The sequence below is a fragment of the Peromyscus californicus genome, unplaced genomic scaffold, assembly GCF_007827085.1.
Source record: "Peromyscus californicus insignis strain IS unplaced genomic scaffold, ASM782708v3 Scaffold_4__1_contigs__length_199733344, whole genome shotgun sequence".
Classification (NCBI taxonomy): Eukaryota; Metazoa; Chordata; class Mammalia; order Rodentia; family Cricetidae; genus Peromyscus; species Peromyscus californicus.
The window spans coordinates 197,079,947-197,152,035 of NW_026294562.1; the positions used below are offsets into that span (position 1 = coordinate 197,079,947).

The 72,089-nt window shown below is 38.0% G+C and overlaps 1 protein-coding gene and 1 pseudogene across 1 annotated transcript; both read left to right on the forward strand.

Moving 5' to 3' along the window:
- Nucleotides 1-6,548: 6,548 nt before the first annotated feature.
- LOC128094093 (vomeronasal type-1 receptor 4-like) lies at nucleotides 6,549-7,490 on the forward strand (annotated as a pseudogene).
- Nucleotides 7,491-21,360: 13,870 nt separating this feature from the next.
- Nucleotides 21,361-52,515, forward strand: LOC128124333 (vomeronasal type-2 receptor 116-like). Its single transcript, XM_052760475.1, has 7 exons — nucleotides 21,361-21,416; nucleotides 22,275-22,460; nucleotides 43,105-43,396; nucleotides 43,750-44,556; nucleotides 44,888-45,106; nucleotides 48,500-48,623; nucleotides 51,587-52,515. Exons 1-7 carry the CDS (start codon nucleotides 21,361-21,363, stop codon nucleotides 52,513-52,515), a joined length of 2,613 nt encoding a protein of 870 aa, XP_052616435.1.
- The last annotated feature ends 19,574 nt before the right edge of the window (nucleotides 52,516-72,089 follow it).

Below are 72,089 nucleotides of genomic sequence, written 5' to 3' on the forward strand. Positions count from 1 at the left end.
CTCCCTCCCTTTCCTATCCCATTAGTTCCTTTTGTGTTCCTGAGCAGTTTTTCCATTACTTCATGCTGTTTGTGTATGTAAGTGTGTGTATAATTTTATCCAAATGTATGAGTTTAAGAAAATAACATGAGAGTAAACCTGTAATATGTGTCTTTGGGATGCATTTAATTTCATAAATATTATTCTCTTCATTTACATTCACTTTCCTGCAAATGACAATGTTATTCTCCTTTATTAATGAGAATAACTTCCTGTGTGTGTGTGAATCACATTATCTCTACTCATTCCTGTCTTTATATACATCTAAGTTGTTTTCATCACTTGGATACCAGAAAATCTTTAGTAAACATGGGTATACCATCATCTCTGTGTTATGTTGAGTTAGAGTATTTTGGGTGAATACCTTGGAAAGTAAAGCTTTGTCATGTGTTAGACTTTTTGGGGTTTTGTTTTGTTTTGAGATTTCCCACTTAAATTTATAATGGACTGAATATTTGATATTACCTCCAGAAGTGTGTAAGGTTTTTGTTCTGCTCATTTTCTCTCCAGCCTTACTTGCATTTTTTTCTCTTAGCTATGTACATTTGAACATGGAAGGAAGTGAAATATAATTGTAGACTTAATTTGCATTTCTCTGGTGGATTGTAAGGTTGAACAATTTTTCATATGTACACTGGCCACTGGTAGATTGAAAATACCATATTTGATTATGATGTTTACAGTTAGGATTTCTTATATATTCTAGATATTAATACTCTTAATTGTGTAGCTAGCAAACATTTTGACATTCTACAGTCTATCTCTTTACTGTGTGTTTTTCTTTATTTGCAAGATTTCATTATTTATTGTTGTCAGTAATTTGACAATTTCATGTATGTATATAACGTTTATTCCCCCCACCCCTTCGTATTGCCTTCCCATGCTTGTTAAGCCTCCTCCTCCACATCTTTACTTTTCTCAGGTTCATGACTTTTGGTTTTGTTCTGTGATCTGTTTAGATTAACCAATGCCTTCAGTGTAACTTGGATTGGAGCTGTCCATTTTATCTAAGTGGGTCAACAATTTTTAGACAACTGAAGACACTGATATTCCCTCTTCCTATCTTATCAATACTAAAGATTTCAGCAATAAGACATAGTTCTTCTGAATTCTTCCTTCCTTCTTACCTTGATGACGGCCCATTCATGTGCAGACCAAGTGCAATCCTCTATAGAGGTTGACAGTTCATGACTCTTGTGTATTATGCAGAAGATGAAATAGTGTAGCTCTTGTTTCTATCTTCTCTTAACTTCTGAATCTTATATTCTTTCTGCCATCTCTTCTAGAATGCTTTCTGAGCTTTGGAAAGGAAGATATACATGTCCTGCTAAAAAATAAGCACTACCTCTAACTTATTCTCAGCTCCTTGTGGGGCCATTTTTCTATGACTTCATTGAAGCTCACTGAAAAAGACCCTTCTCTGATTATGTCTTAGCATTTTAATTATCTTCTGAAATTAGCACATATATTTAGAATGCGATTCTGTGAAATGTCACTTTACCTAAGCAATAGAATTAATTCCCCCTCATGTCCTATGACTTCTGTTACCAAGTACTTTTGAGTCGGTCTACAGTAATGGGTACTGGTTTCCTTCTGGGATATCTGCCTCACATCCAATCAAATAGTGGTTGGTTATCCCAAAACACTTCAGCCATTGTGGTACAAATGGGAATAGCTAACCTGTCAGGTAGATATCATAGTTTTTAAGGTTCATAGCTGAGTAACAGCATGAATAACTTTTTCCACTCAGCAAATTGCATAAAATCTTCTAGCACCATGAGTTCTGTCCTGCAGGAAAGGGTATTCTAGCCCAATCCCATCTTTATTTTCCTATCACAAAATCACAGCGTGTGGTGTCTATAGCAACTATCATATAAATCTCATGGTTCAACAGGAGCAATGGCAACACTGTATTAATGGAGTACCTAAGGCCTCCCTGAGAAGCAATGCAGAATTTTCTAACTCTTAGCCAAGGGGTTTTAATAATGCATATATAGTTTAAATGTGCTATACAAACCTAAAATATTTTAATTTGGCCATGAAGAATAAAAGAAAGTTATGGAATTTGCAGATAAATTAATAGAACTGAAAAGTTTATATTGAATATGGTAATGAAGGTACAGAAATACAAAAGCCACACACATTCTCTCTTCAAGTCCCTACTGTACTGTGTTGAACTTATAGTTCCATAGATGCTTGCAATGTAGAATGAGAGCACTGGGAAAGAGGTGCTTTAAAAGATGGTTAGTAGAACATCATAGATATTCTGAAAGCACAGATAGGAAAAATTAACTTCTGTGGAAAGGTGGGAGTAGTAGTCATTAGGAGAAGCTAGAGCACAAGAAGGCGAGAAGGAGTGTCCATTTAGAAAAAGGTTGCATGAGCATCTGATGACCTTCTAAAAACAATTTAAATTGGAATCAAGACAATCTGCAAGGCTGCCAAAACATTTCACTTTCATGAAATGCTACTCATCAATTTTGGAAATTGTTCTCTATGCAAATGTAGTCATTCATAAAGTGCTTGTATTTGCTTGTATCATGAAGATTTTTCCCAGATTTCTCCTCTGAACTTTTAGAATGCCATGGCTTCCAGTTGGATGTTTGATCTGTGTTGATTTGACTTTTGAATAGGTCAAGATTATAAGAATCCTGTTTTGTTCCTCTAAATATGGATACATATTTTCCCCACTAAAACAGACTGCCTTTACTCCCATGTGTATTTCTACTAGCCTTTCAAAATCAAGTGACTGTATTTGTGGAGATTGATGTCTGAGTCTTCTATTTTTTTAATTAGATTCCATGTAAATTTTTTACATATCATTAGTTTTTATCTATGGCTCTGAAGTTTACTTAATTAGGTATAGTGATAATGGTAACATACTCTGAAAACATTACCATTGATTTAAAAAATTCTCACCTGTCTCATTAATGCTTTGTCTTGGAGCCACACTTCATGTCCAGTGTCTTGATCATTCTATCCCTGATAGCATTTCTCAGTATAATCAGTGCTGTGACATGACGTAACAAGCCTACATGAAGAAATATATTTCTTCAATAGAGGAAAAATTGTGTAACACAATAAAATAGGAATTAACAAGAATGTATAGACCTCTATACAACAGTTACACTAGCAGCTTCTATCTCAAAAGATGCATCGATGACTCTGAAGTGAAATCTGTATATTAAAATATCTATTTAACAGTCAACATGGTAAATGTCAGATGTTCTCAACTCTTAGTATGTAGTGCATACACACCTCACACCTTTAGTATCCTGGCTCATAGGTCTGTGCTTGAGGACCTGAAGTCATTCTCCACATTAAAGCCATGAGAGCATTAAAACTATGTGTGTGAAACATCTTCTGGCTCTATTTCTTCTTGCTTCTCCCTCTAGTTTTGTAGGTTCTGGCATAGACACTTGTGACCACTGGTACACACTTTCCCATAACATCACAGCCTACATCCTGGTCTCCTGCAGGATGAAAATGCTCATTATGATTCAGCAGACAAAGGTGATTCCTACCAAGCATAGTTTCTTTGGTCTATCCCATGGACCAACCTGGTAGGAGAATAGACATCACTCCTTCAATTTGTCCTTCAAGTATGCCCTGACTTCTCTCCAGGATGGATGATAAACTGTCACCAAAATAAACCTCTCCACCCTACTTTTCATTTGGTTTTTCACTGTAACAACCAAAAGCAAACTATGACAAAAGGCCACTCTGTGCTTTTGATAAGGTCTTAAATGTACTGTAAAAAAAGGATATTGCAGTATGTCTTTTAGTCTATCAATTATTTTATTGGGATACATGTATTTCTATGGTAGATCCAGTTTGTTATCTCACACCTCTTCACGGGAGATCCACTTATTGGCCTTATATTCATTTTTTAAGTTGTTGATTACTCCCATAATAGCCAGGCCAAATATTGGACCAGTCAGCAAAATTTATTTGGAAGTTCTGCACTGTACCATGCAGGGCACATTGCTAGGTTAGACTACTGTATTTTCTACCCCAGCATTCTTCAATGAGAGTATTTCATGGACAGTTTATGTTGATTTTTCTATGCACTGCATATTTTGTACATGGTTTTCACAGCTATAGACTCGTACGAACTAGTCATGAAGAGCAAACAAGAGCAATGGCAACAGCCTGTTCTGTTTGCTTGCCTCACAGTCCTCTCAGACCAATAACTCATAGGGAAAAAGCCATGCCAGGGAATGAGATTTCATTTAATACACTGCATTATTAAAATTTTATTTAATAGCTTGTGTTGTATTGCATTGGGAATGTTTTAAACAACCAAAATAAAGCTGTATAAAGACTGGGTTTGGCGTGGAGGAAAAGTCACCAGGAAGTGCCAGTATCTTGCTGCCTGCTTCCAGCCCTGTTGACAGGAGTCTGTGCTGTCCTTGACACTCCACACACATTTAGAGTGTTCCTCATGTGCAGGACACAGAGCTGACTGAGTGTGGGACAGGCTTTGCTGTCTCACAAGGAGGCACTCCATAGCCCTCTCATGACCCACAGCACACTTGTGAAGAGGTTCACAAGAATGAGGGGTGCATTTTATAACTGGGGAACTAAGGTTTTCCTCCTGAAAGCTAGTTAGCCCGCAGAGGTGTCAAGCCCGAAGCTCGGTCCTTAGTGAACACTGTACTCTAATGAAAGGACTTTTTCTAAAGCATATTTATAGTTTTCTAATCTGCACATATCTATACATAGATACAAATTTTACCCAGCTGGCTAGAGATTTATTTGTTGTAAATGCTGTATACATTGGTTTTCTGTTTGTCTGTTTGTTTGCTTTCTCTTCCTCCCTTTACTTATACTGGTTTGGAGTTTTTGGCTGTTTTGGTTTTATAATGAATTCATGCTGTTTCATTGGGTATGAAAAGAACCTTCTGTGACCTGAGCTGGCCCTGCCCTGCTGTGACTGCAGGGCACGTGCTGTAAGGGACACAGGACAGCAGCGTCACTTTGCATTCCCCTCATGTACCCCAGATGGCTGTTTCCTTCAGGGTGTGGGAGTTGTTTCATTCATTTGCTTCTTTTCCAGAGTGTGGAAAGTCTAAAGTGCAGAAAGGCTTTAGCCTGCCAGTTGATTTGAAATACTCCCTGATGATTTGCATACATCCTGCTGAGCTGCGTTATATTCTGTACTGTGTACAATAAAGAAATTTGCTTTCCTTTAAAAAAAATAATAGCCGGGGGGTGGTGGTATATGCCTCTAATCCCAGCACTCGGGAGGCAGAGCCAGGCGGATCTCTGTGAGTTCAAGGCCAGCCTGGTCTACAGAGTGAGATCCAGGAGAGGCACCAAAACTACACAGAGAAACCCTGTCTCAAAAAACCAAAAACAAAAGAAATAATAGAAATAAAAATAATAATAATAGGAATAAATCATTTAAATATACATATAAAAATAAATTAAAAAATAATAACTCATGTCTTCTGGTAGCAGAACTGTTCATCCATACAGGTAACTCTCTTCAAAATCCTACTTCTTTCCCTTCAGGTACTAATGCCAAACAAAGTTGATGAATGATGTTTTCACACAAAATGCCATCTGCAAATTGGCTACAGTTGTAAAAGCAACATGAAGAATTTATTTTGGACAATTTACATTTATTCAGTAAGTATTACTGTGAATTTGCAGCATTCAGTTTATTTTATGGTGCTCTTTGAAAATATAAAAAGTGTATATTTGTCATTGAATTTCTGTTCTATATATTTTATGGCACCCACTCAGCCTAGGAAGGGAGAATGAGATTTGTGTGCAGAATCCCTCAGACAATCAAGAAATACAATGAACATACATAGCACATTTAAAGATCTCAGACAGATTATAAATACCTCCTCGTATCTGAAAGTGAGATCCTGTAACCTCTAGGAAACAGCAGATAACAACTTCTCTGAACTCACAATATTCCCTTAAGAGCTAACAGCAGGAAATTGCAATTCTTCTTTGCTAATGGTCACCAGGGGAGAAAAGTTCAGAGCAAAGTTCTTGCCTGCTCATTGCTATTTCAAGTAAAATAATAATTGCAGGTCTGAGGAGAGGTGATATCACAGAATCACAGACCATATCTCCGACACTGGCTGCCTTCCGTCCAGCTAACCAGATCTTTGTGGCCATGGAGCTGTGATCAGCATGCTGGGAAGAGATAGGGTGCTGAGAGTGTAGCAGATTGCAACCTGAGATCAGAGAAGAAAAGAAAATGAGCCAGGCCACTGGATATATTTTGTTCCTGTCCTGTTGAGATATTGCTGCCTCTTTGCACATTCCAAAGAGTATGAATCTAAAAATATTAAAGCATGTTGTGTCTCATTCAATTGCTTTCGTGTATGACATTCATGTCAAAGTGATAGATGCCCTATAGATTGAATATATCTTGTGGATTCATTCAGAATTGATAATCAATATCCTGTGTCCTGTGGCACAGTGCATGTGGTCCCCACCTCATCTTTTAATGCAGAATCCTCACTCTGAGTTTAGAAACTGGCAGCATGACAGCCAGTGAGCTGTCTGTAAGAGTGGTCATCTTGTCTCTGACTATTATTGGATTTCTGGGGAATTTCTTGCTTCTCTACCACTATCTGTTTCTTTACCTAGCAAGGTACAGGTTAAGGTCTACAGACTGGGTTCTGATGCACCTGATTGTAGCCAACATCTTAACTGTCCTATTTAAAGGAGTGCCACACACAATGGCAGCTTTTGGATTGACAGACTAATCAATGATATTGTATGCAAATTGGTTTTCTCTTTTCACAGAATAAGTAGGAGTGTTTGTATTGGCAGTACCTGCTTCCTCAGTGTCTTTCAGGCCATCATCATCAGCCCCAGGGACTACAGGTATTCAGAGCTTAAAATAAATTCACACAGGTACATCCGTTACTCTGTGTACCTGAACTAGGCAATTCATTTCCTTATAAGCAGTATCAGTCTTGTGCACATGAGGGCAAAATATGGGAATAAAAGCACAGCAAATCTGAAATCTTATTTATACTGCTATTCTGTCCGTCATGACCAAACCAGTGACTTCTTGTATGCAGCATTGCTGTCAGCTCCTGATATTCTTTTCCTGGGACTCATGCTATGGACCAGCGGCTTCATGGTCATCCCACTGCACAAGCATAAGCAAAGGATGCAGCAAATGCCCAGGGCCAATATCTCCTCCAGATCCTCCCCTGCGTCCAGAGCCTCTAAAACCATCCTTCTCCTGGTCAGTATCTTTGTCTCCTTTTACACACTCTCTTCTGTCTGTCAACTCTTTGGGGCTCTTTTGTATAATCCCAGCTGGTCTCTGGTGCATGTGACTGCAATGGCCTCTCTATTTTCCCCCACTGTTTGTCCTTGTCTTCTCATGAGCCATGACTCCTCCATATCCAGCTACTGCCTGCCCTTAAAAATGAACAGAAATTTCCCCAAAGTCTATGATTGAGAGTTAAATTTTTATGAATTAATAGCATAAATATTTGCTTCTGGTAGTTAAAAAAACACTTCACAGCTTGATGTTTCTTCTTTTGATTTTTGACATATTTATATTAATGGTGGAAACACACACCAATTTTCAGATTTACCAACATTCATAATTCTTTTCTTACTAATAAGAATAAATAATTAAGTATCATTTAAGAGAGATAAATGGTTAATTACTGACCTACACAATCATTAAGAAATGTGAATATACTTTTCTGACATGGATAAACAGACCTAAAATTGATCATTCTTTTTCTCTACAGTATATACTTGTTTGGCAGAAGAACTGGAGTTAAGGACAAAGTAAGTGGAGGGAAGGGAAAGGTCATTGAGAGAGAGACTATAGGGAAAGACAACCAAATCTAAGGAGTATTATGAGTATGGAAACTTAATAGAGTAAAAACTCCCATATGTATACACACATATATTTAGGTGATCAAAGAAAACTGTCATATTAAGGGGGAGTCACAACTGGCCATCTCTTGTCAGCAAATGAAGATTCTAGAAACAACATTGGGTTATATCAAATTGAATTCTTAGTTCAAGAGGCTCCATGAGAATCCTCAAACAACCCAGGTTGTTCACAAGACAAGTTTCCTCTCCTATCCATGATAACAAAGTCTCATTCCTGAAGACAACACTTATGAAAATTACTGAGCATAGAGATGTCTAATTTGTGCCTATGTAGAACATACACTCTTACTTTCAAGAATCTTTTGTACTGAAACTTACTCTGCATGCTGCCAAAAGAGAAATGTAAACAGCAAGTTAGCCACATACCCTTTATCTATGATGCTGTACTGTCTGAAAGAAATGCCAGGGCAATGAAGGCACAATGCTTGTGGGAATCACCACCTTTTAAGAGATTTGACTTAAGGCCCACTCCCCAATATAATATCCATACCCAACACTGACTGGGTATATTGAATCTGATATATTATATATTATGTATCTATATACCTATATATATAGGTATATATATATATATATATATATGTGTGTGTGTGTGTGTGTGTGTGTGTGTGTGTGTGTAGTAATCAAATAGCTCTTAGTGATATTCTATTATACTCATAGATCAGGAACTTATTCAACTATCATCAGAGAAGATTCCTCCTGCAGCAGACTGGAACAAATATAAAAAGGACAACCCTACATTATGCAAAGAGTTAGAGATATTGTAATACTCAGCCCTAGATGGGATGTCTCCATCAATTACCTCCCCTCAGAGCTCATGTAATCACAGGAAAGAAGGAGGAAAGAGTGTAAGAGACAGAGGATGTTGAGGAGAAAAATTAAATCTCTCAAAATACACATGATCAAAGCTCTCATGATCTCACAATTACTAAACCAGAATGCATAGCACCTGAAGAGGACTGCCCTAGGTCCCTTTGCTTATATTGCAGCTTCCAGTTTAGTGTTTTTATTGGATTTCTAAGTGTGAAAACTAGTGGGTCTCTGATTCCTGAGCCATCTCTTGGGCACTATTCCTTCTTTTGGTTTGTCTTCTCCAACACTGATGTGATAGTTTTTTCTTAATCTCATTTTATTTCATATCATTATATGTAAATGGATGGATGAGGAGCTGAATGAATGAATGAATGAATGAATGAATGAATGAATGAAAACATTTTCACTTATGTAAACCTTAACCACGGAACTCTTTTTATAACCTGTTGGGGTGGGGAAATTCAGTTTTCTCCTATGGAGTGACTGTGTGTATATCAACCACTGTAGGGTAGCCCTTATGTTCAAGAGATACTATCCACATGTAATGGAATCCACAATTTTGGTGTCTGTAATTTTATTTGGTTACAGTTCAATGTTTTTTTTCTTTGTTGGTGTTGTATTATTTTGTTATTTGTTTTTGGGCTGTGCTCTTTTACTGAGATTCTCTTTGTTTTTGAGAATGAATTTAATTTGGTGGATAGGGAGGAGAGCATCTGAAAGAACTTGTGGGAGGGGAAGAATATGGACAAAATATATTTGAATTTAAAATTGTTTTACATTATAAAAATATAAAAAAGAATTAATATATCATGCAAAAATTTACTACATTCCATATTTATCTATCTTCTTTCATCTGTCTGTCTGTCTTTGTCTCTCTGTCTGTCTCTGTTCCTCTCTCTCTCTCTCTCTCTCTCTCTCTCTCTCTCTCTCTCTCTCTCTCTGTACATTATTAATATCACATCTACCAGAAGATATTGGTGGCAAGTCCATCTTTGACATTGTAATGCTGTTTGAATTCTCATGCTATAAACATTTTAAGTAAACTCACATCTTTCATGAATATATCTGCAGCTCAAGCATTTCATTACCACAATTGAATTTTGCAAACCCATTAGTACATGGATCCAAAAAGAGAGAGGGATGTCCTCCAGGAAAACAATTGTTCGGTATTTGCTTTATCTACTTCTCTCTTATTTATGAGAATTTAAAGAATATGAAGTGTATAAAAACAAAGAGTACTATTTGTTTCTTTGTTTTAGAGAGATTTCAGACCATCCTGTCATAGAGCAAATAGTAGTAGGTCTGGTAAGTAGGCTAATGAGAATTTATAATGTACACTACTTACAAAGTTGAGGATGAGGGTACAGAAACTGTATTGTATTACTACAGACTCTTTAAAGTAAGAAAACATAGTGAATAAGTACATATGTGTATATATCTATGGGATTTATGGGATAGGTTTCTGTAGTGTGTTCCAGGAAGGTCAGCAATGGATATCTCATACTGGAGTGACTGAAAATCAAGTAGTTCATTTCAGGAGGCTGGATGTCTCAGCAGCCCAAAGCTGGTGTTGGAGACTTTTAAGATTCCTGGATAGATGCTTATTGCCATTCTGTGTTGAAATCACAAAATATTTGGTACAAATATCTGAAAACTAATTCCAGAGCAGCAGTAGAGTTTGATGTGGTACAAAAGTGAGGGCATGCCTCTGAAAATTGAAGGTTTATTGTCCTATGCCATTTGTCTGCTCTATTAGCAGAAGTTGATGCCAACTTTTATGGTAGATCTTCATACTTCCAGTAATCTCATGAAGAATATGTTACAGTCATTCCTAATAGTTTTTTTTATTATTCAATATGAAGTCCAGTAGTAAACAGAGCCTAACCAACAAAAGTCCATTCTTTATCAACATGACACACAATCCAAACTCTTTCTATCATGCTTAATTATGAAAACAATAACCAGGTCACATATTTCAACTAATGTGATACTACAATCTCACATACAACATCAAATGCATCATTATACATTTTAAAATAGATGGTTATGCCCTTTGAGGAATATCTAGTCCTTTTTCTCATAACATTAGTAACAATGAATATATAAATAAATTTTATGACTTATGAGAAATAATGAATTAAATCACAAATACTGACATATATGCATGCTTATACACAAAAGCTATTCATAACAAAATATGTCTTAATTTCTGCAACTGTTCATGTGGTTTTATCTAGTATTAATATACTTATTCTTCTCCCACTCATTATTTATTTCTCCCCAAAATAACAAAGCTACTAAAAATGTCTTGATTATTTTCTTGTAGTGTGAAATCCAACTTCATTCTGAAAGTCATGGGCTCTGTATCATCCTACACGGATTGGTTTTACATTCAGTTTCCCATTGGCATTAATTCCAGGACATTGTGATACAGACCATAGTCCTAAGGGATCTGCTGTAATCCAGACATAGTCTTCCATACCTTCATTATAGAAAAACAACTGAAAATTTTCTCAGTAGTGTGGACCAATCACATATCCTACTATTGTTAATCCAATAGTAGCCTGTTCACATAAGGACATTGAAATCTCAAATTGACCATGGTGAGATTCAAGGTTCTAATTTGAAGAAATATTTGTGGTGTCTCCAGGCAGTAGTACTCTAGCTTCTAAATCCACATTTCTATGATAGCAAACCATAGCATCATGACAGCAATAGGCATTATTTCCTGGATCACTAGAGGTGATATTGAGTGGAAATATTCCAACTTCCACACTGTAATTCCTTGATCCATAAATGATGGCTCAGAAAGAAAGCATACAATAAACTGGATGCTGATTAAAATCATACACCACCTCATGGAGAGCACTGTCATAGCCCCTCTATACAAACACCACATGAATGGTAATCTACATTGGAGAAGCCACTTCACTAATACCATCTGGCTGATAAAAGAAGGTGGAGGCCATATTAAGACTAGTAGATTCCATGAATATGAGTCTAATATAATTTTCTGCCTCTGAAGAGTCTCTTGGTAGGAAATAATGCTCTGTTGGTGCCCCAGTTTCTCCTCTGAAATTCTTGCCTGGTTATAGGAAATGACTGGTAATGGCTCCATATTCCCTACCACTAAGAGTATTAGTTAGGGACATCTTCATTGATTCCTGAGAGTTTCCATTGCTCGAGGTTCTAGGTCATCACAGAAATGCCCCCAGATTTCAGTTGTCTCTCACAGTAATACTCTGCAGGGACTGATCTAATCCATCTGCATATGTGTTATAGCTGTATAGATTAGTCTTGTGGGACTACTAACAGTGGGATGAAGGTCTGTCTCTGACTCTGTTGCCTGATTGTGAGAAACATTACTCCTACTAGATTGCCTCCTTTATCCTTAATAGAAGAGGAATTGCTCAGTCTTACTGCAATTTATACCATGGCTGGCTGATAGCCATGGGAGGCTGCTGTGGGATGTTCTGTATGGCAAATGTGTTGCTCTGATTGGTCAATAAATAAATCACTGATTGGCCAGTGGCTAGGCAGGAAGTGTAGGCGGGACAGGGAGGAGAATAAAGATGGGAAGTGGAAGGCTAAGTGAGAGAGACACTGCCAGCCGCCACGACAACAAACAGCATGTGAAGAGAAGATACCGGTAAGCCACGAGCCATGTGGCAAGGTATAGATTAATGGAAATGGATTAATTTAAGCCGTAAGAAAGTTAGCAAGAAGCCTGCCACGGCCATACAGTTTGGAACCAATATAAGTCTCTGTGTTTACTTGGTCAGGTCTGAGTGGCTGTGGGACTGGCGGGTGATAGAGATTTGTCCTGACTGTGGGCCAGGCAGGAAAACTTTAGCTACAAATAGCATCCAACGTGGTGGCAAGAGTTTCCACCTAAAAACTGAGAAAAAAAGATTCTAAAACAGAGCTAAAAACAGCTTCCTAATTGTCTCTCTCAAATGAGTGGCAGATGCCGGTTTGAGCTACTGGTGGTTTCCTAGCGTGCACACTCAACCTGCAGTATGGTGGGAATGAGGCCTCTGCAAGTGGTACATTAAGCTGCATGGTGGATTTAGACTTTGCTAGTGAAAAACAAAAAAAAAAGAGGTTTCTGGGCTACACACTGCTTAGATAAAAGCATAGACCCACATAGCTGCCAGAGCTGGCAGTAAACGTACCACCATACCGCCGCCATGATGGGAAGCTGAGGTGGGCAGAGCCAGCAGCCACAGATGCTGCAGTTTAAAGCAATAGATTCACAATAAGACAGATTCAGATGTAATAGTTTACAATGTGTGCAAAATATATGTAGGCTTGAAAGAGACAAAAAAGGTGATATATACAGTTATATAAACAAATACATAGTTTTAAAAAAATAAAGTCTTTAAAGAGACAGTAAAGTTAATATAAAAAATATGCCATGTGAAGATGAATATTACACAGAGAATCTGGATTGTGTTGTCTTTGGGATTTTTAACTGCAGAAAAACATTTGATCGTAAAAGCTGTTGAGTTATGCCAAAATGTATATTTTAAGAGTACCTTGACTTCAAAATTTGAATATAAGGATATATTGCTTTGGAAAGGAGACTCTGCTTTTGTTCCCACAGAAAGCCAGAGGCTATGGATTTGTTAGAGATTAAGATACATCAGGTTTGACCAGTCAAGACCCCCTGAAAGGTCTCCGATGACACCATGGCCCAGATGATCCAACATCCAGAATGGCTTGAAGGCAACTGGCTCAGACAATACAGCCTCATGGACTATTCCATAATCCTAAAATTTTCTTTGTGTCCCCATAAGATACAGTGCCCCCCTCCAGCAGGAAGTAGTAAGAGAAGCTACGCCCAAATTCCCAAATTATATGTAATTTTAACTTTGTTAAGGTTAAAACCTTCCTTTTGGAAAAAAGAAAAAGAAAAGGGGAAGTGCTGTGGGATGTTCTGTATGGCAAATGTGTTGCTCTGACTGGTCAATAAATAAATCACTGATTGGCCAGTGGCTAGGCAGGAAGTGTAGGCGGGACAGGGAGGAGAATAAAGCTGGGAAGTGGAAGGCTAAGTGAGAGAGACACTGCCAGCCGCCACGACAACAAACAGCATGTGAAGAGAAGATGCCAGTAAGCCAAAAGCCATGTGGCAAGGTATAAATTAATGGAAATTGATTAATTTAAGCTGTAAGAAAGTTAGCAAGAAGCCTGCCACAGCCATACAGTTTGTAACCAATATAAGTTTCTGTGTTTACTTGGTCAGGTCTGAGTGGCTGTGGGACTGGCAGGTGATAGAGATTTGTCCTGACTGTGGGCCAGGCAGGAAAACTTTAGCTACAGGAGGCCCACATGTATCTGAAGAGAAACAGGGGAGGAGTACTGGAAGGGTGTGTTGGGGAAGTGGGAGGAGCAAAGGTTCTGAGAAGGGAAGAGGGAGCGGAAACTGATTGAGTTTTAAAATGAAAAAGAAATAAACATACACACAAAGAAATAATCTGTGTGGAGTACCATCATGGTGCATAAGGTATTAATTAAGGTACTAGACATTAGTTTTGGCATGTGCATTATGCCCAGATAGACAAATCCATAAAAAGAATAAGTATCTAGTCCATTAAGGTGAAAGTATTTTGCTTTCTTCTTTTTAATTTTCCAACTTTTATTGAAAATGTATTTTTTTGTTTTATATAAGAGATTTTCTAGTCGTTTTACATATCAGCCATGAATTCCCCTATGCTCCCTCCTCCCATTCCCCAGCCTTCCCCCCCAATCCACCCCCAATTCTCACCTCATCCAAGACAAGGTCTCCTCTGGGAGTCAGCCCAGCCTGGTAGACTTAGCCTAAGAAAGTCCAGGCCAGTCATCCCTACACCAAGGCTGATTAAAGTATCTCAGCATAGGCCCTAGGTTCCAAAAAGCCGGATCATGCACCAAGGACAGGTCCCAGTCCCACTGCCTGGGGGCCTCCTAAACAGTTGAAGCTAATCAGTTGTCTCTCTTACCCAGAGGGCTTAGTCCAGTTCCATAGGGGCTCCTCAGCTATTGGTTAACAGTTCACATGTTTCCGCTAGTTCGGCTATTTGTCCCTGTACTTCTAACAATCTTCATCTCAATATTTCTTGCTCATATAATCCCTCCTCTCTCTCATTGATTGGACTCCTGGAGCTCTATCTGGGGCTTGGCCGAGGATCTCTGCATCTGCTTCCATCAGTCACTGGATGAGAGTTCTATCATGACAGTTAGGGTGTTCAGCCATCCAAACACCAGAGTAGGTCAGCTCAGGCACCCTTTCGACCATTGCCTTTAGTCTACAGTGAAGTCATCTTTGAGGATTTCTAGGGAATTCTCTAGCACTCTGATTCTTCCTATTCCTGTGGAGTCTTAATTTATCATGGTATTTCTTTCCTTGTTCTCCCACTCTGTTCCTGATCCAACTGGGATCTCCTGCTCCCCTAAGTTCTCTTTTCCCCAACTGTTGCTCTCCACCCACCACCCCCAGTTTGCTCATGTAGATCTCATCCATTTCTCTGTCGTTAGGCAATCCCTGTGTCTTTCTTGGAGTCATCTTTACTAGGTAGCCTCCCTGGAGTTGTCAGTTACAGTCTGGTTATTCTTTGCTTTACATGTAGTATCTACTTATGAGTGAGTACACACCATGTTTGTCTTTCTGTGTCTGGGTTATTCAGGATGATATTTTCTAGTTCAAACCATTGTCCTGAAAACTTCATGACGTCATTGTTTTTCTCTGCTGAGTAGTACTCCATTGTGTATATGTATCACATTTTACTTATCTAGGGCATCTAAGTTGTTTCCAGGTTCTGGCTATTACAAATAATGCTGATATGAACATAGTTGGGCGTGTCTCCTTGTGGTATGATTGAGCTTTCATTGGGTATATGCCCAATAATGATATAGCTGGGTCTTGAGGGAGATTGATTCTGAATTTTCTAAGAAAGTGCCATAGCGATTTCCAAAGAGGTTGTACAAGTTTGCATTCTCCCCAACATTGTAGGGGTGTTCCCCTTGCTCCACAACCTCGCCAACATAAGCTGTCTTAAGTGTTTTTTGTTTTAGCCATTCTGATGGGTGTAAGACAGTATCTCAGAGTCATTTTGATTTGCATTTCCCTGATGATTAGGGATGTTGAGCAATTCCTTAAATGTCTTTCAGCTATTTGAGCTTCTTCCTATGAGAATTCTCTATTTAGCTCTATAGCCCATTTTTTAAAATACACTGTTGGGTATTTTGATGTCTAATTTCTTGTAGCTAGAGATTTCCTGCCTGGTCCACAGTCACGACAAATCTCTCTTACCTGCCAGTCCCACAGCCGCTCAGAACCAACCAAGTAAACACAGAGACTTATAATGCTTACAAACTGTATGGCCGTGGTAGGCTTCTTGCTAACTGTCCTTACAGCTTAAATTAATCCATTTCTATAAATCTATACCTTGCCACATGGCTCGTGGCTTACCAGCATCTTCACATGCTCTTTGTCGTCGTGGTGGCTGGCCGTGTCTCTGACTCAGCCTTCCACTTCCCAGCTTTATTCTCCTCCTTGTCCTGCCTATATTTCCTCCTGCCTGACTACTGGCCAATCAGTGATTTATTTATTAACCAATCAGAGCGACACATTTGCCATACAGAACATCCCACAGCACGTCCCCTTTTCTTTTTTTTTTTTCCAAAAGGAAGGTTTTAACCTTAACAAAATAAAATTACATATAATTTCTGAATTTGGGCGTAGCTTCTCTTACAACTTCCTGATGAAGGGGGGCGCTGTATCTTATGGGGACACAAAGAAAATTTTAGGATTATGGAATAGTCCATGAGGCTGTATTGTCTGAGCCAGTTGCCTTCAAACCATTCTGGATGTTGAATCATCTGGGCCTTGGTGACATCAGAGACCTTCAGGGGATCTTGGCTGGTCAAACCTAATGTATCTTAAGCTGAAACAAATCCATAGCCTCTGGCTATCTGTGGAAACAAAAGCAGAGACCCTTTTCCAAAGCAACATATCCTTATATCCAAATTTTGAAGTCAAGGTACTCTTAAAATATACATTTTGGCATAACTCAACAGCTTTTACAATTAAATGTTTTTCTGCAGTTAAAAATCCCAAAGACAACACAATCCAGATTCTCTGTGTAATATTCATCTTTACATGGCTTATTTTTATATTAATTTTACTGTCTCTTTAAAGACTTTATTTTTTTAAAACTATGTATTTGTTTATATAACTGTATATATCACCTTTTTTGTCTCTTTCAAGCCTACATATATTTTACACACATTGTAAACTATTACATCTGAAACTATCTTATTGTGAATCTATTGCTTTAAATGGCAGCACTTGTAAGACTGAAATGGCACTATGGCTGCTGGCTCCGCCTACCTCAGCTTCCCAACATGGCGGTGGTACGTTTACTGCCAGCTCTGGCAGCTATTGTGGGTCTATGCTTTTATCCAAGCAGTGTGTAGCCCAGAAACCTCTTTTTTTTTTTTTTGTACTAGCAAAGGCTAAATCCACCACGCAGCTTAATGTGCCACTTGCAGAGGCCTCATTCCCACCATACTGCAGGTCAAGCATGCACGCCAGGAAACCACCAATAGCTCAAACCAGCAGGCTGCAGCTCATTTCAGAGAGACAATTAGGAAGCTGTTTTTAGCTCCGTTTTAAAATCTTTTCTCAGGTTTTAGGTGGAAACTCTTGCCAACTCGTTGGGCACCATTTGTAGCTAGAGTTTTCCTGCCTGGCCCACAGTCACGACAAATCTCTCTCACCTGCCAGTCCCACAGCTGCTCAGACCCAACCAAGTAAACACAGAGACTTATATTGCTTACAAACTGTATGGCCGTGGCAGGCTTCTTGCTAACTGTTCTTACAGCTTAAATTAATCCATTTCTATAAATCTATACCTTGCCATGTGGCTCGTGGCTTACTTGCATCTTCACATGCTGTTTGTTGTCGTGGCGGCTGGCCGTGTCTCTGACTCAGCCTTCCACTTCCCAGCTTTATTCTCCTCCTTGTCCTGACTATACTTCCTCCTGCCTGACTACTGGCCAATCAGTGTTTTATTTACCAATCAATTCGAGCAACACATTTGCCATACAGAACATCCCACAACAATTTCTTGAGTTTTATGTATGTGTATATATATATATATATATTCTGGATATCAGTCCTCCTTCAGATTTGGGGTGGGTGAAGGTCTTTTCCCATTCTGTAGGCTGTTGTTTTGTCTTATTGACCATGTACTTTGCCCTACGAAAGCTTCTCAGTTTCAAGAGATCCCAGTGATTAATTGATTCTCTCAGTGTCTGTGCTACTGGTGTTATATTTAGGAAGTGATTTCCAGTGCCAATGCATTCAAGACTACTTCCTACTTTCTCTTCTATCAGGTTAAGAGTAACTGGATTTATGTTGATGTCTTTGATCCACATGGACTTAAGTTTTGTGCATGGTGAAAGATATGAATCTATTTGCAATCTTCTACACGTAGACATCCAGTTATGCCAGCACCATTTGTTGAAGATGCTTTCTTTTTTCCATTGTACAGTTTGGCTTCTTTCTCAAAAATTAGGTGTTCGTTCATGTGCAGATTAATGTCAGTGTCTTCAGTTCGGTTCCATTGGTCCACATGGGAGTTTTTATGCCATAACATGCTATTTTTATTACTGTAGCTCTATAGTAGAGCTTGAAGTCAGGGATCATGATGCTTCCAGATGTTGTATTATTATATAGGATTCTCTTGGCTATCCTGGGTTTTTTGTTTTTCCATATGAAATTGAGTATTGTTCTTTTCAGGTCTGTGAAGAATTGTGTTTTGATTTTGATAGGGATTGCATTGAATCTCTAGATTGCTTTTGATAAGATTGCCATTTTTACTATGTTAATCTTACCTATCCATGAGCATGGGAGATCTTTCCATTTTCTGACATCTTCTTCAATTTCTTTCTTCAGGGACTTAAATTTCTTGTATACAGGCTTTTGTTTGCTTAGTTGGATTTAACTAAAGGTATTATATATTCTTTGTGGCTATTGTAATGGGTGATGTTTCTCTGATTTCTTTCTCAGCCCATTTGTCATTTGTATAAGGAGGGCTACTGATTTTTTTGAGTTATTCTTTTATCCTGACACATTACAGAAGGTGTTTATAAGTTGTATGAGTTCCTCAGTCAAATTTTTGGGGTCACTTAGGTATACTAACATGTAATCTCCTAGTAGTGAAAGCTTCATTTCTTCCTTTTCAATTTGTATTCCATTGACCTCCTTATGTTGTCTTAATGCTCTGGCTAGAACTTCAAGTACTATAGTGAATAAGTATGTGGAGAATTGACAGATATCAATATAAATGAATATACCACATACCCAAATTTATGGGATGCCATGAAAGCAGTTCTAAGAGGAAAATTCATAGCTAGAAATGCCCACATAAAGAAGTTGGTGAAATCTCACACTAGTGACTTAACAGCACACCTGAAAGTTCTAGAACAAGAAGAATCAAAGGCAAGCAGAAGGAATAGATGCCAGGAAATAATCAAATTGAGAGCTGAAATCAATAAAATAGAAACAAAGAGAACAGTACAAAGAATTGATGAAACAAAGAGTTGGTTCTTTGAGAAAATCACCAAGATGGACAAGCCCTTATCCAAATTAACCAAAAGGCAGAGAGAGAGACATCAAAATTAGCAAATTCAGAAATGAAAAGTGAGACATAACAGCTAAAATTGAGGACATCCAGAGAATCATCAGGTCATACTTCAAAAACCTGTACTCCACAGACTGGAAAATCTAAAAGAAATGGTCAATTTTCTGGACATGTACCACATACCTAAGTTAAATCAAGACCAGATAAACTATTTACATAGACCAATACCCCCTAAGGAAATAGAAGCAGTCATTAAAGGTCTCCCAACAAAAAAAATCCCAGGACCAGATGGTTTCAAAGTAGAATTCAACCAGATCTTCAAAGAAGAGATAATACCAATACTTTTAAATTTTTCCCCACAATAGAAATATAAGTACCATTACCAAATTCCTTCTATGAGACAACAATTACTCTAATTCCCAAGCCACACAAAGATGAAACAAAGAAAGAGAACTTCAGATGAATCTCCAAAATGAACATTGATGCAAAAATATACTCAATAAAATATTGGCAAACAGACTCCAAAAATACATCAAAACAATTATCTACCATGATCAAGTAGGCTTCATCCCAGAGATGCAAGGGAGGTTCAACATATGAAAGTCTGTCAATGGAATACACCATATAAATAAACTCAAAGAAAAAAACCACATGATCATCTCACTAGAAACTGAAAAGGCCTTTGAAAAAATCCAACACTCCTTCATGATAAAGGTCTTGGAGAGATCAAGAATACAGGGAATATAATAAAGGCAATTTACAGCAAGCCAACAGCCAACATCAAAGTAAATGGAGAGACACTCAAAGCACTTCCACTAAAATCAGGAAAATATATTCTGTTCACATATTCTGATCACAGTTTTCCATCTCCTCAACCTTCCTTCATATTAAGATTCACTTGATATCTTTCTCTCATTAGAAAACAAGTGAGCTTCTAAGATGTAACAATAAATAAAGTAAAACACAATGAGCTAAACTAAAACCCAGCATATCATAGGATCTAAGCAAAAAAAGTCTATAGAATGTTTTGGCTAAGTATCACATCCCTTACAGGGCGATACACAGCGTCCACATATTCTTGTAGCAGGAATCTTAGAAGGTCATATTAAAAAAATCAAATCTGAGGCCAGTTATTGGAATGAATGCTGAAAGATCAGAGAAGCAGAACAAGCTACAGCTACCTCACCTTGCCATTTCCTCTGCTAATCCTGTTTCCTCAGACTGGAAGCTTCTGTGTCCTCATCCAGAATGAATCTCAGCTGAACTGCTGCTCGAAAGCCTGAAAGCTTAATCAGGCAAATGCTTCTAGTTCCTGGTCTTCATGCCTTATATACCTTTCTGCTATCTGCCATCATTCCCTGGGATTAAAGGTTCACTTCTTGGGATTAAAGGCAAGTGTCACCATGCCTGGCTGTTTACAATGTGACCTTGAACTCACAGAGATCCAGAGGGATTTCTGCCTCTGGAATGCTAGGATTAAAGGTGTGAGTGCCACCATTTTCTAGCCTCTATATCTAGTGGCTGTTCTGTTCTTTGACCCCAGATAAGTTTATTAGGGTGCACAATATATTGGGGAAAACAATACCACCACATATCCTGTTTGGTTATCTCAGTTAATCTTTCTATGTTCTTAATGCATAAGTGATACATATCTATGGATAAGTGATGGAGGGATTTCCTATTTTCACTGCCAACTGAAATATTTCAGATGTTTCAGTCTGCCTTCTACTTCACATGACTCAGAAGAATTAATGGTTATCAATCTTCAGACTAGTGTCTGTGGCTTTTTATTCACTCCATTTTTTTCATCTTTTCCACAAGGAGCTTATATATGGGTTGCAGCATCCATTCATTAATGCAACATAATATAATTTACTTTCACTGTGTTACCTTATGCTGTGAACTAGGAAATAGAGCCCTCTTCATCACAGCTTTATTTGGTTAGTAGATAAAGGATTCATTTAGAAGATTTTAAATTATCATGCTTTATACAGAAAAGAGAAAGATTTCCCATCACAGTCATATTCTCATAACAGGGTAAGTAGCTGGTAAACCCACTAGGTATGGATTAGTACAAATTATCTACTCAAGGATTTACTGAGGATTAACTAGGACAGCAATGGGGCAATAGCTCAAAGCCCAGAATCTGAACAAGAAACTTCATTTCTCAATTCATTGGCCCATTTGGAAATGAATAACTTAGCAGAACCATTAATTCTCTCAAAGTGAGAAATTAATGGATTGTATTAGTTGTGGGCATTACATTGATCTGCATATTGGGATGTATCATAGAAGGAAGAAAACTCTGAAACACAGACATGAAGCAAGGTTGAATATACTGATTTTACTTTGGTTTGGTAAATCATAATGTCTCAATCAGTCTGCTTGGCTTTGTCCAGCATGGGAGTTTGGCCTCTTCTCTTTCCCATTACACTTGGAATGTCATCCTCTGATGTAGCCTGTTTACAACAACCTCAGTTGTTTTCATATGAAAAGTTTCTTGCTTTATTCTTCTGGCTAAATTAGACAAAGAGGACTTCATCCCTGAGCTCTTACTGCCTGTTGTTTTAGTTTAAATCATGGTGCCTGTGGGTACATAAGAAAATCTATAAACATATTTTCCAGCTTGTTATTCACCTGAACACAGGGCCTCAGATGCAGAGCCCAAGGGTAGAAAGAGTTCCGGAATTCTCAATGGCAGTAGAGGGGGTATAAGAAAGTGCTCAGAGTGATTACTGTGACAGCCTCACTCATCAACAAAGTTAGAAGTACATATGATCACAGACACCAGGGCTAAGTAAAAACCTGCTGGACACTGAGATCTGGATCCATTTGACTTATGTCTGAGCAGACACGTGTGTTAACAGGATGTTTTCTTTTGTTTACTATTATCAGGATCTTGTCCAATCACAGTCATGTATATGCCTATAGCTCCTCTGAGTGTTATGTCAAAATCAAAGAAGATTTTCACCTTGAAGGAGATGTGGTCATTGGTGCATTTTTCCCAGTTCATACTATCTACACGAGCAACAAAGTTCCACATCCTTATATACCATACTATTTCACCGACGTTCACATACAGTAAGTGTTGATACTCATTTATCCTGTTTCAGATTTCATATTACATATGACAGGTGATACATATATTCAAACCTGCAAACTTCCTTTTCTAATGAAGAAAAACCTTCCTCCAATATGTAATTCCTCATTTAATTGCATGTTACCCTTCTTTTATTTTCTTTTCTAAAAGATGATAACTTTTCTTGTGTATTTATTGATTATTGTTTCCAAATATTAAAAAAATGTAATTTTGTGATCTTACTTGGCCATCCCTTTACAGTCACATATTTTTCATGTTAGGTTCAGAGGGAAGATGGATTTCTCAGAGTTTGACCTGCCTTTTCAGGGCAGTCTAAAAGTCAAGATGTACTCCTGTGAAAAGAGGTGATGCCCCCAAAAGCTGTTACCATGGAGGGATGTGATGATAGAGTCACAAGATGCCACTGATTTAGGAGTAAAAGTGTCATACTTAGATGTTGGGAATAGTTCTTTGTGTTTAGATGTTTCTGTCTGTCTTCAGGGTTCCTTTAATTAAATTAATTATTTGCTAATCTTTTTCTCCCAAACACTTTTGCCCCTTTACATGTTTGTTCCATACATCTTAAATAAGTTTTTATCTCATTTTCATGGATGTGTGCATAAGACACATGGGCATGATTGTGTCCACATGGGTCTTGTTTTGTATTAAGTCAGAAATAAAATTAAACTAAGTATTTGGTAGGGAAATATTTTGTTACTACAAAAGATTAATATGTGTGCCTTTCCCCCTTTCCTTTTCTCTCTGAAAATCTACCATTGTATAACAATTTTTCTAAATTTTGTCGAACAAGTTAGGGTACAAGATATAGATAGATAGATAGATAGATAGATAGATAGATAGATAGATAGATAGATAGATAATCAGAACTAATATCATTTTGTAGGGCTTCTAATTACATCCTTTATTACAGTATGAGAGTGTATGTTTATTTTCAAAGAGGGAATGTATCATCTCTCTGATGCTCTCTTTGTCTCTATTCAATTGTTTCTGATTTTTTTTTTTTTTTTTGGTTTTTCGAAACAGGGTTTCTCTGTGTAGCTTTGCGCCTTTCCTGGAACCCGCTTTGGAGACCAGGCTGGCCTCGAACTCACAGAGATCCGCCTGGCTCTGCCTCCCGAGTGCTGGGATTAAAGGCGTGCGCCACCACCGCCCGGCTTGTTTCTGATTTTTTACATGCCTAGAAATACTGATCTTAGTGATCAACATTACAAAACTTATAAACTGTGGGCAGGAATTTTGCTACACTAAATTGGCTTTTGTGTGTTCTAAATTGCTAAATGGATTTTACTTTAAGACTATCATAACTGTTCAGAAAATATGATATATGAACATAAAAATTTTATACTGACTTCCAGATTAATGTAAGTGATCTTTTAGGGGCAATATGACTTAGACTATTGAAATGTACATGGTACAAACTTTTCAAAGCATTTTAACCACAATTTGGTGTGTTCCTGCACACTCATGCCTTAGGTCTCACATGTAGGTAAGAGATCCTCTGTGAAAGGATAACTTCACTTCCCACCATGTGTGTGTTGAGATCAAAGTTATACCATACTCAGTGCAAGGATTTTGCCTTGTGTGAACCATAATTTCTCCCATATGGCAAATTCTGTTATATATGATGACTGTTATCCTTCCAAATTAAAATTGGTATAATCTCTAGAAATGTATGAGTTGAAGAACATGTCCCACCAATTTACTTAAAAATGTGATTGACTTGATATGTCAAAGTAGATTTCTCCAAATCTACAAACATTTCTTATGTTTGTGATATGATATAAATTCATGTATCATATGAATTTTATCTTTCACAATTTGGATGTTAAGAGTTTTTCTTTTCTACTATAAAAATATGCCTTTTTATGTGATAATCCAAAACTATTTTCTTGCAGCTTATTCTAAAATATTTTTCAGTGGGATGCTTGTTTTAAAATTTTTTATTACTTCATTTTGTTTTGAAATTATAGTTGGAACATTTCTCTTTCACTTCCTTACCTTCAAACCTTCCCACATAACTTTGCCTCTACCATTTAAAATTCATGGGCTATTTTAAAAGTTGTTGTTACATGGACATATGTTTCTACACACACACACAGACACACACACACACACATACACACACACACACACACACATGTTACTGAATATAGGCAGGTCAGAATACATAACGCTACATCATTGTATATTTTTGAGGGTGACCATTTGATATTTGATATTCGATTGGGTTGCTTTTCCCTGTAGAAGATTATTTCTCTGACTCTTAGCATTCCTTTATTGTCGATAGTTCTTTGTGTAGGATTAAGACCTTATAATCTTTATCATAGACACTTTGGTATGTCTAATACTCTTCTTATTCATATAATGTTTAGGCAGTTGTACTCATGAAACATTTAGGATAAGACATAAATTATAAAATTCCACAATTTTTTAACAAATTCCCTAACTTGGACTGAAAAGATTTATCAACTTTGCTTTTTAATAATAGGAATAACCAGTTTTATTATCTTTTCTAGGACCAATAGGTAAGGGCAACACTACATGCATATAAATATATGTACATTTTATTTTCCCAGAATTGAAAAACAAGCAATGAAAAGATATAGCTATCAATTTTCTGGAGCATAACTCAGACAGAGAAAGTCACTTTGAATGTTTTCCCCCTGTGTCCTCCTTCTGTGTGTTATGAATGACAATGTCTCTACCCCTAACTCTGTCACAATTCTGAGCTCTTCCCTCCGTTGTCACCTGTGGCCTCACAATTGATGTTCCTCTTTCCACGAATTGAAGCTTTGTGGCCTTTTCTCTTCATATCAGTGGGGTGACCATTGAATGCTCTCTACATCCTTTTATGAAGGTCTGTGAGGACTGCATTTATTTATGTTAAAAGCCCTTCTTTGGTGTTTGTTCTGGTGTGGCCACTGTGCTTTGTTCATCCTCAATATGTACTTTTCATTGGCACTGAGATCTTACTTCCTAGCCTCCTTTTCTTAGGGTGTTTCACAAAGAATGTGTATTCTGCCCTGATATGTTACAACACAGCCAGAAACACACATACAGGCAGCTAATCAGATGCACACCAACCTACCTGGTGTAAGAATGTTTCTCATTGTCTCATAGAAGTGAGTGCTGATGGGTGTCAGAGTTAGCACTGTGGAGATACTTTTAATATTTATCTCAATGTGTCACCTCCAGAAATGTATGTGTCTATCTAATATTGCATTCACATTCAGTAACAATTCTGACCATTTTAGATTGATTCTGTCTGATTAGATTTAAAAAAATTAAGTTGCCTAGTGTCACTTCTGTATCTAATGTAATTGAATAAATAAATAATGACATCTCTGATGTCCAATAGAAATTATGTGATTCAGGGAAAGTAATTCCTATACCACATTATAAGGTGTCTAAGACTTCCAATATACCTATCTATCATCTACAGTTATCATCCATTGACAATATTGTACATCATGAGTTACTAAAATATATTTCTGTAGAGTTAGAATCTTGTGTTTTATTTCTCACCATTTTTGCCAATTTGTTTTATTTTAATTAAGATAACTTTTCATTCATTTTACACAACATTTAAAGATTCCCCTTTCCTCCCCCTGCCCCCCCAGCTCCCCCCTAACCTACCTCCCACTCACTTGCCACAAGATGGCAAGGCCTCCTATGGGGAGGCACATCCAGTAGAGGCAAGTCCAAGCCCTTCCCCTTGCATCAAGGCTGCACAAGGTGTCCCATCATAGGTAGTGGGCTCCAAAAAGACCCTTCAGCACCAATCAGATGGATGCTGATTCTACAGCCAGGGGCTCCCCCAAGCAGATCAAGCTACATAATTGTTTTGCCATTCAGAGTGTCTTGCCTAGTCCCATGCAGGCTCCACAGCCATTGATCCAACTTTCATGAGTTCCCACTAATTTGGTCTGGTCATCTCTGTAGGTTTCCCCATCATGATCCTGATGCACTTGCTCATAGAATCCCTCCTCTCTCTCTCTCTCTCTCTCTCTCTCTCTCTCTCTCTCTCTCTCTCTCTGATTGGACTCCTGGAGCTCTGCCTGGTGTTTGGCTATGGATCTCTGCATATGCCTCCATCAGTCATGGGAGAAAAGCTCTGTCATGACAGTTAGGGTACTCACAGATCTGACCACTGGGACAAGCCAGTTCAGTTCAGGCACGCTCTCCACTATTTCTAGTAGTTGAAGCTGGGGTCAATCTTGGGGATTCCTGGCAGCTTCTCTAGCACCAAGTTTCTCTCTATCCCCATGGTATCTCCTTTTTTCTTGGTATCTTTCTCATTGTTTTCCCACTCGATCCCTGTTCCATTTGACCATCCCATTTCCTTATGTTCTCATCATCCCTCCCCTACCATCCATTGCCCAACCCTCACCCCAGTTCACTCATGGGGATATCATTTATTTCCCCTTCCCACAGTGATCCATGCATAACTCTTTGGGCCTTCCTTTTTAGCTAGCTTCTCTGAAGTTGTGGGTTGTTGTCTGCTTATCCTTGCTTTACTTCTAGTATCCACTTATGAGTGGGTACATATCGTGTTTGTCTTTCTGAATCTGGGTTACCTCAGTCAGAATGAAATTTTCTAGTTCCATCAATTGGCCCACAAATTTCATGATGTCATTGTTTTTCTCTGCTGAGTAGTACTCGATTGTGTATATGTACCACATTTTCTTAAACCAATCTTCAGTTGAGGGGCACCTAGTTTGTTTCCAGGTACTGGCTATCATGAATAATGCTGCTATGAACATAGTTGAGCATGTGTCCTTGTGGTAAGATTGAGTATCCCTTGGATATATGCCCAAGAGTGGTATAGCTGGGTCTTGAGGAAGATTGATTTCCAGTTTTCCGTGAAGATGCCACACTGATTTACAAAGTGGCTATACAAGTTTGTACTCCCAACAACAGTGGAGGAGTGTTACCCTTGCTCCACATCCTCTCCATTATAAGCTGTCTGCTGTTCTTTTGATTTTAGCCATTCTAAAAGGTGTAAGATGGTATCTCATAGTCATTTTGATTTGCATCTCTCTGATGATTAAGGATGCTGAGCAATCCCTTAAATGTCTTTCATCCATTTGAAATTCTTCCTATGAGAATTCTCTTTTTAGCTCTGTAGCCCATTATTTTTAATTGGATTGTTCATTATTTTGATGATGAGTTTCTTGAATTATTTATATATTTTGGAGATCAGCCGTCTGTCAGATGTGGGTTTGATGGATTCCCCTTCTGTAGACTGTTGTTTTTTCTTATTTACTGTGTCCTTTGCCTTATAGAAGCTTCTCAGTTTCAGAAGGTCCCATTTATTAATTGTTGCTCTCAGTGTCTGTACTACTGGTGTTATATTTAGGAAGTAGTCTCCTGTGCCAATGCATTCAAGATGACTTCCTACTTTCTCTTCTATCAGATTTAGTGTAACTGGTTTTATATTGAGGTCTTTGATCCACTTGGACTTGAGTTTTGTGCATAGCAACAGATATGGATCTATTTGCAATCTTCTACATGTTTAAGTCCATTTATGCAAGCACCATTTGTTGAAGATTCTTACTTTTATTCATTGTACAGTTTTGGCTTCTTTGTCAAAAGTCAGGTGTTCATTTGTATGTGGGTCAATGTCAGGGTCTTCAGTTCGATTCCATTGGTCCAAATGTCAGTCTTATGGTAATAGCAAGCTGCTTTTAATACTATATCTCTATAGTACACATTGATGTCAGGGATGGTGAAGCCTCCAGAGGTAGCTTGTTGTGCAGGATTCTTTTAGCTATACTGGGTTTTGTGTTTTTCCAAACGAAGTTCAGTATTGTTCTTTCTAGGTCTATGAAGAATTGTGTTGAGATTTTGATGGGGATTGTTTTGAATCCGTAGATTGCATTTGGTAAGATTGCTATTTTTACAATGTTAATCCTACCTATCCATGAGCATGGGAGAACTTTCCATTTTCTGATATCTTTAATTTCTTTCTTCAGGGACTCAAAGTTCTTGTCATGAAGTTCTTTCACTTGCTTAGTCAGAGTTGCCCCAAAGTAGATTATATCATTTGTGGCTATTTTAAAGGGTGATATTTCTCTGATTTCTCTCTCAGCTCAATCATCATTTGTATATAGGAGGGCTACTGATTTTTTTGAGATAATCTTTTATACTGCCATATTACTGAAGGTGTTTATCAGCTGTAAGAGTTCCTTGGTCGAATTTTTGGGGTCACTTATGTATATTATCATATCATCTGCAAATAATGAAGGTTCGAATTCTTCCATTCTAATTTTAATCCCCTTGATCTCCTTTTGTTGTCTTATTGCTATAGCTAGAACTTCAAGTACTATAGTGAATAAATATGGAGAAAGCAGAAAGCCTTGTCTTGTTCCTGATTTTAGTGGAATTGCTTGAGTTTCTCTCCATTTAATTTAATGTTTGCCATCATCTTGCTGTAAATTGCCTTTATTATGTTTAGATATGTTCCGTGTATTCCTGATCTCTCCAAGACCCTTATTATGAAGGTGTGTTGGATTTTGTCAAAGGCCTCTTCAATATCTAATGAAATGAATATGTGCTTTTATTCTATCAATTCGTTCATATGATGTATTACATTGATGTATTTCTGTATGTTGATTCAACCTTGCATCTCTAGGATGAAGCCTACTTGATCATGTTGGATAATTGTTTGAATGTGTTCTTGTAGTTTGTTGTCCAATATTTTATTGAGTATTTTGAGTCAATATTCATGAGGGAGATTGGACTGTAATTATTTCTCTTTGTTCCATGTTTGTTTGGCTTGAAATCAGGGTAATTGTAGCCTCATAAAAGGAGTTTGGTAACTTTCCTTCTGTTCCTATTGTCTGGAAAAACTTGAAGAGTGATGGTATTAACTCTTTTTGAAAATCTGGTAGAATTATGCATTGAAACAATCTGGTCCTGGGCTTTTTTTTGGTTGGGAGACTTTTAATGACTGATTCTATTTCCTGAGGGGTTATTGGAATATTTAGTTTATCTGGTCTAGATTTAACTTTGTTATGTGATACCTATCCAGAAAATTGTCCATTTCTTTCAGATTTTCCAATTTTGTGGAGTACAGGTTTTTGAAGTATGAACTGATGATTCTCTGGATTTCCTCATTGTCTGTTTATATCTCTCTTTTCTGTTCCAATTTTGTTAACTTGGATGCTCTCTATCTGCCTTTTGGTTAGTTTGGATAAGGGCTTGTCTATCTTGTTGATTTTCTCAAAGAATCAACGCTTTGTTTCATTGATTCTTTCTACTTTTCTCTTTGCTTCCATTTTATTGATTTCAGCTCTTTGATTATAGCCTGGCATCTATTCCTCCTGGATAACTTTTCTTCTTCTTGTTCTAGAGTTTTTAGGTATGCTGTTAAGTCACTAGTGTGAGATTTCCCCAACTTCTTTATGTGGGCATTTCTAGCTATGAATGTTCCTCTTAGCACTGCTTTCGTAGTGTCCCATAAGTTTGGGTATGTTGTCCTTTCATTTTCTTTGGAATCCTTTAATTTGTTTATTTCTTCCTTGATCCATTGTGATTCAGTTGAGCGTTATTATGTTTCCATGCGATTGTAGGCTTTCTGTAATTTTTCTTGTTGAAATCTAAATTTTTTCCTCTTTTTTTATTTTATAAGTAATTTAATTTTACATATCAGCCACAGATTCCCCTGTCCTCCCTCCTCCCACCCCCCAGACTTCCCTCCAATCCACCCCCCAATTCCTACCTCCTCCAAGGCAAGGTTTCTTCTGGGGAGTAAGCCCAGCCTGGTAGATTCAATTGAGGCAGGTCCAGTCCCCTCCTCCCTGCACAAACTGCCTCATCATATGCCCTAGTTTCAATAAAGCCAACTCATGCACCAAGGACAGGTCCCAGTTTCACTGACTGTGGATCTCCTAAATAAACAGTTCAAGCTAACCAACTGTCTCACTTATCCAGAAGGCCTGGTCCAGTTCCATGGGGGCTCTTCAGCTATTGGTTCATAGTTTATGTGCTTCCACCAGTTTGGCTATTTGTCCCTGTGCTTTTTCCAATCATGGCCTCAATATCTCTTGCTCATATAATCCCTCCTGTCTCTCACCAATTGGACTCCTGGAGCTCTACCTGGGGCTTGGCCATGGATCTCTGCATCTCCTTCCATCAGACACTGAATGAGAGTTCTATCATGACAGTTAGGGTGTTTGACCATCTGATCATCAGAGTAGGTCAGTACAGGCACTCTCTTGACCATTGCCAGTAGTCTACAGTGAAGTCATCTTTGAGGATTTCTAGGGACTTCTCTAGCACTCTGCTTCTTCCTATTCACATGGGGTCTTCATTTATCATGGTATCTCTTTCCTTGATCTCCCACTCTATTCCTGATCCAGCTGGGACCTCCCAATCCCCTAAGTTCTCTTTCCCCCAACCCACGCCCTTCATTTCCCCCCCACCCCCAGTTTGCTCATGTACATCTCATCCATTTCTCTGTTGTTGGGCCATCTTTGTGTCTCTCTTAGGGTCCTCTTTACTGGGTAGCCTCCCCAAGGTTGTGAGTTGCAGTGTGGGGCATTTACCTACCAACCCCACAGCACCCCAGAGTTTTCTTGAGTGTGAGCAGCAGGAAATATTAGATAGAGTGATTTAGATTGTGGAGATAAACACATAGAAAATAAAGGATAGCCTGGAGAGGGCCTGGAACTTATTCCAATGGGCCCTGACTCTCTCTGCCCCAGGGTATTTATAGAGATGCCAAGGGGTGGAGCAAAACACCTCCCCCCAGAACAGCCAAGTGCAGACCATCTGAGACACCTGCACTCAGGCCCATGGTCCTGATCATCCTCTATGCGGACCTGCTGGGAAAAGCCTCAAGGAACCTGAAAACGGGCTGCCACAGGTCCCCCTTTATTAATATGTAAGAAACAACTCTTTATTAAGAGTTCACAGCAATCTCCATAGCTGTTACACCTCCAAGTATGGGAATAGAGATTGATAAAGATGGTATTTCTCTTTTGGATTAGGTCCAATGTGACTATAGCAGTCTTAGCTGCATCAAGCCCTTTCTAAACTAAAAACTTTATGCAATTGCAAACTTAAAGATCCCTTAGCCTGAGCCGGGCGGTGGTGGCGCATGCCTTTAATCCCAGCACTTGGGAGGCAGAGGCAGGCGGATCTCTGTGAGTTTGAGGCCAGTCTGGTCTACAGAGTGAGATCCGGGAAAGGCGCAAAGCTGCACAGAGAAACCCTGTCTCGAAAAACCTAAAACAAAAAAAAAAATCCCTTACCTTCATCATTACCATTAACAGGTTAACATAAATATTGCTATGCATAGTCACAATTCTCCCAATCTTACAACTCAAAGCAAACTCTTAACAGAACCATTTGAATTAACATAAATGGTGCTATATATAGTTAAAATTTTTCTCAGTCTTACAACTTTAACTCTTAATAGAATTATTTGAATTTTCTTGCTAACAGAACTTAAATATTCCCTTAACTCCACAAAACCAGTGTGCATTAATATCAATAGGTTAAACATAATTTCTGCAAACATAATTCAACCTTAATTCACTCATGACTCCTCCTTTCCTTTATAAATTTTTTAAACAAAACCTTGAACCTAGTTAGAAAAGCCCAAACTTGCACAATTCCTATAAACCCATATTGAAAAGCAATATTTTCAATCTAACTATTAACACTTTGAAAACTTCGCAAAACATTCAAAAGCAGTTTTTTAATCAAACTCTTTACAAATTAAAATAATCTTAGTATACTCATTTGCATTTCTTACTAATCAAACGTAATATTAATTCACTCAAATAAAATATTTTCAATTAAACAGATTAAGGAATATTAATTCTTCCTTTTCTTTATAATTTTTTAAGCAAAATCTCAAGCCTAGTTATAAAACCCAAACTTTTCTGTTTAAACAGTTCCATTTGTAACACAAAATCAGTTCCATAAGTAATTCCATTTTTACATAAACAGTTCCATAAAACAATTCATGAATCACCAGTTAATAAAGTATATATGCATACACAAAACTGCACCTTTAGTCTAGGTAGAAACAATAAATTTCTTCATTTAAACAGTTCCATTTTTAACCCAATTCCAGAAAACAGTTCCTGGGTCACTACTATAAATAAACTCAAAATTATCCCATTACAATGAACTCTATTGTTCATTTCATTAAGTCCCAAAATTCAAATGATAAGCTCGGGTACTAGCCTTCCAAACATGAAGAAATCCATAACTAAAATCTTTTTTTTAGTTTCATCTCATTATTTTAAGTTCAAAAAGTTCAAAAAAAGTAAATTCTGGTCTCAGGCTTTCACTTCCAAATATGAAGAGATGTTTTACAACCAAAACTTTTTGAAGTTAACAGTTTTAATTCAAACAAGCATCTCTGCAACTTTTATTCTCAAGCCAGAGACCTTTTTAGGTACAGTAGTATTTTTTTATGGTTTTTCAAGACAGGGTTTCCCTGTGTAGCTTTGCGCCTTTCCTGGGACTCACTCTGTAGCCCAGGTTGGCCTCAAGCTCACAGAGATCCACCTGGCTCTGCCTCCCAAGTGCTGGGATTAAAGGCGTGAGCCACCACCGCCTGGCTTCGGTACAGTAGTATTCTAAACCGTACCATTTTTTGATGTTAGCTCAGGTTTTTCTTTATTGTGCTGATTTTCCACATATCTCAGCTGTGGATACCTTGTTGTACTGATTCTGGCGTACCCATTCTTAGCTTCTTAGATGCTTCTGGAGCTTTTGAAGCCATTCAGACTGTCTACTTTGCAGTCTACTAGGACGCTACCTTCTGTGTCTCAGGTTCTTTCACCATATACATTAAGAATATACTCACACTTAACATTTACACTTTTTAAAAACTCACATATAACATATTTTGCCTTGCAAAGCATTTAGACTCACATTCAATATTTACACTTTTTTTTTTACAAACTCACAAAAAACGTATTAGCATCTATTTATTTATACTCCTTAAGGAAACTATAGAACTACTTTAGCAAATATATTTCTTATTACTTCTTATATACTTCTTATATTCATTCCATCTTCTTATTTCTTATTTAAACTTACATTTACAACTAGCATCTTTACTTCTTACAAGCTTATTACTGCATGTCTTAAGACTAACTTAGATACTTCTTGCAAGCTTATATTCTTAAAGGAACTCTATAGATCTTATATAGGGCTACCATTAGCATATATTAAACTTAGCAAACACCTAAAGATTTCTTAACACAGATCTAACAAGACAGAATAATTTCTCCAAACTCACATATCTTATTTTCATCTTTTTCTACTTCTTACTCTTAATTATCATCACTACCTCTATTAGAAAGATTCTCTTAACTGGACAGGAAGTACGTACATCATTTCTACAGTTTAGAGTTTATAGTCAGCTTTGCTATATAACATTGGGATTTAGTAAGTGTTGTCATTATAGAGTTGTGATACTTGCTGCTAGGGGACTTTAACATTCTGGGGACAAAGCAACACCCCAAAGTTGCCAAGATCTCTCAGCTGTTCCAGAACCTGCAGAGATGCATTGTCACTGGTAAACAGTTTTTAACTTGCTGCGGGCCACAGGAATATATTATAAGAACTCAGCTGGTTATGGCAAAGTCACTACCTGGAGGAATCAGGGAATTCCTCCAGAGGAAGCCAAATCCCAAGGAGTTTTTGGTGTTACTTGGCTTGTTATATATCAGCTGTCTTCTGTTATGAAAATCATGTGTGCCTTCATAGTTTTCCCAATTGACTTTTCCCTAAGAAGGGCTAACAGTATGGACTGATCACTCTCTGGACATACACATTCCAGGTATTTGGAGAACAGCCTCAGGAAAGGTTTTCTCTGGAATCAGATATCTCCCTTGGCCACTTTCAAGGACTAGCAGTAATAACAGTCCACATGCAAGTCTCCTGATTTAAGGTAAATTCCACAAGGAGACATCACCTAGGTCAGATGGATGTTAAGTAATAGCTTTACACAATTCAGCTCAGACCCTCCTTTCTTACAGCCTTACTAACTTTATAGACTGCTAACTCCTTACCTAACCACTTCTAGGAATATTTAGATAACCTTCTGCGCTGACAGCTATGCTCAGCCAGAACCCCAGTTCAAGCCTCCCTGTAATTATCATTATTGGCAGCATCCAGCCAGGTCCATCACCGGATGGAGTGAAGTTCCTTATCAGAGATACCTCTGTATTCTCTAAGAACAGACTTAACCATCTAGGCTACCTGTTTGAGAAAGCCTGGCAGATGTGCCAATTAAGCCTTACTTCCTCCTTTCCCAAACCTTACCTCCAGTTCCAGATCTCCCTTTAACTATCACCAGAGGCATCTAGCTGTACACAGGTTGCCTAGCGACTGAGCACACTTTCCCCCACCCTGCAGAAAAATGGCAGATAGCTTGGACAGATAGGAGCCACAGGAGAAAAGAAGACAGTTTTATTTTCTCCCATTGACCTAGCAACTTATAGATTCTTAACGTTTTCTACCAATCACGTTTAAGATTATAGTTGAGCACACATAAGATCCCACTTCCTAGATATTGCCTGAATTTAGCCTTTAGTTAATTCATTTCCCCATTGGTAACTTCCTTTGGGGTTGCAAATGTTAATTAACGGTTATTGCCTCCCTATGTGATTCTTATCACCCTTCGTTTGACTCTGGAAGCCTGGTTTTGCACTGCTAGGGAATACTGCTTGTAAGTGTATATATACCAGGACTTCCAGGGCACAGAGGGGAGAGAGAAGAGAAAAGAGTATGTGAGAACTAGACGGGTAAGAACTTGAGAGGAACAAACTGAGATGGGGAAGAACTAGACTGAAGGGCTAGAAGAGAGTACTAGAGGAACGAGATGGAGGATGAGGAAGAGCCAGATGGGGAAGAACAAGATGAGGAAGAGCCAGATAAGAGAGAAGGAGATGGGAGAGGAGCTGATATGGGAAAGAACTAGATAGATGGGAACCTAGAAGGGACAGAACTAGATGAAAGAATTAAGATAGAACCTAGAGGGGACCGCAGACAAGTGTAGAGAGAAATCAGGCAAGAAAGGACCTAAATATGAGAGCAGAATATAAGCTTGTAACTGACACAGAATAATAAAGTATATGGACTAAGGAGTTTTGTGTACATAAATTCATTTCTTTTCATCAAAGATCAATTATTAGCTGTTTGTAGATTCTTCCCGGACCCTGGGAGGGGAATATTGAGGGGCTAGACCCCCATTGTCCCCGATATTAACTAGAGGCTGTCTCTTCACCCAAATACATAATAGCTCCCCTAAGTGCTTCAATTCAGACAAAAGTTTCTATTGCAGCAGTACTTTTTGGTTTGTTCTACTAAAAAAACTTTACTTCATGCTGAGGCTGAAATTACCATATTTAGCTGCTGTAAAGCTCTTCACAAAAAAACTGCACAACTATTAAGTGATATAAAGTATTTTTCTGAAGGAGCTAGTAAAGCCAAAAGCAGCACAGCTCTGAACTCTATTTCCTCACTGTTTGCATTAACCAGTGACAAAACCTCAGAAACACTAATCGAGCCACTTTAATTCTGGTTACTTTATAGGAACATCATTGGAGCTGACCTTCCTTAGTTCCACGCTCCTTACCAGACACTCCAGTAACCACTAAGCTTCATTCTCCTCTTGTGAAAAAACACAAACATGTCCTCAACCCCATATTAACACAGGATCGGGGCCCTTCCATAATGCTGAGCAGGGATCTTTCCATTTCACTTGAGGAAAAGTCACTTGGGTGCCACTGTGCCAAAATCTATCTGTGACAGATTGCTCATGGAATCCATATTCAAAAAGTTCAGAACAAAAAGAGCATGATTTCACGCATTATGTGGTGATTGAGGGTAAATTTCTTCCTTTTTTATTTTTATTTTTTGAAGTTGTATTTTAAGCCCTTTCTGCAATACCTTGTCCCTGAGGATTATAAGGAATATCTGTTTTATGTATGATTTCCCATTGGGTACAAAATTGTTGAAATGCCTTACTACTATATCCAGAACTATTATCAGTTTTAATAATTTTTTGGTATACCCATATATGAAAAAACACTTCAAGCAGTGCATAATTACATGCTTTGTAACTTCCTCAGGTTGTGTACTAGCCGTTAAAAATCCTGAATAAGTGTCAATGGTCACATGTACATGTTTTAATTTGCCAAATTCTGCAATATGAGTAACATCCATTTGCCATAGATGATTAGGAAGAAGACCTCGAGGGTTTACCCCTAAGTGAGGGACAGGAAAATATTTTGGACATACCCCACATCGTTTAACTATTTGACGAGCTGCTTCTTTGGTAAGATTGAATTGCTTTCTTAAGCTTTTGCTATTTTGATGATGAAGAATGTGTGACTGTTGAGCCATTTCCACTTGTGATAATGCTACTACCTTTGTTAGCTTATCAGTCACTGCATTACCCTCAGCTAAAGGACCAGGAAGATTTGAGTGAGCTCTAATATGGCCCACAAAGCATGGCAGGTTTCTTTTGTGAATAGCATCTTGAATTTGTTGAAACAACATTTTGATTTGATTGTTGTTAGTGCCAATATAGGGAACAGTTTCTTTGACTTGAAGAGATCTATAAATATATTGACTGTCTGTTTATATTTCAATGATCTGTCTACAAGAACTTGAAAAACCATGTTCATTGCCCATAATCCCTCTATCTGTGCAGAAGTTGGGATTGTTTGCACTACATAACTTTTTCCATTAATAACATAAGCAGCCTATCCATTAGAAGATCCATCAGTGAAAACTAGCACAGCATCTTCTATGGGGTCTTTCTTAATGATTTTAGGAAATACAAAGGAATGCATTTGAATGAATTGCTATAATGGATCAGCTGGGAATTGATTATCAATTTGGCCTGAAAAGTGAGAAAAAGCAATTGCCCAAGAATCACTGTTTTGAAAAAGCCAATCAACTTGCTGTTTTGTAAAAGGAACACTAATTACCATTAGGTTCTTTACCAAAATAACATCTGGACTCGATTCTGCTTTTTTTGTACCAAGCAAGCTACAGACTCATAGTATGGATTTAATGCTTTGTGTGGTGAAACAGGAAGATATAGCCATAAGAGAGGATTGTTTTGTCATAATACTGCTGTAGGAGTATGTCTAGTGGGCAAAATATATGCATAACAAGGTAGAGCATAATTAATGTAATGTACTTGCTGGTTGTGAATAGCCTTTTCAACTTGCAGAAGAACTTGTCTACCTTTTTCAGTTAACTCTCTGGGTGAATTAGGGTCATTATCTCCTTTTAAAATATCACTTAAAGGTTTCAAATCACCAGTAAATACTTTTAAATAAGGGCACAACTATTGAATATCCCCTAATAATTTTTGAAAATCATTTAAAGATTTTAACTCTTCCTTTCTGATTTCCAATTTTTCAGGCTTTATCACAACAACAACAACAAAAAAAAAACACCTTGGTCCATGTTAACATGCATCAGTTAACAAGAACAATTAGCTAGAAATGGAACCACAGATGCCAAAAGCAATTTTATTACATTTAGATTCTTTCTGAGAATTATGTGTGTGTTGTTTCCATTTTTTCAGGTGTACTGTCTATTTGCTGAACTTTGTAAGCTGAATGGCACACCTACCATGCAGTCAGTTGTGCTAGGGTGTGGAGGCCTACAAAAGACTTGGACACTACTACATTCACTACTGATCTTAGTAAATGAGCCAAATAATGACTATTTTAGTTAATGATGCTGGCTCCCATTTTAATCCAATCAGAATAAGACTTTGAATTCCAGCCAGTACTGATAGCAAAGTAGTTAGCCGGGGGGGGGGGGGGGGGGGGGCACACCATTTTCTTAACTATGCCAAGAGTTCCTCTAATTACTTCATATCAATAAGAAAAGAGAAACCACTTTCTCCAAACTTCATATACATTTTCATTTGTTTCATGAGATCTCTAAGCCTCTACAGGTTTCAAGGATCATTTCAGCAAAGGACTCTATTTTTTACCTCAGAAACAGGAACTTTTAATGCCTCTAAGTCTTGATCAACCTACCTACATAGTTGGGAAAGCATTAGAAGAGTCATTTTGTTAAACAATTAGTATATATCCATGAAGTATTCTCAGAGGACCAGTAATAATGAATTTATACATATAAATTAACCTATTGGGCTGAATGGCAGCTATAAGAATAAGGGAATGTATCTAAGGTTAAAAGTTTAAGACATTAGATTTCTTTGCTCCTTGTAAGTACCCTAATGTTATTTAAGGCTACCCCTAGTCACTGTAAGTATTGTCAGTCAGTGGGCTGCCAGTCTGTTTAGTGCATGTGAGTATGTAGTATGGGGGCCTTGTGTCTATGCATAACAAGAAATCCTGGAAGATTTTTTGGAGTGAATGGTTAACGCTATCCCTAGTGTCACTTTCTACAAGATCAATTCTGATTGCTTATGTTTTTTTCTATTTCCCTAAGACCAGAATCTTTTTAAATCAATCTTTTTAGGAATCTCCAGTTTTACAATGGAAACTCGTTTGTTTCTGTTAACTAGTGAACCAAGACACAGGGCATGCAAGGAATCGTATCCTCAGTATTACTATCGAAAAAATTAAATCCAACATCCTTTATTTCTTCAGTACAACCAAACACTTAACGTAGGCATCAGCAAGTAAGGGTCAAGATGGGATAAAAACTGCTGGTCTGTAGCCACACTAGTTAATACCTTCCATGTAGAAGTAACCAACTGTCTTATTAAATAAGAAACACAGAACCAATGCAAAGAAGAAAGCCAAGAGGTCAGAACTAAGAGCTAAAATCTTACCCTTCTCCTGCGGTGGTCCTACCTCTCCGAACCAGAGCTACTTCCTGTGTTAAAGTCTTTATATAGAGTTTCTGTTCTGCCTTCTCATTGGGTGTAAACCCAACCACATGACGCCTCATCACGGCCTGTCTGTATAGACCTCCAGGTTTTCTATGGTTGGTATTGAGATTAAAGGCATGTATATCCAATACTGGCTGTATCCCTGAACACACAAAAACTTACCTAGCTCTGCCTACCAAGTGCTGGGATTACAAGCATACACCACCACTGCCCTGCTTTCCTATGGCTTGCTAATAGCTCTGACCCCTGGGTAACTTTATTTATTAACATACAAATAACATTTTAATACAAATAAAATATCACCATACTTCCATGTATCTGTCTTCCTCATTTTCAAGTCCAGCCCTGAGAGGAATGGTGACTCTATGGTGTAAGAGTTCCTACCTTCACCACCAGAGGAGTGGAGATAATCACCTTGTAGGGTCATTTTCGGATTATATTCAGTGCCTCAATGGCCCTTTTATAAACTATTTTCCCACTAAACTCTGGATAGAAGTATAGGAGTTCAGCATTAAATATCTACACCAACAGGGTTGTAGAGTTTTTGAAATCCTTTGTGCTTTCTGATCCAGGTAAGTTCTTTACTGTAGACCTCTCCCAGGGTTTGTGCATTTAAAAGCAAAGATGGGTTGACTCACCTCTTTCAATGAGAGGCAGAAGAATACATCATTCTGGACCACAAGAGTGTACACAGTTTTCTCTGGAGGAATCAGACTCATGAGAATCAGAGGTCCCAAGTTCTTTACAGGCAAGAGAAGTATGTTCCAGGATAACTAGCAGAACACCTGTCTCTTTTCACCAAGTAACCTGGCCTTCAAATATCTCTTTTACTTCTATGATCCTTGGATATTGTTGAATCTGGAGAGAGGTATTTGAACAGATTAGTTGATCAATTATAGGAACTTGGTGCTGGGCCAGTCCTGTGGTATTGGTTTCTTCTGAGAGATAATAAGACACCAAAATTCTGCTGGGTATCTATAAGTCTGTATCCCACCATGAGAAAAAGTGATGGTGACTTTCATTTTATGCAAAAGGAATTATCCCACTCAGTTCCTTGTTGTTAATCACACTTTGAGCTACCTCCAGCAGCTAGGACCTAATTATACCTAAGATTCTTTGAATTTCATTAACATTTTCTAATATATGTTTCCAGCTAGGTGACAAAGGGAATCTTTTTAGGACCAGTCTTTAATCATTGAAAAAGTACTTACTAAAAGTTACACAAAGTTCTTTGGTCAGTGCTGCACACAAAGGAATATCTGTTCTGACCAAGCTGTGTTGTCTGGCAGAAATACCCCTGCCAAGAACCTCAGGGGCATTTTCTACCTTTATTTTATTTTTTAAAGAGAGAATTATGGGTTTTGATTTTTCAAATTATGTGGATCACTGATTAGTAAGAAGACTTAAATCATGAAAAAGAAATGAGTAGGAATTTCTCTTTTCCTTCAGGCTCAGCACAAGGGACATTCCTACTCCTGCAGGGATGCTTAGAGCAAGCTGAAAGGAGAGGGAATGCTCCTCTGGGGGAACCATTCAACCTTCCCTTTTTGTATTCTCCTTAGATGTAGTAGGCCATGGATCAGAGGCCTGAATACTCAGCATCTCCATACAGGAACAAACATGGAGTCTGAGTAGGAGTCAAGCAACAAAAGGAGAAAAAGAAAGTGTTCCTGCTCCTAGTGTGGGAGAGCTGGAACTGTTTGTTTGCTTGTTTTTTTTTCCCCTGGGGGACCTAGCAGAGCCAAAACGATTTGGGTCCACTTAAGAAGGCACAGGTCTTAAGTCAGGTTTCAGGAGTGTGTCATACCAGAGAAAGCCACAGATATATACAGGTAAACAGTCTGTCAGAAACACATAGAAGGATACACAGACACACACGCATACATACACACACACACACACACACACACACACACACACACACACACACACACTTACATGCACGCAAACACAATAAATACAACCTAGGTTGGCCACCACAAATTCACACACCTGAACAGTCATTCACATGGTTCCTGGGACACTGGGCCAGCAGTCATTTCTGACTGCTTTCCTATGTGTCCAAACAGAAGACACATTAATCAGAATTACCTTCAGAGGTGACAGAACAAGAGACTTTCTAACTCATTTCATTTTGGCCTGAAAGTGTCAGATTCCTCAGATTTCTTAGGCAGAATTTGATCAAAGGACATCCTGGGTACATGGACCTCTGGCTGCAAACCCCCATGAGTTCCTTGACCTCTGCACTCTTCCTTGCTCTGAAGAGTTCTCAGAAACTTTGTCTCAATTTTCCTGATCTTTAAGTTTAGGCATTGTATTGTAAATGTATTAATTGGGGTAGACACACTGCAGTTGGTTAAACAGCATATTATTACAAGTTATGGCATCCTGTAATGATCTGTGTCTACCACATAAAGAAGCATCTTTATGAAGGGGGAGAGCTATACTTATTTGTAGACATAAGGTTTAGTTAAATTACACTTAGAGATTATACTAGTTAAGAAACCTGACAGTAGTAGGTTCTTCTTTAGTGTCCATGCCTCTTGCTACAGATAGTTGTCTAAATGTACAAGTACAGTTACAGGCATAGCTTTCTTCCTATCCCATCATGCCTTAAGTCCAATTTTGCAACTGTAAGTTATCCAAGGCTATAAGTGTCATGATTACCTATCAGAATATCTGACTCTGCTTACTCTTGTTGTCATTCATTGTCCAACAGATGGATAGGATTACTGGTACCTTTGCTTCATTGTGAACTTGTATGACTGCATCTGTAACATTGGGAGCCAGTCCTCAGTAGGGAAGCTACCTGGTAAAAACAGATTGATTATTTCACTGTGTGAAGAATGTGATATCTTCAGCAATAAGATCTTACCTACTTTTTCTAAAAGGCATCAAGAGCATGGGTGGGGAACAGCCTATATTTTGGGAGTAAGTCTCTTGGACTGCCCTAAAAACAACAACTCAAAAACAGGTTTCCATTGCCTGGCAATGAGATTTTTTTAAGTAATATTTTATGATATTCTAATGAAACCTCTATTTCTAAAATTCAGGCATTGACAATTAAGAAATATCTCAGAAGTTAAAAGTGCTTCAGGTAAAAGTGAGATTACCTGAATTCAGATCCACAAAAATTTCATGAGTAAACATGTGTAATCTAGGGATCATGAGGAAGGAAGGATACTTATACACAAAAATCCCTGGAAGTATGCAATAAAGAAATCCAGGCATATGCAAATGGATGAGTAGAGCAAGTGTTAAAAGGAAATGTAAAGCCACATCATCTGCTTGTGGAGGTTATCCTATGTCTTATCCATATAACATTTAAATTTCAAACATTTTTACACAGTGGCACACACATAAAAGATATAAAGTTAATATAAACTCACACAAAGATAATATAGTCAAAGTATCATAAATATTTATAAAGATGAATCACACAACAAAAAACAATGCAGCAGGCGATATGGTATTTTGTAAGGGACTTTTTTTACATTTATGGGTAAAATTTTTAGTGTACCAAATACCAAAGAAAGCACAGTGAGCAGTCATGGGACTGCCAATTATGATGGACATACCTACTTGATCTTATACCATCCTAACAAGGTAACATAGTGAGTTGAATTCCAGGCATTTAGTAGCAAATTTTAAATGTGGATTTTATATAAACACTAATATTTGCACTAGAAACCATTACACTAAATCTGAAGCTCTGTGTGGTCTGTAATTTCCTCAGGTATATTTTTATTCAATTTCTGCAGGTATAATTTTAAAATATATGAATTGGTTCTTTCCCTGGTATTTGCAATTGAGGAGATCAACAGAAACCCTCATCTCTTACCCAACATATCTCTGGGATTTGATTTTTATAATGTCCCATACAGTGAGAAAAACATTCTTATGAATCCCCTTATTTGGCTCACAGGCCTGAGTAATCCCTACTGTAATTATAACTGTGTAAAGGAGAGAAAGTCAGCTGCTGCACTAACAGGACCATCGTGGGCAAAATCTGCTCATATTGAGACACTGCTTCAGCTCTACAAACTTCCACAGGTGAGGAATTGTGTGGGAGAAGGAGCCAGATGTCTTTGCTGACATTTTGGGGTGTGCAAAGGTAATACTGGACATTTGAATTAGATATTGATGACAAGTCTCCAGACAATTGGAGATGGACCTCTATTTCAATCACTTGAAGAGGAAAGAAAGGGGAGGGTGGAATAGACAAGGAGGATTAATAAAAATGGAGGACAGGCTAGTAATTTTCTGAAAAATTCTGTCATTTAAATTTGCCTTTAAAATCTGGATGAATCCATCATTATACTGACCATTTCCATCTGTTTCTGCAGAACAAGGATTGTGCATAATGCCATTGTTCTTCTTCTTGTTTCCAATTGTTTTCTCTTCAGCTCACTGTTGGTCCTTTTGATCCTATCTTTAGTGACCGAGGTCAGTTTACTTCTCTGTACCAGATGGCACACAAAGGCACATCTCTGTCTCTTGCCATGGTCTCTTTGATGCTTCATTTGGGCTGGAACTGGGTTGGTTTACTTATCCCAGATGACCACAGAGGGACTCAGTTTCTTTCAGATATCAGAGAAAAGATGGAGAATAATCGAGTCTGCATAGCTTTTGTTGAAATGATCCAAAGTACCTGGAATTCATTTTCATACAAATACTGGAAAAGTCTTGGTATGGTCCAGGAATCATCAGCCAATATTATCATCATTTATGGTGACAATGATTCACTACAAGGTTTAATGCGAAATCTAGGGCAACAGATTTTGACAATGAAAGTTTGGCTCATGACCTCTGAATGGGACCTTACTAATATCGCTGATTTTTTCTTGCTAGATTCCTTCCATGGAAGTCTCATTTTTTCACAACACCATGAGCAGGTCATTGAATTTAAAAATTTTATACAAAGAGTTAATCCTTATAAGTACCCAGAAGACAATTACCTTCCTAAATTGTGGATTTTGTTCTTCAAGTGTTCATTTTCAGAGCTTGATTGTCATCTTCTAGAGAACTGCCAACCCAATGCTTCCTTGGATTTCCTGCCTAGTTACATTTTTGATATGGCAATGAATGAAGACAGCTACAATACATACAAGGCTGTTTATACTGTGGCCCACAGTCTCCATGAGATGAGTGTTTGGCAAGTACAAATGCAACCATTTGGAAATGGGGAAAGAATGCTATTATTCCCCTGGCAGGTAAATACCCCTTCTGTTGCATTAGAGCATCAACAATGTGATATTTTAAGTTTTCAGAGGCACCAAACTAGGTATTACACATTTCAACATTTTATATATAAAATGTATGTATATATACATACATACATACATACATACATACATGTACATATATACATATATGTCTGTGTGGGTATGTATATATACATATATTATATGTTAAATGTTAAAATATGTAATACTTAGTTTGATATCCTACACTAGAGATTTTGACCAGTGTTAGTCATTCTATAATTCATTTCTGATCATTCTCTCACAACCACATTAAAATATGTTCTTGCATCACTTTCAGCTTCATCCTTTCTTGAGAAATATCCATGTGGGAGCCAACATGGCTTTAGGATGGAAACAAAATTTACATGATGATAAGTATGATATTCTCAACTTTTGGAATTTTCCAAAGGGTCTTAGAAAAAAAGTGAAAGTAGGAACCTTTTCGCCCAATGTTCCCCAGGGTCAGCAGTTGTCTTTATCTGAGCAGATGGTACAATGGCCAAAAAGATATTCAGAGGTAGGTTGCATATTATCTCAGTGTATTCAACTTATCATACATAATATTGCAAATATATCCCCCAGTATAACAACTCCTGGTTTTGAAATTCAATCCTATTAGCATAAAACTCTGAGTAGAGAATGATAAAACATAACTAATAGAAGACAGTGTTTTATCATTCCCTGATTGCTAAAAATGGAAGTTTGTAGCTAGAGTTTACCTGCCTGGCCCACAGTCAGCACAAATCTCTCTCACCCACCAGGCCCACAGCCACTCAGACACAACCAAGTAAACACAGAGACTTATATTGCTTACAAACTGTATGGCCATACCAGGCTTCTTGCTAACTGTTCTTATAGCTTAAATTAATCCATTTCCATAAATCTGTACCTTGCCACGTGGCTCGTGGCTCACCAGCATCTTCACATGCTGCTAGTCATTGCGGGGGCTGGCAGTGTCTCTTTCTGCCTTCCTGTTCTTTCTTTTCTCCTCTCTGTTAGTCCTGCCTATACTTCCTGCTTAGCCACTGGCCAAACAGTGATTTATTTATTGACCAATCAACAACACATTTGACATACAGACCATCCCACAGCACTTCTGCTTTTCTTTTATTTTTCTTTCTTTTTTTTTTCCGAAAAGGAAGGTTTTAAACTTAACAAAGTAAAATTACATATAATTTGGGAATTTGGGCGTAGCTTCTCTTACTACTTCCTGCTGGAGGGGGGCGCTGTATCTTATGGGGACACAAAGAAAATTTTAGGATTATGGAATAGTCAATGAGGCTGTATTGTCTGAGCCAGATGCCTTTAAACCATTCTGGATGTTGGATCATCTGGGCCATGGTGTCATCAGAGACCTTTCAGGGGGTCTTGGCTGGTCAAACCTGATGTATCTTAAGCTGGAACAAATCCGTAGTCTCTGGTTATCTGTGGGAACAAAAGCAGAGACTCTTTTCCAAAGCAACATATCCTTATATCCAGATTTTGAATCAAGGTACTCTTAAAATATACATTTTGGCATAACTCAACAGCTTTTACAATCAAATGTTCTTCTGCAGTTAAAAATCCCAAAGACAACACAATCCAGATTCTCTGTGTAATATTCATCTTTACATGGCTTATTTTTATATTAATTTTACTCTCTTTAAAGGCTTTATTTTTTAAAACTATGGATTTGTTTATATAACTGTATATATCACCTTTTTTGTCTCTTTTAAGAATATGCATATTTTACACACATTGTAAACTACTACATCTGAATCTGTCTTATTGTGAATCTATTGCTTTAAACTGCAGCATTTGTAAGACTGAAACAGTGCTATGGCTGCTGGCTCCACCCACCTCAGCTTCCCAACATGGCGGTGGTAAGTTTACCGCCAGCTCTGGCAGCTATTGTGGGTCTATGCTTTTATACAAGCAGCGTGTAGCCCAGAAGCCTCTTTTTTTGTTTTGTACTAGCAAAGGCTAAATCCACCACGCAGCTTAATGTGCCACTTGCAGAAGCCTCATTCCCGCCATACTGCAGGTTGAGTGCACATGCCAGGAACCCACCAGTAGCTCAAACCTGCAGACTGCTGCTCATTTGAGAGAGACAATTAGGAAGCTTTTTTTAGCTCAGTTTTAGAATCTTTTCTCAAGTTTTAGGTGGAAACTCTTGCCAACTCATTGGGCACCATTTGCAGCTAGAGTTTTCCTGCCTGGCCCACAGTCAGGACAAATCTCTCTCACCTGCCAGTCCCAAAGCTGCTCAGACCCAACCAAGTAAACACAGAGACTTATATTGCTTACAAACTGTATGACCATACCAGGCTTCTTGCTAACTGTTCTTACAGCTTAAATTCATCCATTTCTATAAATCTATACCTTGCCACATGCCTTTTGGCTTACTGGCATCTTCGCATGCTGCTAGTCATGGTGGCGGCTGACAGTGTCTCTTTCTGCCTTCCTGTTCTTTCTTTTCTCCTCTCTGTTAGTCCCACCTATACTTCCTGCCTAGCCACTGGCCAAACAGTGATTTATTTATTGACCAATCAGCAACACATTTGACATACAGACCGTCCCACAGCATAAGTTCTTAGCCATAAATGTCTGTTAATATTCAGTGATGCATGGGTTACTTTTTGTCAAGTTGACATAAACAAAGTGTGCCTGAGAAGTGGTACGTGCAATCCTCATAATGTCTCCCAGGACACTCTGATGTAGAAATTCTTTACATTCACCACACAAAAATTAATAAGTTGTTTTCTTGCTATTGTCAAACACTATCACCAAAAGTGACTTTTGGAAAAAAAGTTTATCTGACTTCCATTTCTATAGGTACAAGAGTCCTTTATGGTCAGGAGACATGCCAGTGTGTGGCATCCATGGAGAGATAGGCAGGAACCTGAAACAAAATGTCTCAGTCAACACACTGGAAGCAGAGTGTAAATACTGGAGTTGGGTCAGGCTCATAAATATTCAGAACTCCAACCATTGAAATAATTCTTCCAATAAGTCTCCAACTCTTAAAGTATCAATAACTCTCAAACTAGCACCACCATTGAGAAAATATGTAGTCACATATCTGTGCTTTTGATTGCCACTTTTCATTCAAACCAATACATAATGTCTCTATTAGAATTCCTTCACTGTGTCTGAAATTTGAGCAGTTCATTTTGATTCCATGCTTAAAAATTATAGACCATAAACTATTATTGTTTTTCTTTTATCCACCTCTTAAATGGGAAAATATTATAGTGAGCATGTGTGTATGTTTCTCTCATGTTCTGTTGCTGCAAATACATACATACCCAATATAACTTGAAGTGTGCATTTGGCTGACAGTATGAGAATGCAGCCCTTATCTTTAGAAATGCATTGTTCTGGGAACATGAGGTTCCTGATGACATCATATCCCTAGTCAACATAAAAAAGTAAATACCACAGATCACCTTTTTCTCATTCTCATTCATTCTCAGACAACAACCTATGGAATGATGACGCTCACTCTTAGAGTGAACCTTTTAAACTTCTCTTTAAGAATACTCACTGAAATGCCCAACAATTTGTTTATATCATGATTATAAGTCTTGTCAAGTTGACAAGCAACATTCATAATCATAGTGAAAATAAAAGTTTCTCAACATATTAGAAAGTAAATATAGAGACAGGATCCATCTGGAAGGTCCATTTGACCTTCTAGGTTATGGTTTCTATGACCTATCAGCATCATAATTTTTCCTACCTCATTATGCTCTAGTCTAAGAGTGTGATAATCCTTAGAGCAATCTTATATAGATCACAGTTGCTCAAGAACCTTTTCTACATTTATAGGAATAAAATTTGCAAATTAATTATATGATATTAAAAAACATTATTATTCAGGTTTTCAATAAACCTTGAGCATTTGTTAGCTTTTTTCCCATTTTCTCAGATTCCTAAGTCTGTGTGCAGTGAGAGCTGTGGGCCTGGATTCAGGAAAGTTTCCCTGGAGGGCAAGGCTGTTTGCTGTTATGATTGCACTCCTTGTGCAGACAATGAGATTTCCAATGAGACAGGTAAGAATAAATCTTACAGAAATGGTTCCACATTTCTACAGAATTATGCATTATCTTAAAAACTGAAAAATATCTGTAGAGAAGTCAGACAAATTTATTCCTTCTCTTATTTAGGTTATGAAATGTGCATTACCATGTCCTGAAATAGTGAAGAGTATGCATTAAAATTTATATTTGATTTACATTTATGATCAACTGTGTATATTGTTTGCTGTGGGAAACCCCTTTCCTCTGTACTGATCAATATGCCTTTTTCTATACATAATGTAACACATAGTAAAAAATGTACCGAATTTACATGTTTTTCTAACTGTATTTCAATAGTGATTCTAACTCACCTAAGTGTAGTATAGGTTACTCTAATGATCATTCCCAGGAAGCTTTTTCATACAGAACAGAAGATTAGAAATTTGTGTTTGACACCCGCAATATATAATTTTTGACTGTACAGCATAACTAAAATTCAAATTTACTTAATGAGTAGGATTATGTCCATTTTTATGCTTCATTTTTGAGAAACAGTATATGAAACAATATCCTCAAGGTAATTTCTAGTCTATTATGGATATCTGTACCAAGACCTAAGAGCTGCAATGAAATGTAAAATCTCCATTTAGAAGAATAGGTCAGGAACATATTCACAGCATGTATCGCTGGCAATAAAAACCTTTAAAAGCTAGTTTTTTCATACCTAATATTAAATTTGTGACTAGGGTTACAAAAATCTTGAAATTTTTAAATAATTGTTCTTCTTTGAATCCTATTCATACCCTCCCAAATCTTCCACTTATCTACCTATCTAACTTCTTCTCTTTCTCTATTAAATAAGTAAGAGAACCTCTTTCAATTCAATTTCTGCTACCTAAATACTCTTGGATGTAGCTCCCCTGGCGGAATATTAATTAATTACCAATGGCCACACTCTGAAAGATTAATGAGTCTTTATTATATCAGATATGTTGTCAAAAAGCTTCTCAGTTAAGGGTAGTACTTTATGCCAACCTTACATGCTTGATGATATTTGATCTTCCCTGAGCTTTCATATGTTACATGCATGATATCATACCTAAAATTTATGTGTTTGACTGCCCTGCTGTGTCTGTAACTTTCTGTTCCCTTGCAGGATTTCATGACCTCTGACTTTTAGACTCTTTCTGTAATTTTTTCCATGGATTTCTCACCTTGAGATATAACAGACTGTACCCTCAAGCTGTTATTATAAAATATTCCTTTAATGAATGTCTAAGCATGCAATGTACACACACACACACACACACACACACACACACACACACACACACACACACATGCACGTGTGTGTACATATATATACACATATAAATGGAACAGTTTATTTACCCATGAAAAGTCTTTCATAGTTGTTAATTAGTAATTATACTTCCCAAAATTGTGTATCTCAATTATGTAAATTACTTGAAATGAGATTACTGATTCACTTATCCAAAAAAGGTTCTAATTTCATGAAATAGATAGTTATTCTATATATATAGTAGTTTTATTACATCTACCATGTGCCTTTAGTAATGAATGGTGTGGTCCATTTTAGTCATCCATTGAAAGGTAGAAAATCAAAAGAAAATAAATATCTCCACTTAAAAAAGAAGGAAATAATGGAGTCTGTAGCAATACCTTGAAAGTAGGCCATAACAAAAGATACATCAATGTGTCACAATAGCTGTAGGAAGCAATATTTACAAGATATATAGAAATAAGTTTTAGTCTATGGAAGTTTATTCAATAATATGTTAAAATTTATCAACAAAATAAAATTAAAATTCTAGTGATGAGTTTGTTTTTAAAAACACAAGAAAAAATGACAGTGGATATCTGGCATACATAAATTAATGTTAATATACTTCAAATACAAGAGAAGTTTTAAAAATTTTCAAAAGCAAAATATTATAAAATTGTTTTATGTCATACTGTAAAACTGTTTCAATAGTTCTGATCTTTCCCCAATTAGAATAACAACATGTCACTAGTAGTACACTGTTCAATCCTGTAAAAACAGAGTAATGCCTATAGAGTCAAAATTAGAAAATAGAAAGGATTTTATAATGATAAGAAATTTGAGAACCTATGTTTAAGAACAGAATTTTATTAAAATAATTTCAAAGGGCATTCTCCCTCTCCTGCACTATTCAAATTTTCAACATGGATATAACTTATGATGTGGTATCAGAAATAAAGTAGGTTTATGCATTGTAACTCAGTATTCTAAAGACTTCCAAAAGAGAGACACCAATAACAAAAGAGGCACTGAAGTACGTAACAGAGAAAAGTTTTATTTATTTTATATCACTGTGAAGAAGAGGGGTTGTATGAGAAGCTAATGGTAATTGATAACTACTCCCAAAATAACTGTGGTGCATGCCTTTAATCCCAGCACTCAGGAGGCAGAGACAGGAGGATCTCTGTAAGTTCAAGGCCAGCCTGGTCTACATAGCAAGATCCAGGACAGACACCAAAACTACACAGAGAAACCCTGTCTTGGAAAAAACAAACAACAAAAACGGACATCATTTTTCTTTAAGATTGGGGATTCTGAATTGTTACCAATATTCCAGTAGATTTCTCAATAATCTGTAAATATTACCATCAATGGATTGATTCACTGTGTATTAAAATGTAAAAAGAAATAGTAGAGGGTATATTAAGTTGGGAAGTAATAGATTGAGAAAGTGAGGAATTGAACATGAGGAAAGAGGGCTTAGTTGGAGCCATAAAATTTATATTTGCATATAAATAGTAACTGAAATATCTAGTAAGGAAGATGGGTGGTATAAATATGAAATTGTTCACTACAGATTTCATACTTCTTTGTCCTTGAGATAAAGGAAAGTGATGTAGATAACAGCACCTGTCAACAGGTACAGAAAAGTGGGTTAGAATTACAGGGATAACTTCAGCCAGGATTAAATATCACTTTCATTTTTTACTAGATATGGAAAAGTGCATGAAGTGTCCAGAAACTCATTATGCAAACACAGAGAGGAAACACTGCCTCCAGAAAGCTGTGAGTTTTCTTGACCATAAGGACCCCTTGGGGATGTCTCTCACAACTATAGTTCTGTGTTTCTCTGTACTCACAGCTGTGGTTCTTGGACTCTTTGTGAAGCACAGAGACACTCCAATTGTGAAGGCCAATAATAGAACCCTCAGTTACACTTTGCTCATCACACTCACTGTCTGTTTCCTATGTACCTTGCTCTTCATTGGCCGTCCAAACACCACAACCTGTATCCTGCAGCAGATCATATTTGGAGGTGCTTTCACTGTGGCTCTTGCCACAGTTTTGGCCAAAGCTATCACTGTGGTTATTGCCTTCAAGGTTACTTTTCCAAGGAGAGTGGTGAGGTGGTTAATAATATCAAAGGCCCCAAACTTCATCATCCCCATATGTACTCTGGTCCACCTTGTCCTCTGTGGAATCTGGCTAGGAACATCTCCACCCTTTCTTGACAAAGATTCTCATGCTGAACATGGACATATCATCCTTGTGTGTAACAAGGGCTCAGATTTTGCCTTCCATGGTATACTGGGATACCTCTGCTCCTTGGCACTTGGAAGTTACACTATGGCTTTCTTGTCCCGGAATCTGCCAGACACATTCAATGAAGCCAAGTTCCTGTCATTTAGCATGCTGGTGTTCTTCTGTGTCTGGGTCACATTCCTCCCTGTCTACCACAGCACCAAGGGGAAGGTCATGGTGGCTATGGAAGTCTTCTCTATCTTGGCTTCTAGTGCAGCCCTCCTTGGCTTCATTTTTGCCCCTAAGTGTTATATTATCTTAGTAAGGCCAGATAAGAACTCAGTTCATCATATCAGGAATAGGTCACATTCTAGAAGGAATAACCCTCTCAAAACCTAGTTCAAAATTAAACATAGTTCTTATGCTAAATGATGAATTTCAAAGATGAAGTCCAGTTGATATCTATTGCAAATTTGTGTTACACCATTATAATATAGGTTTGATTCATTGGGCTATTATTTGCTCAACCAATTGTATTATAGCCTCTTTATACTGGAGCCAATGAAGTAATCCATGCTTGAAATCCAGGTTATATTTTCATATGAGCAGGACCTCAGTATACATCTAGGCTTGTCTGAAACTTTCTGTGAATATCATGATTCTTTGGACTCAGAGAGATCTACATAAAACTGCTTTTGCTCTTCTTGGATTAAAAATGGCCAGTCACAGCACCCCACCATATTCCTCTGTAATATAGACTGTTAATATTCATGTTAATGATTTAAATTTCTTAAGAGCTTCATGAACATTCTCTTATCCAATTGTATTAATCACATTTTAAATTTTGAAAGTGGATCCAAGTAAATTATTATCTTGATATCAAGTCACTGTGATAAAATATGTAGTTTATAACTTATTTTATACTCAACACTCAATTTATCAGATTTATACAAGAGCATCTGTGGTGATATTCTGTTCCCCAAAATATTGTGCACCCTAATAAACTTATCTGGGGTCAGAGAACAGAACAGCCACTAGATATAGAGGCCAGAAAATGGTGGCACACATGCCTTTAACCATAGCATTCCAGAGGCAGAGATCTGCCTGGATCTCTATGAGTTCAAGGCTACACTGAAAAAAAGCCAGGCATGGTAACAAGAGCCTTTAATCCCAGGAAGTGATGGCAGGAAGCACAAAGGTAAATAGGGTGTGAGGATAGGGAACTAGCCTGGTTAAGTTTTTAGGCTTTAGAGCAACAGTTCAGCTGAAATCCATTTGGATGAGGACCCAGAGGCTTCCAGTCTGATGAAACAGGATCATCTGAGGAATTGGCAAGGTGAGGTGGCTGTGGCTTGTTCTGCTTCTCTGATCTTCCAGCATTCACTCCACTACCTGGCCCCAGGTTTGTTTTTATTAATAAGAACTTTTAAGATTCTTGCTACAAGCATCAATCCATTTCTTAAAACCTCAAGGCCCTTTAGTAAACTATGATGCTTTATTTGGTTTTGTGCCATTATGCTGAAGAATACAGAATTTTCAAAATGTAAATTTTGTGAACATGGTACTTTATCAGTCATTACATAATTTGTTATAATGTAGACTTAGTAAGAACAATGTTACCCAATGTCAAATATCAGTCGCTCAACACAAATAACTAGATCTAACTGCATAGATATATTTCTTATTTATACTCCGAGAACATGTTTTAAGTCTTGATGACTACCCCCACTTCTCTTGAAATCTAGATATTTATACTACATTTATCTGAATCCTTCTTCCAATTCATTGATTTTTCTATGAATTGGTATGTATTCTTCATCTAAAATCATGAATAGGTTACAACATGCAACTTTATTATTACATATTTCTCCAAAATTCATCACCAGTTCCTAAAAATACATACAATATATTAAGTAAAATATTTTCCATTTCCCTATATTTAAATAAAATTAAAATTCTATAAAATTGTTAGACCTTTACTACTGTGAGTTTTATCCTTGTTGTGGTGACTTCTTTGCTCTTACGTCTATATACTAGGTTAAGAGCCTTCAAAAATGCAGTTGTTAGCCGTAATTGAACAGAAATCCTGCTGGTCAAGAGGGAAATCATGCCTAGTTATGGAAACTAAACCAGCTACTGAGAGCTAGTGAAGTCTTGCATCTCAGAGGAGAAACTGTAACTGCCACTTCACTAAAACAGCATAGCCCTAAACATTCTAAATACTTGTTCCCATACATACAATTAAGTCTATTCCTTACATCTCTTTAAGAACATGTCATATAGAAATAGATACATACCTAGATAAAAAGCCACAACCAATCAAAATGAAGAATTGTGAACTCAGTTCCACCTGATACATTTACAATAAGTGCAATTGCCACTCCTGAAGTTCAGGTTTCACTGAGGGAGATGGAATAGAAAGAATGGAAGAGGCTGAAACCAGGGAATTTGCTTTGAGATTATGTCTCTTAGGAATGTCATACATTGCCCATAAAGACACAGAAAGTCTGATAAACATGACTTCGTAATATGAGCTGAATTAGGACTACAACTTTTGGCATCCTGATGTGAATGGGAAAATCTCATGGGACCTCAACCATACAAAAACTACACTGTACAAAGTAATGCTGACAGAGGAAGAAAAACTCTACCATGGGACAAAATAAACTAAATAATTTGCAAGACAAAATATTGTTCACATATAATTCAGGATTAAATATGTATATGTACACATATATGAATTATATATTGTCTCAATTAAGTGGATAGGTTATTTGTGCATATAATAAGTCATATAATATGTATAGTTATTATATATACATCTATATTCCTGAAATCTACTCAAACATACATGTATATGTATATATGAAATGACAATTATAAAAATAACTTATGAGTTTGAAAGAGAGAAAGAATGGGTATACATGAGCATTTAATGGGAGAAAAGAGAATGGAAAATGATGTAATTTCCATATAATTTAAAAATAAAAATGCTTTTCTATTCATTGGTATTTAAAGTTGATACATGTCACTTTTTTTTTTTTTTGGTTTTTCGAGACAGGGTTTCTCTGTAGTTTTGCGCCTTTCCTGGAACTCACTTTGTAGACCAGGCTGGCCTCAAACTCACAGAGATCCTCCTGCTCTGCCTCCCGAGTGCTGGGATTAAAGGCGTGCGCCACCACCGCCCGGCTTGTCATTTTTGTTTTTAAAGATGGTCTTCAGATTTTCTTACTAAGTAATTAGATATGTTCTAAAATTACCATGAAATTTACCTCAATCTTATCTTTAAATAGTTGTCCTCTAATGAAAATAAGAGATAAATTAGCGCTTCTCTGAGGCTACAATTACCCTGATTCCTAAACCAAACAAAGATGCAACAAAGAAAGAGAACTACAGACCGATCTCCCTCATGAACATTGATGCAAAAATACTCAATAAAATACTGGCAAACAGACTCCAAGAACACATCAAAACAATTATCCACCATGATCAAGTAGGCTTCATCCCAGGGATGCAAGGGTGGTTCAACATATGAAAGTCCATCAATATGATACACCATATAAAAAAGCTCAAAGAAAAAAACCACATGATCTCACTAGATGCTGAAAAGGCATTTGACAAAATCCAACATCGCTTCATGATAAAGGTCTTGAAGCAATCAGGGATACAGGCAACATACTTAAAAATAATAAAGGCAATTTACAGCAAGCCAACAGCCAACATCAAATTAAATGGAGAGAAACTCAAAGTGATTCCACTAAAATCAGAAACGAGGCAAGGCTGTCCGATCTTTCCATGCTTATTCAATATAGTACTTGAAGTTCTAGCCAGAGCAATAAGACAACATAAGGAGATTAAGGGGATACAAATTGGAAAGGAAGAAGTCAAGCTTTCCCTATTTGGAGATGACATGATAGTATACTTGAGTGACCCCAAACATTCAACCAAGGAACTGATACAGCTTATAAACACCTTCAGCAACATAGCAGGATACAAGATCAACTCAAAAGGAACCAGTAACCCTCCTATATACAATTGACAAACAAGCTGAGAAGAAAATCAGAGATACACTATCCTTTACAATAGCCACAAAGAATATAAAATACCTTGGGGTAACACTAACCAAGCAAGTGAAGGACCAATATGACAGAAATTCAAGTCCCTAAAAAAAGAAATTGAAGAAGATGTCAGAAAGTGGAAAGATCTCCTATGCTCATGGATAGGCAGGATTAACATAGTAAAAATGGAAATCTTACCAAAAGCAATCTATAGATTCAATGAAATCCTCATCAAAATACCAACACAATTCTTCACAGACCTGGAAAGAATAATTCTAAACTTCATATGGAAAAACAAAAAACCCAGTATAGCCAAAAGAATCCTGTACAATAAAACAACCTCTGGAGGCATCACAATCCCTGACCTCAAGTTTTACTATAGAGCTACAGTAATAAAAACAGCTTGGTCCTGGCATAAAAACTGACATGTGGACCAATGGAATCGAATTGAAGACCCTGACATTAACCCACACACCTATGAACATAGAATTTTTGACAAAGAAGCCAAAATGGTACAATGGAAAAAAGAAAGCATCTTCAACAAGTGGTGCTGGCATAACTGGATAACAATGTGTAGAAGGTTGCAAATAGATACATATCTGTCACCATGCACAAAATTTAAGTCCAGGTGGATCAAAGACCTCAACATAAATCCAGCTGCTCTGAACCTGCTAGAAGAGAAAGTAGGAAGTAGTCTTGAATGCATTGGCATAGGAGATCACTTCCTAAATTAACACCAGTAGCACAGACACTGAGAGAAACAATCAATCAATGGTACCTCTTGAAACTGAGAAGCTTTTGTAGAACAAAGGATAGGGTCAACAAGGCAAAGTGACAGCCTACAGAGTGGGAAAAGGTCTTCACCAACCCCACATCTGACAGAGGACTGATATCCAGAATATATAAAGAACTCAAGAAATTAGACATCAAAATGCCCAACAGTCCAATTAAGAAATAGGTTATAGAACTAAAGAGAGAATTCTCAACAAAGGAAACTCAAATGGCTGAAAGACATTTAAGGAATTGCTCAACATCCCTAATTATCAGGGAAATGCAAATCAAAATGTCTCTGAGATACCACCTTATGCCTGTCAGAATTGCTAAGATCAAAAACACTGAAGACACCTTATGCTGGAGAGGATGTGGAGCTAGGGGAACTCTCCTCCACTGCTGGTGGGAATGCAAGCTTGTACAACCACTTTGGAAATCAATATGCATTTTCTTAGAAAATTCAAAATCAATCTCCCACAAGATCCAGCTATACAACTCTTGGGCATATACCCAAGGAATGCTCAATCATACCACAAGGGCTCTTGCTCAGCTATGTTCATATCAGCATTGTTTGTAATAGCCAGAACCTGGAAACAACCTAGATGCCTCTCAACTGAAGAATGGATAAATAAAATGTGGTACATATACACAATGGAATACTACTCAGCAGAGAAAAACAATGACATCATGAGGTTTGCAGACAAATGGATGGATCTAGAAAAAAATAATCCTGAGTCAGGTAACCCAGACTCAGAGAGACAAACATGGTATGTACTCACTCATAGGAGGATACTAGATGTGGAACAAGGATGACTGGACTGCTACTCACATCACCAGGGAGGCTACCTAGAAAACAGGACCCCAAGAAAGACACAGGGATCACCCAATGGTAGAGAAATGGAAGAGATCTACATGAACAACATGGATGTGAGTGAGGGTAATGAAGGGCAAGGATCGAGGGAAAGAGAGCTTGGGGGAGCGGGAGATCCCAGCTGGATCAAGAACAGAGAGGGAGAACAAGGATAAAAGACTGTGATAAATGAAGACCACGTGAGAATAGAAAGAAGCAAAGTGCTAGAGAGGCCCACAGAAATCCACAAAGATACCCCCATAATAGACTACTGGCAATGGTTGAGAGACAGCCCGAACTGACCCACTCTGGTGATAGGATGGCCAAACACCCTAATTGTTGTGCTAGAAACCCCATCCAATTACTGAGGGGACCATATGCAGAGATCCACGGCCAGGCCCCAGGTGAAGCTCCAGGAGTCCAATTGGTGAGAAAGAGGAGGGTTTGTATGAATGAGAATTGTTGAGACCAAGGCTGGATAAAGCACAGGGACACATAGCCAAAGGAATGGAAACACATAAACTATGAACCAATCGCTGAGGAGCCCCCAACTGTATCAGGCCCTCTGGATAAGTGAGACAGTTGATTAGCTTGATCTGTTTGGGAGGCATCCAGGCAGTGGCACCAGGTCCTGTACTCAGTGCATGAGCTGGCTGTTTGAAACCTGGGGCTTATACAGGGACACGTGGCTCAGCCTGGGAGGAGGGGACTGGACCTGCCTGGACTGAATCTACCAGATTGAACTCAATGCTCAGTCAGGGGAGTCTTTGCCCTGGAGGAGATGGGAATGGGAGGTGGGCTGGGGGGGAGATGGGAGGGGGGGAGGTCGGGAGGGGGGAGAACAAGGTATCCGTAGCTGATAAGTAAAATTAAATTAAATTATAAAATTTAAAAAAAGTACTATTAAAAAAAGAAATAAATTAACGCCCTGTGTTGGTGGCTCATGCCTTTAATCCCAGCAATTGGGAGGAAGAGCCAGGCAGATCTCTGTGATTTTGAGGCCTTCCTGGTCTATGGAATGAGATCCAGGACAGACAACAAAACTACACACAGAAACCCTGTCTCAAAAAAAAAAAACCAAAGAAATAAATTAATTTATACATGAAAGACAATCAATGCATGGGCATATTTCTTCTCACTCTCAAGTTTAATCTAATAGTACAAACTGAGAAAAAATTTTCTCACAGTATGGACATTTCATGTTTTAGAAACATGGTGAGAATGATAATTTATTGATGCTTAAATAAAAAACCCAGAGGCAGATATTGAAGAAGCAGAAAAAGCCATAGCCAACCTCTCCTTGCCGACTCCTCAGCCAATCTTGTTTCTACAAATCCTCAGACTGAAAGCCTCTGAGTCCTCACCCCTGAGGGTATCAGTTGAACTGTCTTCTCATGCCTTACATACCATTCTCTACCTAGGCATGTCATTTCCTAGGATTAAAGGCTTGTGTGCCACTGTGCCTGATTCTATTCCCAGTGTGGCCTTAAACTTACAGAGACCCAGACTGCTTCCTAAGTGATAAGATTAAAGGATTTAAGGTGAGTGTCACCACTGTCTAGTCTCAATGTCTAATCCAGTGGCTGGCTCTGTCCTCTGATCTCTAGATAAGTTTATTAGAATACACAACATACTGAGGTACACAATATATCACCACAGGACAGATCAGCCTAGCATCCTACTAACATCCTTTTGTTTTTCCACAATGAGCTTCTATAGAAGAAGTACTTTGCTTCAAGTCAAAAGTAACTTAACCGGGTGGATCTCTGGGAGTCCAATTAACGAGAATGAGGAGGGTTTATATGAGTGAGAATTGTTGAGACCAAAGTTGGATAAAGCACAGGGACAAGTAGCCAAACGAATGGAAACACATGAACTATGAACCAATGGCTGAGGGGTCACCAACTGGATCAGGCCCTCTGAATGGGTGAGACAGTTGATTGGCTCGATCAGTTTGGGAGGCATCCAGGCAGTGGGACCGGGTCCTGTGCTCATTGCATGAGTTGGCTGTGTGAAACCTGGGGCCTATGCAGGATCGCTTGGCTCAGCCTGGGAGGAGAGGACTGGACTTACCTGGACTGAGTCTACCAGGTTGATCTCAGTCCACAGGGGAGGCTTTGCCCTGGAGGAGGTGGTAATAGGGGGTGGACTGGGGGAATGTGAGGGGGGCTGGAGGGGTAGAACAAGGGAATCCATGGCTGATATGTAGAACTGAATTGTATTGCAAAATAAAAATAAAAATTAAAAAAAAGTAACTTAAAATGACAAAATTCATGTTCTCAAAAAGGAAAGTACCATAAAAAGTTTTAAAATGGTTTTGTTGCTAAAAGTCATTCCTAGGGGAAGCTGTAAGCTACAGCTACCCCTTCTAAGGTACTGGATGTGTGATTGGTATGTAAAATTAATAAAAAAAAATTCTTAATAAAAAATATGGGCAAACTTGCAAAAAAAAAGAATCACAGGCTCAGTTCCTCTAAAGTTCATGCTGACGCCCCAATGCATCTGGGCTTTATTACAGAATATAGATGAGGAGTTCTTAATACTGGTATGAGGACTCCATCCCACTTCCTGGAAAGCCTATTTCAGGAACAATTAGGGCTCTTAGTGACAAAAATAAAACCCCCTATCTAATTTTCCTCAGTATTCTTTCTCTTCCTCTCTCTCTTCCTCCTTCCTCTCTATCCATCTATCTCTATCTTTCCCTCTCTCTCTGTCCATCTGTCTGTCTATCTGTCTATCAATCATCTATTTATCTATCTCTGTGTGTGTGTGTGTGTGTGTGTGTGTGTGTGTGTGTGTGTGTCCTTTGCAAGGACACATGCAGATTGACATTCTATAATGCTAAACAAGCTCAGCTTCGATGATATTTTGCAAGGGAACACAGATAAAATTCCCAAGGATGCAGTTTGTTGACATGGTATTCCTCTTGTTTGACCTGGTTTTGAGACTCATTACATATGTATTGGTTACCACAAAGGTATTTATGTCACTCTAGAACTTATTGGGTTACCATGCCATGCAGATCATTGATAAGATCCTCAATCATACACAACTAACTATAGACAAATTAGTAAAGCTGGGATGATGGGAGGTAGCACTCCCCAGGGAAGTGTATACAATGTCTTTGTTCAGTGCCAAATGTTTAATCTAGCAAATATGCATATGCATAACTTTACATACACTCAGTATGATATATTTAGGGATATATATGCAAATTTAAATACATAAATGTATATGATAACAATAAAAAAAGACACCTTGAATTTGAAGAAGATCAGGGCATGATATAAAGGACAATTTAAAGAAAGGCAGGGGGAGGGAGAAGTATTCTTTTTCATTCTTTCTTTCCTTGTTTCTGTCATCTTTATTTTATATCCCAGTTGCAGTTTTCCCTTCCTCCTTTCTTGCAATCCCTCCCCTCCATCCCCTCCTCTCTTTTCCAAAATCCAAATCCACTCTGCCTCCTTTTCTGTTCAGGAAAGGGCAGATCTCCTATGGATCTCAAAAGAACATGGTATATAAAGTTACAATAAGTATAAGCACCTCCCTCATGTTTTAAGGCTGGCCAAGGCAACCAAATATGAGGAGTAAGGTCTCTAAAGTCAGCAAAAAAATGCTGGGGATGTCTTTCTGTATGTTGTGATTGTGTTGCTCTGATTGATTGATGAATAAAATCCTGATTGGCCAATAGCCAGGCAGAAAGTATAGGATAGGCTGGATAAGCAGAGAGGAGAATTCTGCGAAGTGGAAGGCTGAGTCAGGAGATGCTGCCAGCCACCACTGCCATGAGAAGCAAGTTGTAAAGTACCAGTAATCCAAAAGTCATGTGGCAACTTATACATTAATAGAAATAGACTAATTTAAGATATAAGAACTAGATAGCAAGAAGTCTGCCACAGCCATACAGTTTATAAGTAATATAAGTCTCAGTGTGTTTACTTGGGACTCAGAGGCTGTGGGCCCAAGTGGGAATGGATAAAACTCCAACTATAAAAAAGGCTTTTATTGGAGAAATACTTCAGTTAGCTTATTGTCTAAAGAATAAACAACAAAAAAAAAGGCAATTGTTTGGGTCAGAGGTTAGTTACTCCAGACAATTGTATAAGTGGAATGCTGTATTATCCTTTAGTGTTATAATGAAAATTACACAAGGAGATTGTCTCCACAAGGAATAGTTTAGTAGGTTAGCTTTCCTAGTTATGTTCTGAAGGAAGTAGAACAAAGGAGCATGGCAGTAAGGAACATCTACTTGTTTCACATTATTTTCTTTTCTTTTGTTTTAACTTCACTTTTTTGGTGAGAGGAAATGGAACATTTCACAGTGTGGAACCAACAGAGATGATGGCTATATAATATTTGATCAGAAAATTATAGCTTAGAATCAGAAGTGAATGAGTGAATTACAAAGAGTTAATACCAATACTCTTTTTTGTTATATTTTTATTAATTTTTTTCTATTCAGTTTGATACAGTACAAATTCTTATCCTAATACTGAAATGTTTTGCCGAAGCTTGCCCCATGATTGAGTAAACCCAAAACTTATTATAAGCCACAGTCATCCTAGGGTCACCCCTGTTATGTAGTTTCCCTGGTTACCATACTCTTCAAATTGTTCCACACAAGAGAAACAGAAGGAACATTACCAAAATCTTTTTATGAGGCTACCATTACCCTGATACTCAAACCACACAATGATGCAACAAAGAAAGAGAACTACAGACCAATCTCCCTCTTGAACATTGATGCAAAAATGCTCAATAAAATATTGGCAAAACAAGTCCAAGAACACAGCAAAAAAATTAACCACAGTGACCAAGTAGGCTTCATCCCAGGGATGCCAGTTATGGTTCAACATACCAAAAGCTGTCAATGTAATACACAATATAAACAAGCTGAAAGAAAAAAAACACATGACCATCTCATTAGATGCTGAAAAAGCCTTTGATAAAATCCAGCACCCCTTCATGATAAAGGTCCTAGAGAGATCAGTAATACAAGGAACATAACTAAACATAATAAAGGCAATTTACACCAAGTCAATAGCTAACATCAAATTAAATGGAGAGAAAATGAAAGCAATTCCACTAAAATCAGGAACAAGACAAGGCTGTCCACTCTCCCCATATTTATTAAATATAGTATTTGAAGTTCTAATTACAGCAATAAGAGAAAAAAAGAAGATCAAGGTGATACAAATCAGAAAGGAGGAAGTCAAACTTCCACTATTTGCAGATGATATAATAGTGTACATAATTGACCCCCAAAATTCTACCAGAGAACTCCTACAGCTGATAAGCTCCTTCAGTAATGTGGCAGGATACAAGGTTAACTCAAAAAAATCAGTAGTCCTCCTATATACAAATGATGAATGGGCTAAGAAAGAAATCAGAGAAACATCACCCATTACAGTAGCCACAAATAATATAAAATACCTTGGAGTAATTCTAACTAAGCAAGTGAAAAACCTGTATGATAAAAACTTCAAGTCTCTGATGAAAGAAATCAAAGAAGATACCAGAAAATGGAAAGATCTCCCATGCTCATGGATAGGTAGGATTAACACAGTAAAAATAGCAATCTTAACCAAAAGCAATCTAGAGATTCAGTGCAATCCTCAAAAAAATCCCAACACAATTCTTCACAGACTTGGAAAAAACATTACTCAACATCATATGGGAAAAAAATAAGGGAATAGCTAAAACAATCCTGTACAAAAAAAAAAAACCTGGAGGCATCACTATCCCTGACCTCAAGCTCTACTATAGATCTATAGTAATAAAAACAGCTTGGTACTGGCATAAAAACTGACATGTGTACCAAAGGAATTGAATTGAAGACCCTGCCATTAATCTTCATACCTTTAAACACTGCATAATGGAAAAAAGAAAACTTCAACAAAAGGTGCTGGCACAACTGGACGTCAACATGTAGAAGGCTGCAAATAGATCCATATATATTGGCATGCACAAAACTCAAGTCCAGTGGACCAAAGACCTCAACATAAATCTAGTTGCACTGAACTTGATAGAAGAGAAAGTAGGAAGCAGTCTTGAATGCATTGGCACAGGAGACCACTTCCTAAATACAACACCAGTAGCACAGACACCTAGAGCAACAATTAATAAATGGGACCTACTGAAAGTGAGAAGCTTTTGTAGGGCAAAGGACATGGTCAATAACACAAAATGACAGCCTACAGAATGGGAAAAGATCTTCACCATCCCCACATCTGACAGAGAGCTGATCTCCAAAATATATAAAGAATTCAGGAAAATAGATATCAAAATACTAAGCAATCCAATTACAAATGGGCTTCAGAGATAAACAGAGTATTCTGAGCAGAAGAATCTCGAATGGCCAAAAGACACTTAAGAGTTTTCTAAACATCCTTAGTCTTCAGGGAAATGCAAATCTAAATGACTCTGATAAATCATCTTACAACTCTCAAAATGGCTATAATCAAAAACACGGATAACAGCTTATGTTGGAGAGGATGTGGAGCAAAGGAAACACTCCTCCATTGTTGGTAGGAGTGCAAACTTGTACAGACACTTTGGAAATCAGTATGGTGGTTTTTAAGAAAATTGGGAATCAATCTACCTCAAGACCCAGCTATACCACTCTTGGACATATACCCAAGGAATGTTCAATCATACCACAAGAACACATGCTCAACTATGTTCATACCAGCATTATTCATAATAGCCAGAACCTGAAAACAACCTGGATGCCCCTCAAATGAAGAATGGATAAAGAAAATGTAGCACATATAAACAATGCAATACTACTCAGTAGTGAAAAACAATACCATGAAATTTGCAGGCAAATGGATGGAACTAGAAAATATCATTCTGAGTGACATAACCCAGACTCAGAAGGACAAACACAGTATGTACTCACTCATAAGTGGATAGTAGATGTAAAGCAATGGACATCCAACTACAACCCACAGATTCAGAGAAGCTACCTAACAAGGAGGACCCTATGAGGGATACATAGATCACCTAGCAAAGGAGAAATAGAGGAAAACTACACTGGCAAACTGGGGGTGGGGGGTAAAGAGGGCAAGAGAAAGGATGGGGGATGAGAACATAATAGAATGGGAGGTTCAAGCTGGAACAATGACAGAGTGGGAAAACAAAAAGAGAGATAAACATGATAAATGAAGACAGCATGAGAATAAGTAGAAACAGGGTACTAGGGAAGTTCCCAGGAATCCAGAAGGATAACCCCATCTTAAACTACTAGCCATAGTTGAGAGGGTTCCTGAACTGGCCTACTCCGGTAATCAGATTAGTGAATACCCTAACTGTCATCATAGAACTTTCATCCAGTAACCGATGGAAACAGATGCAGAAATCTGCCATGGCCGGGCACCAGGCTGAGCTCCAGGAGTCCAATCAATGAGAGAGAGGAGGGATTCTATGAGCAAGGGACATCAAGGTCATGATGGGAAATTGTACAGAGATGGCCAGCCAACTTGGTGGAGACATATAAACTGTGGACCAATAGCTGTAAAAGCCCCAATGGGACTGGACTAGGCCTTCTGGATAGGTGAGAAAGTTGTGTAGCTTGAACTGATTAGGGGGCCCACAGGCTGTGGGATCAGGATCCATCCCTGGTGCATGAGAGGGCTTTTTGGAGCCCAGTGCCTATGGTGGTACACCTTGTGCAGCCTTGGTGCCGGGGGGAGAGGCTTGAACCTGCCTCAACTGAATATACCAGGCTCTGCTGACTCCCTATGGGAGACCTTGCCTTGGAAGAGGTGGGAATGGGGGATTAGTTAGGGGGAAAGGTGGGGGTGAGGTGGGAGGAGGGAGTAGAGGGGGATCTGTTGTTCGTATGTAAAATGAATAGAACATTTCTTAACAATAAAAATTGAAAAAAGTGAGTGAGTGATAAGGTGGGAGATCACTGTTATGTGAACGGTGGAGTGAAACAGAAGCAGACAGAGTGAGCTCAGTTCAACAATAGATATAAGGAAGTTAATCCTACCAAAGATACTTTATGGAGACAAAGGTAAGCACAATGTGAGTTACCATGGAGGTAAAGAATTTAGGTATATTGCCATTAGTTATTTTTTTCTTGGATGAAAGAAATTAGCTGAGATGAAGCACTTAAAGGATTTCAATCCTATTTAGTTTAATGGTTTTAGAAATTTCATACCATTTTGGTCTAAAAAAGAGTAACAGCAGTATCTTTTGATGAGAACTTGTGGTATCAAGTCCTCACATGGGAGAGAATGGAACAATCACTGTAGGTTAGAATCAGAAGTAGAAATTACCTTAGAAGTTTGATGGTAACAATAGTTTTGATGTATAATAGTAATGATAATAATTTACATTCACTCAAAGGTCTAAACTCTAAAATGTTCCATCATCTTCAAAATCCCACCATAAATTTGGGATGATGATGACTAAAGTGCAAAAATAACAGCAGGAGAGACATTAATATAGAATCTGAGGGATATTTGTGGATCATCTAATCTCCAGTTGGATTATCCTATCAATATTACTACAGAACAAGGTGCCGCTGTCTTTGCCAGTATCCATCCTTATGTATGTATTTCTTCAGATTAAGTCTCTCTACATGTCATGTCATCTTAGTGCCCCCTTGAAGCAATCTGAGTTTACCATGCAGTTCTGTACAGAGTAGCTTTCTAAAAGTTGGTCAAAGCTTCCTGGGGCTGCTCTCTGTGGCTTCTCTTATGCTTGCCAAATACATCCGTGGAGAAAATGCTGCAGCATTCTGCCCTTGTTCAAGCTATACCCTGGCATACTTTACAGCATTTTTATGAATATTTGGTACTGATCTATAGCAGTATTTCCCTATAGATAGTCATAGGAAAAAAATAGTTTAAAAATAATTAAGTAAAATCTTTAAAAGAAAAGAGTAAAGTAACATAAGAAGAATAAGCCATGTAAAGACTTGAAATAAACATGGAGTCTGTGCTGTTTAGGGTGTTTTCCTGACTTTGAATGTTTTGTATGCTGATGAGCAAATGACAGCTGCTGAGAGACATGGGATTCTAAAAGTAACTGTTGAATTAAAGTAGCTTACTTTAGGGGTGTCTTAACTTAAAATGGAATTCAAAAATATATTTCATTTGGGGAGATGTTATTCTTTTGTTTCTATAGGAAATGAAGGCTGTGGATTCCTTCAAAATCAATAGAGACTAGAATTAGTTGAGGGAGACACCCTGGAATCTTGGCTAAAGACAAACAAATCAATCTAGGGAAACAAAAGGATAGGGAAAATATATGCTACTCCCTTGACATTAGAAAATTTCTGAGACTGAATGCGACACAATAAATCTTGTTGGTCAAAGAGCTCTGATAACTTATTAGTGCATGCCATCCATTCATATGGCAAGGAAAAAGGTTTTGTTTCACAGCCCATACACGCTTATAAATTTGGCAGATATCTTTTACCTCATCAAACATAAAACAAGTTTTATCTTTTGTTACATGAAACCTAATTGGTCTTATAATAAAAATGTAGAGCCAGATATCAGGGTAAATGCTGTAAGATGAGAGCAAAGAAAACACAGCCACTTCTTACCTCACCAATTCCTCAGCCAAAAGTGGTAGATCCTGTCCCCATGAATCCTCAGACTGAAGGCCCCTGAGTCTCAGCTGGAAAGGGTGCTGAACTATTATTTCCTTCTATTTATGTTCTTTTGTCTGCCCAGTCTTTTTTTATTTTATAATTAATTTAATTTTACATATCAGCCACGAATTCCCCTGTCCTCCCTCATCGCACCCCCCAGACTTCCACCCCCAATCATACCCCCATTCCCACCTAATCCAAGGCAAGGTCTCCCCTGGGGATTCAGCTTGGCCTGGTAGATTCAGTTGAGGCAGGTCCAGTCCCCTCCTCCTTACACCAAGACTGAGCAAAAATATCTTAGCATAAGCCCTTGGTTCCAGAAAGCCAGCTCATGTACCAAGGACAGGTCCAGGTCTCACTGCCTGTGGGCCTCCTAAATAGTTCAAGCTAATCAACTGTCTCACTTATCCAGAGGGCCTGATCCAGTCCATGGGGGCTCCTCAGCTATTGGTTCACAGTTCATGTGTTTCCACTAGTATGGCTATTTGTCACTGTGCTTTTTCCCATCAAGGTCTCAATGTTTCTTGCTCATATAATCCCTCCTCTCTCTCACTGATTGGATTCCTGGAGCTCCACCTGGGGCTTGGCTATAGATCTCCTCATCTGCTTCCATCAGTCACTGGATGAGAGTTCTATCATCACAGTTTAGGATGTTCAGCCATCAGATCACCAGAGTAGGTCAGCTTGGACTTTCTCTCAATCATTGCCAGTAGTCTATTGTGGTGATATCTTTGTGGATTTCTGGGGACCTCTGTGCTTCTTCCTATTCTTATGAGGTCTTCATTTATCATGGTATCTCTTTCCTTGTTATCCCACTCTGTTCCTGATCCAGCTGGGACCTCCTGCTCATCTAAGCTCTCTTTCCCCTGAACCTTGCCCTCCATTATCCCCCCTCTCATGTCCAGGTTGCTCATGCAGATCTCATCCATTTCTCTGTCACTGGGTGATCCCTGTGTCTTTCTTAGGGTCCTCTTTACTAGGTAGCCTCCCTGGAGATGTGAGTTGCAGTCTGGTTATCCTTTGCTTTACATCTAGTATCCACTTATGAGTGAGTACATACCATGTTTGTTTTTCTGAGTCTGGGTTACCTCACTCAGGATGATATTTTCTAGTTCCATCCATTTGCCTACAAACCTCATGATGTCATTGTTTTTCTCTGCTGAGTAATACTCAATTGTGTATATGTACCACATTTTCTTTATTCTTCAGTTGAAGGCCATAGCCCTTCCAAGCTGTCCAACTTGGTCCCAGTTGCCAGTCAGCTTGCAGGGCTCCTGTGGGAAGGATCCCCTTCTCCAAGACCCCCCAGTGGATCCTGCAATCTACATGTCCTGCCCCCAAACCCATCAACCCAAGACCCCTGCCACTTCCTGAAGCTTGGAAACCAACCCCCAGCTCTCATCCAGCACAGAGAAAGAGCTCTCATTGGGCCTAGAGTAACCACAGTAGACAGGGAATCTGCTAGGCATCATTAGACTAAGAGTGGCTTTATGAGAAGTAGAATCTGCCACCTCTCATTGGACCAAGAGAGGCTTCCTGAAACACAGAATCTATCAGCTCTGACTGGACCAAGAGCCCTGATAAGACCAAGAATGAATCTATAAGTCAGAATCAACTAGCTTTGGTTGACCCAAGAGCAGCTCCCTGAGACGCAGAAGCTGCCTGTGCCAATTAGACCAAGAGCTAAGATTAGACGCAGAAGGGCCCCCTAAGACACAGACACTACAAGCACAGAGTGGACCAACAGCAACTCTCTCAGACACAGGCACCTCTTAAACCTATTAGATGAGGAGATGGGAAGACATCAAGGCAGAAGTACATACAACAACATAAAGACCAATACAGCACCGCCAGAACCTAGCCCTCCTCCAACAGCAAGACATGAACATCACAAGGTAGAAGAAGCAGAAGAAAGCAACCTTAAGAATAGCATCATGAAGATGCTAGAAGCCCTTCAAGAAAAAAAGGAAAAATGAAATTGAGGAAAACATGAAGAAAAAAGTGGAGGAAATCAATAAAGAAATTGAAAAAAGGTCAAACAATAAATTGGAAGAAATCTATAAGAAATAGAGGAAAAGACAAATAAAAAATGGGAAGAAAGCAATAAATCCCTTAAAGAAAACCATGAAAAAGCAATTAAACAGGTGAGGGAAACAGTTCGAGACATGAAAAGAGATTTAGAAACAATGAAGAAGACACAAACAGAGGGAATGCTGGAAATAAAATATTTGAGTAAACAATCAGGAACTACAGATGCAAGCATAACCAACAGAATATAAGAGATGCAAGATAGGATCTCTGGTGTAGAGGATACAATAGAGGAAATGGATTTGTCAGTCAAAGAAAATACCAATGCCAAAAAGGTCATAACACAAAATGTCCAAGTAATCTGGGACACGATGAAAAGAACAAACCTAAGAATAATAGGGATAGAGGAAGGAGAGGAATACCAACTCAAGGGCACAGAAAATATATTCAACAAGATCATATAAGAAAATTTTCCCAATTTAAAGGAAATACCTATGAAGATACAAGAAGCCTATAGAACACCAAACAGACTAGACCCCCCAAAAATGTCCCCTTGACACATAATAATTAAACAAATAAACATTCAGAATAAAGAAAGAATATTAAGATCAGCAAAGAAAAAATGCCAAGTGACTTATGAAGGCAAACTCATCAGATTAACACCTGATTTCTCAATGGAGACTTTGAAAGCCAGAAGGACCTGGACAGATGTAATGCAGACACTAAGAGACCATGGATGCCAGTCTAGATTAATAAACCCAGGAAAATTTTCAATCATCATAGGGGGAGTGAACAAGATATTTCAAGACAAAAGCAGATTTAAATGATACCTATCCACAAATCCAGCCCTACAGAAAAAATTAGAAGGAAAATTCCAACCTAAGGAAGTCAGATAACCCGGGAAAACACAGGCAAACAGATAACCCCAAAGCAGTAAACCCCAAAGAAGAGAAATGCCCACACACTACCAACAAAAAATAACAGGAATGAACAATCACTGGTCATTAATATCCCTTACTATCATTGGACTTAATTCACCTATAAAAAGACACAGGCTAAAAGAATGGATACAAAGAAGGACCCATCTTTCTGCTGCATACAAGAAACACACCTCAAATTCAAAGATAGACACTACCTAAGAATAAAAGGCTGGAGAAAGTCTTTCTGATCAAGTGGTCATAAGAAGCAAGCTGGTGTAGCCATCCTAATATCCATAAAAATAGACTTCAAACTAAAATCAATCAAGTGAGATCAAGAAGGACATTACATACTCATCACAGGAAAGATCCACCAAGATAAAGTTTCAATTCTAAACATTTATGCCCCAAACACAAGGGCACCAACATATGTAAAATAAACATTACTAAAGCTTAAATCACATATAAACCCCCACACATTAATAGTGGGAGACTTCAAAGTGTCCCTACTTTCACCACTGGACAGATCAGCCAAATGAAACTTAACAGAGAAATAAAGGACTTAACTGATGTTATGACTCAAATGGACTTAATCCAATATCTACAGAGCACTCCATCCTAACAAAAAGAATATACCTTCTTCTCAGTACCCCATCGAACTTTCTCTAAAACAGACCACATACTTGGACACAAAGCAAATCTCAACAGATACAAAATAATTGGAATAACCTCCTGTGTTCTATCAGACCACCATGGGTTAAAGTTGGACTTCAGCAACAACAAAAACTACAGAAAACCTAAAATCTCATGGAAACTGAATAATGCTTAACTGAATCACCAATGGGTCAAGGAAGAAATTAAAGACTTCCTAGTGATCAATGAAATTGAATATACCACACACCCAAACTTATGGGACACTATGAAAGCAGTGCTAAGAAGAAATTTCATAGCACTAAAAGCCCACATAAAGAAGTTGGAGAAATTTCACACTAGTCACTTAACAGTACACCTGAAAGCTCGAGAACAAGAAGAAGCAAAGTCACCCAAGAGGAATAGACGCCAGGAAATAATCAAATTGAGAGCTGAAATCAATAAAATAGAAAAAAAGAACAATACAAAGAATCAATGAAACAAAGAGTTGGTTCTTTGAAAAAATCAACAAGATAGACAAGCCCATATCCAAACTAACCAAAAGACAGAGAGAGAACATCCAAATTAGCAAAATCAGAAATGAAATGTGAGACATAACGACTAACATTGAGGAAATCCAGAGAATCATCAGGTCATACTTCAAAAACTTGTACTCCACAAAACTGGAAAATCTAAAAGAGATGGATAATTTTCTGGATAGGTATCACATACCTACGTTAAATCAAGACCAGATAAACTATTTAAATAGACCAATAACCCCTAAGGAAATAGAAATTCATTAAAAGTCTCCCAACCAAAAAAAAAAAAAAAAAAAAAAAAAAAGCCCTGGACCAGATGGATTCAATGAAGAATTCTACCAGATCTTCAAAGACGAGATAATACCCATACTCTTTAAGTTGTTCCACACAATAGAAGCAAAAGGAATGTTACCAAACTCCTTCTGTGAGGCTACAATTACCATGATTCCCAAGCCAAACAAAGATGCAGCAAAGAAAGAGAACTACAGACCAATGTCCCTCATGAACATTGATGCAAAAATGTAGCAGGAATCTTAAAAGTTCTTATTAATTAAAACAAACCTGAGTCAG

What these genes read in the sequence shown, in the direction of transcription:
- LOC128124333 (XM_052760475.1), top strand. Translation starts at nt 21,361, where the DNA reads ATGCTTTATACAGAAAAGAGAAAGATTTCCCATCACAGTCATATTCTC. An exon ending in TTCACCGACGTTCACATACA is followed by an intron (nt 22,461 to 43,104) that starts GTAAGTGTTGAT and finishes CAATTTCTGCAG; the next exon opens with GTATAATTTTAAAATATATG. An exon ending in AGCTCTACAAACTTCCACAG is followed by an intron (nt 43,397 to 43,749) that starts GTGAGGAATTGT and finishes TTTTCTCTTCAG; the next exon opens with CTCACTGTTGGTCCTTTTGA.